Source organism: Pelophylax lessonae (genome assembly GCF_965119305.1).
Source record: "Pelophylax lessonae genome assembly, chromosome: 1".
NCBI lineage: Eukaryota > Metazoa > Chordata > Amphibia > Anura > Ranidae > Pelophylax > Pelophylax lessonae.
In genome coordinates this window covers 789,378,887-789,450,975 of record NC_138768.1, presented here as the reverse complement: position 1 = coordinate 789,450,975, position 72,089 = coordinate 789,378,887, and positions in this window count along the sequence as shown.

Below are 72,089 nucleotides of genomic sequence, written 5' to 3'. Positions count from 1 at the left end.
ATGCGTCTCCTGGAGACCATAGGCCTTGCCTTCCTTGTATCTGACTCAATTTGGCCATAGCTCATCAGATCCTCAGCTTCCAGCTTACAGGAAGTAACAGTGCCACATGTCCTACTTTTGCTTACAGGCTTAGGGCCTTTATCCTTTCTTAGGGCATCATTAGACATGTTTATGAGGGCTGCACACTGCTCATTCAAATCTTCACCTCTGCCTACAGAGGCTTGAACACACTTCAAAGCCACTGCAGGTTTAACTTTAAATGCCCTATTTCCTAAATCATTCACCTTCCTTGCAGTGTCTTCCAAACACTCGGTCACCACTGCAAGCTGTTCCTTGAGCTCAGTTTGCATATACTCCTTTACCACTTAATTTAGTTCATCACGAGCAGTTTCCCTCCACCATGTTCACAAGTTATGTTTCCTTTTCTCTGTTGTGTGATTATTGGACGTGCCTGACACTCATCCAGAGCATCATTATCATCAGAATAGGACACATACTCATCATCTGAAGACTGGAGCATGTCTTCAGGATTCCACGTGGGATCAGCAATCATCGCTCTCATTTTACACTTCTTTTCTAGTGCAACTACTCGACATGCATTACTTTGCATACATTCCTTGGTCATAACTAACATCTCTTTCACTTCCTGCAACTCTTTTTCAAGCGCTTCATTCTTCTGCACCTCAAGGCAAAGGGCCTGCATGACTAACCACCCAGTAGTGGCAGCGGCTTTCCACTCCTTAGAATATATGCGTGTAAAGACAGGCGTCCCAATACTTTTGGTAATATAGTGTATATTTATGATCCTTTATTTTCTAGCTTTGTCTCCAGTCTTCCTCTCTCCCCTATACATTATAGTTCCCTTCCAGCCACACTACTTTGCATCTAGTAATCCCTTCTTCGCTCAGTAAAATGCAGCCATACACTAACCCATGACATTAGTTGCCAGTCAAGCAGCTGTAGCAGAATTTCAGTGTTCGCTTCACTCTGTTATGTGTGCAACATGTGTAGTGTGTGCTATCTGGGCTCTCCACTTGACCTGATAGGACCAGGGCCCAGATTTGGTAGGTAAGGATTGGTTGTAGTCCCCGATTAGTGGCCTTGGAGTTGAGTCTCAGATATCTTCACTCAGAGATCCCTCTGAGCACTATAAGACATAGACTGTACTCTGGCTAATTGTGCGGCCAGGAAACTCCCAATGGTGGGTCTGAAAACGTACTGTAGCTGTGTTAAACTGACTGTGTGATGCTTCCCCCTCTCTACCTCATCTAAGACTCTATGGGGCAGGTTTGGATGTCACCCATTCTCTAGAAATTTCAGGTCCCTCTCAAAAAATTAGCATATTGTGATAAAGTTCATTATTTTCTGTAATGTACTGATAAACATTAGACTTTCATATATTTTAGATTCATTACACACAACTGAAGTAGTGCAAGCCTTTTATTGTTTTAATATTGATGATTTTGGCATACAGCTCATGAAAACCCAAAATTCCTATCTAAAAAAATTAGCATATTTCATCCGACCAATAAAAGAAAAGTGTTTTTAATACAAAAAAAGTCAACCTTCAAAAAAATTATGTTCAGTTATGCACTCAATACTTGGTCGGGAATCCTTTTGCAGAAATGACTGCTTCAATGCGGCGTTTCATGGAGGCAATCAGCCTGTGGCACTGCTGAGGTGTTATGGAGGCCCAGGATGCTTCGATAGCGGCCTTGAGCTCATCCAGAGTGTTGGGTATTGCGTCTCTCAACTTTCTCTTCACAACATCCCACAGATTCTCTATGGGGTTCAGGTCAGGAGAGTTGGCAGGCCAATTGAGCACAGTAATACCATGGTCAGTAAACCATTTACCAGTGGTTTTGGCACTGTGAGCAGGTGCCAGGTCCTGCTGAAAAATGAAATCTTCATCTCCATAAAGCTTTTCAGCAGATGGAAGCATGAAGTGCTCCAAAATCTCCTGATAGCTAGCTGCATTGACCCTGCCCTTGATAAAACACAGTGGACCAACACCAGCAGCTGACATGGCACCCCAGACCATCATTGACTGTGAGTACTTGACACTGGACTTCAGACATTTTGGCATTTCCCTCTCGCCAGTCTTCCTCAGGATCCGGTCACCTCTTCTCATTGTGCAGCGTTTTAGGCCACACTTTTTCCTTCCCACAGACTTCCCACTGAGGTGCCTTGATACAGCACTCTGGGAACAGCCTATTCGTTCAGAAATTTCTTTCTGTGTCTTACCCTCTTGCTTGAGGGTGTCAATGATGGCCTTCTGGACAGCAGTCAGGTCGGCAGTCTTACCCATGATTGCGGTTTTGAGTAATGAACCAGGCTGGGAGTTTTTAAAAGCCTCAGGAATCTTTTGCAGGTGTTTAGAGCTAATTAGTTGATTCAGATGATTAGGTTAATAGCTCGTTTAGAGAACCTTTTCATGATATGCTAATTTTTTGAGATAGGAATTTTGGGTTTTCATGAGCTGTATGCCAAAATCATCAATATTAAAACAATAAAAGGCTTGCACTACTTCAGTTGTGTGTAATGAATCTAAAATATATGAAAGTCTAATGTTTATCAGTACATTACAGAAAATAATGAACTTTATAACAATATGCAATTTTTTTGAGAGGGACCTGTAGTCCTTATAAATTGCATTGTAGATACAGTCAAAAAATAAACCAGCATCTCCTGCCTCCAGGGTAAATAAAAGTGATATATATATATATATATATATATATATATATATATATATATATATATATATATATATATATATTTTTTTTTTTTTTTTTTTCTTTTTTTTTTGAATACTTTAATTTTTAAAGCATCACACGGTAAGTACAGAAACCGTATAACAGACACGTCAAAATAATAACATGTTCATAAAGAGACTCATTGAGAGGATCACATGCCAACATAGACACAGAGCAAACCCACGTCTCACATTGAAATCAATTGCAGGCATGGAGAATGGGAGAAGGTGTCCCAGAAAACCAGGTACTAGGAAGACTCTGTACCCCGTGTGGCATTTTACACAGTAAAAACTGTTGATAGGAGAAAACAAAAAGGTAGCACAAAGGAAAGGAAATGAATAGGAGGAAAAAAGAGGAAGGAGAGAGAGAGAGAAGAGGGGGACACAAATAGATAGATAGATAGATAGATAGATAGATAGATAGATAGATAGATAGATAGATAGATAGATAGATAGATAGATAGATAGATAGATAGATAGATAGATAGATAGATAGATAGATAGATAGATAGACAGACATTTATTTTAATATACTTTTCGTTTTAAATTAAAACAAAAAAAATTTACATTATAATATATAACCCAAAGTACAGGTTGAGTGGAAAGAGTCATAACAATGAATGACAGCTTAATTAGCAGCTATGGGAACTGTTCACAACACAGCAAGGTCATTATATACAGAGTTAGTGGTTAGGTAAAAACCACTTATGATTAGCCCTATCTGTATTATGGGGAAGTTTCTAAGCAAACCGATTCTGAACTGATTTACTACATACTAGCTTCCTATTTAAAAAATTAAAAACATATTCTCAACATTCTTCTGAACATCTGTCATTAATGATTCTGTATTATGTTTGAAATAACCCATCTTAACCAAAAAAAGGGATTACATTTTGAATATTTGCTAGCATATTAAAATAAAATTGAGTATTAATATATCTGTTTGATACTTACAAAAAATATGTGTTGACCTTGCCAGTAATCTTGTTGTCAGCCATACCTTGTGCTCTCTGCTAGTGCTGCATTCTTATCAGTTATATTATTCTATTTATCTCTGAGGACTACAGAACTCTGCCCCTCTATATTATAGGGAAGAGGAGATTTGGAGATTTAGGGTCCTGAGAAACGGACTGGTGGACCCGATCGGATGCTCCATAGCTCTCTATGGAGCAGTAGATGTCCGCTGACACCCGCCGTCATCCGATCCGATCCTGTTCGCTAAAAACAGACAGACGGGGATCTGTTCCCCATTCATCCGTTGGATTGGATAACCGTTGGATGGTAACGGGCAAGCAGTCTGTTTTCATTTGACCGCTCCATAGAAGAGAATGGGCTGTGTCCATCTCCACTCTGCATAGCGGAGCGGACACAGACCTGTCATCCTCCTGCTTAGTGGGGATCAGCAGTGTGTTGCTGGCAGATTCACTAGGTGAAAATAAAGGAAAAAAGCCTATAAAAAAAGGAATACTAATTACATAGTTACATAGTAGGTGAGGTTGAATAAAGACCTTTTTGTGGAAAAAAGGTCCAGATCTACCGAGTAGGTAAGTCTGAAAAGAGGGGATTTAAATGTGCCTCTAAGAAAAAGTAGCAATACAAACATGTATAAAAAGATATATCACAATTTATTAAATATGGATCATAAAAGTCACGTCAAAGGACAACTGTACATCAAATCTGATGCAAGCATATATATGAATAAAGAATAGTCATTGCATTGTGGTGGTCCCAAAAGGGCATTAAACCGAGATATACATTGCTGGAACTACACGTTTCGCTATGAATGCTTCATCAGGGTCCAGCAATTTATAGATATTCACAGTAGATTTATGCACAGAATCCTTAGTTCATAGCCATAAAAGACCAAAGGTTATATATGATGAGTGACATGTATTTCTATGAAATTAAAAACAAGCAACAAAGCCATAGATCCCCATCTTGATGGGTCAAAGAAAGTTTGATGTAGTGACTGTAAAGTGAGGGTCAGTCAACACCCTCTCACACATACATCTCAGTAAGATGATGAGAAAAGCCAGTTGGAAAAAGCATCAATGGTGGGGTTGTCCAATATACAAAAAGAAATTGGAATCAAGGCAAGGGCAAAAAACACCCAAACGACCAAACAAAGCAATAGGAGAGGATGGCCAATCTCATATGTTAATGGAGGTTAAAGATCCTTCCTAAGAAGCCGCAACATCCCTCACCTGACAAGGCTGTGGACTGAATAAAGACAATAGTCCATCCAGTTCAACCTGTGTAGGTGTGTGTGGCCGTAATCATCTCACATAGCCCTGAATGTTTTTCTCCTTGAGATGTACATCTAAAAGTCTTTTGAAAGACTAATGCAGACACCATTTTAAATGCTGACATCTTTTAACTTTCTGTGGTCCTATTGTTGAGAGATTCTCAGCAAATTTCTGATTCCCATTTGTCTAGCATTTAACCACTTCCCGCCCGCCCTATTACAAAATGACGGCGGGAATGTGGTTGAGTTATCCTGACCGGACGTCATATGACGGCGGCAGGATAACACCGCTCTGGGCGCCCCCCGGGGGCGCGCAGAGCGGCGATCGGTGATGCGAGGTGTCAGTCTGACACCCTGCACCTCCGATCTCGGTAAAGAGCCTCTGACGGAGGCTCTTTACCATGTGATCAGCCGTGTCCAATCACGGCTGGTCACATAGTAAAACAGGAACAGCCGTTGATCGGCTTTCCTTAGTTCGTGCCTGACAGGCACGAGTAAAGGAGCGCCGATCGGCGGCTCCCCTGACAGGGGGGGGGTCGGCACTGGTAATCAGATCATTGATTACCAGTGCAGACCCTCGGGGGGGGGAAGCCACTAGAACCACCAGGGATGCCCACTATGACCCCAGGGATGCCCACTATGACCCCAGGGATGCCCACTATGGCCACCAGGGATGGCAATCAGGGCTCAGGGAGCCCCCCATTGCCCTCCCCATCAGTGATGCCCACCAGTGTCCTCCCTATCAGTGCTGCCCACAAGTGCCCATCATTGCCATCCTTTATTGTCGCCCACCAGTGCCCATTATTGCCCACCAGTGCCGCCTATCAGTGCCCATTAGTGCCCATCAGTGCCGCCCGTCAGTGGCGATCAGTGCCACCCATCAGTGCCCACCAGTGCCCACCAGTGCTGCCTATCAGTGCCCATTAGTGCCCGTCAGTGCCACCTATCAGTGCCCGTCAGTGCCGCCTATCAGTGCCCATCAATGCCGCCTATCAGTGCCCAGCAGTGCCGCCTATCAGTGCCCACCAATGCTGCATATCAGTGCTACCTATCAGTGCCACATATCAGTGCCTATCAGTGCCGCCTATCAGTGCCGCCTATCAGTGCCGCCTATCAGTGCCACCCCATCAGTGCCACCCCATCAGTGCCACCCCATCATTGCCTCCTCATCAGTGCCTGTCAGTGCAGTCTCATCAGTGCTCATCAGTGCAGGAAAAAACTTATTTATTTACAAAATTGTATAACATAAACAAAAAAACTTTTTTTTTTTTTTTCAAACTTTTCTGTCTTTTTTTATTTGTTTAGCAAAAAGTAAAAATCGCACAGGTGATCAAATACCACCAAAAAAAGCTCTATTTGTGGGGGGAAAATGATATAAATTTGGTGTAAGTACAGTGTTGCATGACCGCGCAATTGTCATTCAAAATGCAACAGCGCTAAAAGGGGAAAATTGGCCTGGGCGGGAAGGGAGGGAAGTGCCCTGTATTAAAGTGGTTAAAGGACACATGTCATAAAATTAAAATAAAGGTTTCGACCGCTGACCTCAACTTGTAATAATGCTAATTCAGGTCTGTTTAGTTTCATTACTGTCTGACTAGCTGATCAAATACAAGTATGAACATAGAAACATAGAAACATAGAATGTGTCGGCAGATAAGAACCATTTGGCCCATCTAGTCTGCCCAATATATCTGAATCCTATGAATAGTCCCTGGCCCTATCTTGTATGAAGGATAGCCTTATGCCTATCCCATGCATGCTTAAACTCCTTCACTGTATTTGCAGCTACCACTTCTGCAGGAAGGTTATTCCATGCATCCACTACTCTCTCAGTAAAGTAATACTTCCTCATATTACTTTTAAACCTTTGCCCCTCTAATTTAAAACTGTGTCCTCTTGTGGTAGTTTTTCTTCTTTTAAATATGCTCTCCTCCTTTACCGAGTTGATTCCCTTTATGTATTTAAATGTTTCTATCATATCCCCATGACATAAGGAACACTGACACTTTTCTAACACTTAAAGCACATGTTGTGGGTATATGGCTAAAAAATTTACAGACAGACATCCTTTAAGATAGAAACTAATGTATATACAGTAGATATAGTGCATTGTATGTTGGATCTTTATAAATGAATTAGCCTTTTCGCTGCCAGAGTCATTTCTGTGTTTTTTGCACACATGTTTAAAAAAATAATTTTAGCCCTGAAGATGATGTAAAACCCACAAACATTAAATTTTTTTCTGAAAGCAGACACCCTAGAGAATAAAACAGATGATAGCTCCAATTTTTTATGTCATACAATATTACTGAAAAGTGAATTTTAGGGCAAACAAACGCAATAAATTGCCCACATTTTTGGTAAAATATAAAAGATGAGGTTGCTCCAAGTAAATAGATACCCAACAAGTCAAACCTTATATTTGTGTGCGCCTGTGAAATGGCAACAAACTTCAGTATATTTTCTATAGGCAACGTTTCAAAGCCCCCTATAGGTATTAGTTTAGTGTTATGGAGGAGGTCTTGGGCTAGAATTATTGCTCTGTTTTGTAGATGACATGAGACATGCAGGGTCTAAAAGACCCCCACTGACCCTTCTGGGCTCCACTAAATGTTTTGCAATGAAGAGCGCATTGCAAAACAATCCTTCCTGCTAAGCTAGCCAGGGACACTGAGAAACTGATCTGCAAGTGACATCATAGATGTCGCTTTGGGGTTCACAGCAAGAAGGGGACACACTCTTCTCCTTCCCCCCAAGTGGCCGGCACCCGTCATGTTGGTCCCGGGTCTGCAGAAGGGCAAGCGGAGCCCAGAAAACATGAAAGAGGGCACATGCGTGGGGGAGGGGATGGTGGGCGCCGGTGCTGGGTGTGTGCGTAAGCAATCAGGCAGCAGCGCAGCTGAATGCCGAATGCTTTTTTACCTGACAGGCAGGAGTCTGTCTTTCCAGCCCTTGACTTGCCATGTGGTTACAGGAGCCTGAAGAGACTGAATTCCTGGGAGAGGAAGCAAGTGACCTCGAAGAGTGAGCTGAAGACTGAACGGCAAATGTTGCTTTGCCATGCAGCTGGAACGTGTCTTTTGGAGGGGTGGAAGCTTCAGCACCCCCACTAAGGGACTCCCATGGCGTTTGACAGGAAAACAACAAAAAAAACAGAAAAACACTCCCTGATATAAAATGCAAACCATACTGAACTCCATTCACAGAACCAGATAACATGCAGTATATAGGCCTCCAGACACATTTTTCCTAAATACCGAATCCGATCCTGAAACTGTCAATTCACTTGACTAGGGTATAAGAGATGCTTTGCTCTCCCAACTGCTTGACCACCACTCCTCCACTAACCCTTTTTCAAGAATAACCACACGAGACTCGGGATGGAGTACAATGGCCATAGCAGCCTTTTATTAACCAATTATAAATAACTTACAAGCATATCAACATATAAACATAAGCAACATATGAACACCCAGTACATTCTGCCAAAAATAGGAGTCACAAGGTCTTTGTGGGCATTAATAACTCGTACCTGCATGACCACTGAAAATTTTTAGACCTCCAGCAAACACCGACTTGGAGACAAACAACTACATGCAGTTACCACCAACCATAATGATGGGAGCTATACCCAGGACGGGTCCCTACCAATATACATGTAGCACTACTCCCATGGGAGCTGCTGGTTACGAGTTCCCATGGGTTACCATTAGCAACAGCATGACAATTAGGCATTTTCCAAGTGATTATGGCTCAGTCAGGAAACAGTCCAATGGCTTTGGTTTTTATGTTTTATTTGGAACTTGGATGGAAGAAGGGAATGAGTGGGATACTCCAACTTTATACACTATGCACAATATGCTGAGATGACTGGAAAATGCTAAATAGCGCTGGATAACGCTGAGTAATGCTAGTCACGGCTAGGCCACTGTTTCAGTTTGTCACTGGCCTTTGACGCAGAACTGAATGAATCCTCTGAAGTAATCTGTGCTCTGAGGTAAACCAAACTGTACTGCTGAACAACTTCAAGGCCCTTCCTGGCACCCCCTTTGTTCCTAATCTTCAGGATCAACTACACGGAACCTTCTTTGCTGATACACTCCTAGTGTGAGCTAGCTCCTTGATCCCCTGACCTTTCTGGAATAGTCCCCTCTCTTAGGCAGATTCCTAGGCAGATCTCCTGGTACTCACGATACTGTTTTTCCCAAGATGATTCTGCCAGCAGCTCCACTTGTCAGCACTCTGGATCCTCTGCAGCTCAGCTCCACACTCCCGGTTTGCTAGGCCGACCACCTGAACCACCTTCCTCACACCTGCAGGACTAGAGACAGCTGTCCACCTCCTCCAGGGACTTTGCTCCTGCCAAAAGACGCCCTGTCACATGCCCCTGCCGGGTTTATAGCCAATCCCAGGATGCATTGCAGCAATGCCCACTCACTGAGACAGCCATAAACCCTGGTGTCCTACTGGTTAGGTTTCCTACACTGTCCAACGAGCTCCCTCATTGGATCCAGTGGGGATACTCCCTCAGACCCAGCAAGTCACATCTGAAAACATGTGACAGGCTAAACCAACAGATCAGGCTCTCCTGATGAGCAGAAAAGAGCCACCAAATGTGTTTTCCTAGCACCTGCCTAGGAGGGTGCTACATCCACCCCTCACCAAATATGAGCCATGTCCCGTTGGCTCTGGGGCAGCCGCCCCCTACAAAAAATCCTATCAAAAACTTAGGAGTATCCCACAAACTTGGAAAAGGGGGAAAAGAACAAATGTACAAATAATTTAAGTTCAAAAATATATATATGCATTTGCTGTACAAATATAGTTGAGTGCATTTACGAAAATGCAACCCCCACCAAACAAAACTCTGCTTGGTGGGAAAGAAAACAGAAACACATCCTAGCTGACTACCTCTAAAGTTGGCGTCACCTGTAGAGGAGGAAGCAAGGGGTTAAATATATTACACACATATACAAAGATCATGGTTATCAATATCTGTGGATGATGAGAAGATCCTCCCTGCAGGGGCGACCTTCTCATCCTCATCCCTGACTCTGCACATTCAGTCTTGACATGACATTCAACCTCAATTTCTGTAGGTGAATCTGTGCCCTACCACTGGCTACCTAATGCAGAGTCTAGGAAGAAAAGTGTATGCAGCATCTCCTTGCTGCAATCCATCAGCACTCTTTCCTTTCTGGAGCAGGAGGGGTCGATGGAGCCTGAGCAACCCATAGTCCTACAAAAAGTCAGGGATAACTTCTTCTTGGGGGTCTCTGGCACCAGAGCATCCCCCACCAAAAATTCTCAGGATGCACCGCCCACTTTCTCTGATGATCACCCGCACAGTTCCGCGGTGGCCCATTGGCCTAGAGATAGTCTCGCTGAAAACTGTGGCAGTTTTGTAATCCAAGATCCTGGCCCGATGGCCCAAAGGATCTGCAAGAAAACCGGGAAATCCCGATTACAGCTGATGACTCATCAGTTGTTAAGGATGCGATGACTGCTCACTCCTTAACAACAATGACAGTTACTGGTTGTTAAGGATGCCAGCGGCTGCCCATCCCTGACAACAAGGTATTTACTACTGGTATTAAATAGGCTGGCTCCCGCCAGGCATTAAATTACCACATTTTCACTACTAAAATATGACTTCATAAAATTACTCATGCAGTAGTAGCATTTTTTAGTGAATGCCAAAACAACTTTTTGAAAAAGGATGCTGTAAGATACCGCTATAAATTGAGTCTGCTGTTAGATCTGTATTTACCTTCACACAGTCAGTGTCAATAAATAGTTAATAACAAGTTGATGGGAGGTCCTGGAAAATCACTAGTAGTGTAACAGTCAATGGTTCAGCTTTGAAATGCTTTCTTTATATCATCATCCTAAGAACCACATATAAGCTCTACAGGGAGGTGCTAAGCTATTTTTGACACATTTCAACATTGGTATGCAGCCAGTGGCATAACAATAGACATAGCAGGCTTTGCAGTTGCTATGGGGCCTGGGATAGGATGGGCGCCCTATTGGAGGGGTTGCTAAGGACGCCCTAAACTGTGAAGTTCTCAGTGTAGAAAGGCTGAAGTCCGAACTCAGGATTATCTCTAGATCCCAGCAGTGTGGATTTGTTGCCCACTGAACTTCTTCTACAGACTGAAATTAAAGGCTAAGTTCCCCTTTTGTAAAAAATAATAAATGCTCATCTTTTTGCTGGTAGAAAATTGAATGTGTTATTTTTTTTACTCGGCAGCCTGTAAAGCATTGTACCCTCTATTAACAGATTGTGGGTGCAATGCCAGGATCCTATAGACTCTCAATCAGCGGTCTGTGCATACCTGCTATACAGGCAGACAGTTGCTGAAGCCCAGGAAGAATAAATTAACTACAAGAGTGCTCTCACCAGCACCCCCGCAGTGCATTGAGAACTACAAGCTTTTGGCCGCAATGGAAGACGGTACTTGTCGTTAATTTATTCAAAGGAAACTGTGAATGAATGATGCGGCTGTGTGGGCGTAGCCTCGCATGGGCATGCTGTTTTTTTTAATTGTGACAGCGGGTGCAGGGAGGAGGTCCTCCACTCGCTGTCTCAATGATTAATGGGGGGCAGGTTCAGGTAGTGAGCAGGTGCTGTTTGGTAACCTATGGGTGTAACATGTTACCATAGGTGAACTCATCCTTTAACCTTTTATGCGCAATGCAGTCACTTTATTCTTAGATAACACATTACAGGCCAGCTGAGGTTTATAGTTAAAAAAAAAGAGTTAAATGAAGCTAGAGTTTATAGAAGTTTATAATAGGGTTATAGAGATTTATGTGCAAGCGCATTAATCATTTTTTGGTTGCATAAAATAGCATTATGATTATTATTATTGCTATGGACCCTAGTAATGTACTGACTATGCTGACAGCTCTCCTGCTGCCTGTCCTTGAGTTATGCCTTTTCACTCCTGTGCAATTTGAAGCTTCACCAGAAGATCTTCAACACTGGACACTACCTTATCAGTGATATTATTATACAGTATATATGTTTGAAGCACATCACTCAAAATAGTACACAAACATCTTCTGGGGCATAGTTGCTTGTTTTGACCCCAATAGACTTCAACACATGTAATATACTTGTTTTAGGTGTTTTCTTGCCTATCTTTCCATTGGGTAAAAACAATTACAAAATGACTATGAGGACTCGTTCACATAGGCAGACTCTGCCAGCGTATCTGCCTGCTCAGTGGGCGATCTGTCCACTGATGCAGAGCAGACATGGGCACTGCCTGTTTTCATCTATGGGTGGTCCGATATAAACAGACCGCCTGTCTGTTTACATCCGACCCAATCCGCCAGAGGCATGGGGAACAGAATCCCATCCTTCTGTTTTTAGCAGATAGAATCGGATCAGATGTTGGCGGGTGTAAAAGGACAAATGTCCGTTTACTTCTGCCGCTCCATAGAAGGCAATGGATGGTTCAATCAGGTCCGCCTAAAAAACTGACCGATCGGTTTGCCTATGTGAAAGGGACCTAAAGCTGGCCATACACTAGCCGAAAAATCGTTCAAACTCATTTTCAAAAAATGAAAAATTGGCGGTTAGAGCAGAAGATCGTGCCATCATGTAATGACCGAATTTCGAACGATAAATCGTTCAATGTACGTTTTTCATTCAGTTTGTCACATATGCCTAACGCAAACAGTTTGGTCAAGAAACACATTAACCTTTCAATTTATTGTTGGTTCGGCATAATTTTACAAACTATTCCTTCGATTTTTCGGCTCTGAAAAGTTAAAAACTATTTTCTATTTGTGCCCATGAAAAATGAATGATCAGACCAAAAGACAGATTTTCGAACGTTTTTTTCGGCTAATGTATGGCCAGCATAAGAAAAAACACAAAAAAAATATAAAATACACTCAGCTCAAGTATGAATTACATTATTGTTACATGTACTGTCCCAGTTGACACTGCCACGTACTACACAGAAAGTTAGCTGGGAGGGGCCCTACCAAAATTTTGATATAGGACTTATAGTCATGCCTCTGTGTAGAGCCCTTGCTGATGTCTTTGTGTGGCAGACATGTGGTTATATATACCTTTATTCTTCTACTACACACTATGGATAGAGATAAAAGGTCCCTATTATAAAGCATGGCAAGATAATCATTTTTTGATTTGCAGCACTTTAGCCAATTCTGCTGTAAAATCTTTCTAGATCAAAGTTTGACATGAGAAGTTGTTACACCAATTTAGTTGAGTGGAAAAAAAAATTGCGTAAACAGGGTTGGTTGAAAATGTCAAAATATGTCAAAATCATGCTACCCGGAGCCTCTCTTATTTGCTGATCTGCTCTGATCTGTTCTATTCCTCTGTTTTTATATCAGTCATTGTGAAGGGATAACTGCATGTTAGTCTGCAAAATGAAATGCAGACATCAGCAGATGATCGACAAAACCTTTTGTGATTTGGATACATTAGTAGGATGCTGGCATTCATTTTCAGGCTAGAGGAAGGAAGGTAGTGCCTTCTAATTTCCTTTTAAAGGGTCTTCATTTTCTACAGGATAGTCATGTGACATAGAGGTCATTTCTGGATGCTGTCCCCTGCATGTTTCAATGACCTTTGTCATTGGAAATCTTCATTACACAGAATTACTTGTATAGTTTTGCTGACTGTAACAATACTAAATGAATAATTTTATTTAGCAAACTTCTACTCATTGGGCAAACTTCCATATGATTAGCTCATTATAGTCATCTATTAAAGGAAATGTGTTATCTTTTTAAAATATGTTTTAAGTGTAATGAAAGTAGGACACACTGTGATTAATATTGTTCTCTCCCTCTGATAGCTAATCTACAAATTATTAAACCTAAAGTGTATCTATGATCAAAATTAAAATCATATAGTCATTTCCACATTTCCATGTATTTCATGTAATTCTAGCCTACTCCTAAATATCTGAACAATCTCAAAGTTTGTAAAGTTACTTTGGAAAGATCTGCACACGTTTACTTTCTTAAATTCTATGACACATATATTTATTATGTCCTGTGAGTAGGCCCTGCTGTGTCACACATTTCACAGAGCCTGCCTTTTGTACTACAGAGGTGCTGAAAGGATGAGTTTCAGGAGGCGGAGTCAGTGCAGAAAGCACTGCTGCAGGCAGCACGGTACCATGGGATATATAGTCCTTAGAAATTGAACATAAACAGCAGAGGAAAAGCCGTAAAGCATGCAGGGAATCCAGGAGTAGGGATGATCGAACGGTTCGGGTCGACCATCGGTTCAACCCGAACATTGACTGTTCGAAATTCGGCCGAATTTCAAACTTTTTGCTGAAAAAGTTTGGAATTCGGCAACCAGAACCGACCAAAATGCAATGGGACAGGAACTGGGCTTTAAAAGCCTGTGATTAGACCAGAACCATCAGTAAAAGCCAATTGAGGGGGCAGGAGGATGCTAGGAATGTGATTGGAGTGACTAGGGGGTCCAGAGGCCAATCAGTAGTGAATACGCCCCCAAGTATATAACATAGCCCCGCCAAATCTCTAACACTTTAATATAGGGCTGTGGAAGAGAGTGGAAGCAGTTCTGTTACTCCTGCTTCAAAGTGTCATTTAGCAATTATTAGTGTGAGGAAAGGGATATCTAGTGTAGTTAGGGTACTATTTTCCACTATAGTTAGATTTAATAATCTAGTTTCTGTAGGGAAAGTGTTAAGTGTCAGGGGACCGTAGTGTAGTGTAGGGTTAACTGACTCTGACTGCTATGGCAGGGTGACCAAACCCTTCCATGTCAGGGTGACCGCCATAGAAAAAAGATTGTTTCTATTAGAATTGCAGTAGAGCAGGATAGTGGCTTCGCTACTTTCACACCTGGCCGTTTTTGTTGCAGGGGTTTTATTGGGATTTTTTGTGGACGTCTTTGGAGGCAGGCATGACATCTGAACTTCTGTGTAGGGGTATATATACACACATGTATGTATATATACACATACACACATATAGGTGTGAAAGTAGCAGAACCCTATGCCTGCGCTAATGAAATTATTAGCAGGCATAGGGCTATGATCCTATCACACCTATATGTGTGTATGTGTATAAATACATATAAGTGTGTGTGTATATATACCCCTATACAGAAGTTCAGATGTTATGCTTGCCTCCAAAGACGCCGAAAAAATGCCAAAAAAACGCCTTCAACAACATACCTAGGCGTTTTTGTAGCAGGCATTTTTTTGGGCATTTTTTGGGTGTCTTTGGAGGCAGGCATAACATCAGAACTTCTGTGTAGGGGTATATATACACTCACACATATATGTATTTATACACATACACATATATAGGTGTGAAAGTAGCAGAACCCTATGCCTGCGCTAATGAAATTATTTGCAGGCATAGGGCTACGCTCCTATCACACCTATATATGTGTATGTGTATACATACATATATGTGTGTGTTTGTATATATACCCCTACACAGAAGTTCTGATGTTATGCCTGCCTCCAAAGACGCCCAAAAAATGCCCAACAAAATGCCTGCTACAAAAACGCCCAGGTGTGTTGTTGCAGGCGTTTTTTTTTGGGCATTTTTTGGGCGTCTTTGGAGGCAGGCATAACATCTGAACTTCTGTATAGGGGTATATATACACACACACACATATGTGTATTTATACACATATACACATATAGGTGTGATAGGAGCGTAGCCCTATGCCTGCAAATTATTTCATTAGCGCAGGCATAGGGTTCTGCTACTTTCACACCTATATATGTGTATGTGTATAAATACATACATGTGTGTGTGTATATATACCCCTACACAGAAGTTCAGATGTCATGACTGCCTCCAAACACGTCCACAAAATAGCCCTATAAACGCCTGCAACAAAAAGCCGGGTGTGAAAATAGTGGAGCCACTATCCTGCTCTACTGCAATTCTAATACAAACAAACTTTTTTTTTCTGGTTCTGGACATGCTACAGAGCTGAAACTTCACAGGTACACTTTTTAGACCCCCCCCCCCCCCCCCCCAGACACTAAATCCAAAGAAATCTCTTTTTTTTCCAATAATTTTTTCAATAATTGGCTCTCTATCAAAAATTACAATTTTTAATAACTTTTTTTTGTGTGATTAATAGTCCCCGGGGCATGATCCAAAACCCTAGGCACTTTTTAGGGGCATTTATTGGGTTTTAGGGCTTCAAAATGGTGTTTTTTGATTACCGAAGTTCGGGTCCCATTGATTTCAATGGGGTTCTGAAATCCGGGCCGAACTCTCGGGAAGTTTGGGTGTTCTGGTCGAACCAAATTTTTCAAAAGTTCGATCATCCCTATCCAGGAGGTGTTGGAAAAAGTTGGTAAGCAGACAGGCAGAACTCACAACATGAAAGGAGATTTTTCAAGTAAGCTTATATTGGATTGTAAAATAGAACTATTGTTTGTATTGTTATTACAATGCTGATGGTATAAAATAAAAGTGAATGCTGTGCCACAGACTTTTTTTATAACAATATTTTGATAAAGTAAGAATATAAAAGTGTGAAAAATCATGTAGAAATTACTGCATTAATAACTCAAAATGAAAACTGAAAAAAATAAGCGCAGTTGAAACAGTTTCCCATTATTTCCCCAGCAGAGGCAATTTAGAAATTGCTATAGAAGAGCCAATAAAAAATAAATTTGAGCAATTATGCACACAGATAGGAAGAATAACTTGCCACACATTTGTGGCAGTGTTGAATTGTAAGTCTGTTAACTTGCTGCACATTTTCACTGGCAAGTTGTACACTTGCAGAGCACTTGAAGCACAAATTCTAGTTGACACGTTTCCAATTTGTAGCAAATTTGCGTGGCAGGTTTCTAGCAAGAGCAAAGTTGCAGTGGTGAGTCTACAGCAAGAGCTCTGCAAGCCTACAGCATGAAAATTCAGCCACAGTGACCCCTGTGGTGGGATGACTATTGCACATCATAACTGAACCAGAACTTGCAGCAGACTTGCAGAATGTTTGCAAAGAAAGTTGATCTGAAGTCATGCAATGCGGACTTGCTGCAATTGTGCAACAACCTGTGAAGTTTGGCAAGTCTAGCAATAGCTTAGCAAATCATTTTCAAACTTACAGCACAAATTCTTGCTACATGGGCAGTTATCTTATCTACTTGCATTCACAGAGACTTTTGGTGTTTTCCTCTAAGCTGTTTTGCTGTGTATTATGTATTGCTTGCACAGAAGATCGAAAAAAATTTAGATACAAATAATTAAAAGGGCAGAAAAGGTGAGTTTTTGCTCATAAAAATGTGTCTGGTGTCTTTTTGCCCTGAGGAAGCAGATGACAGACCCTTAAAACACGTCACTCTCGTTGTATCAACATTAAACATGTTTTCTTTTTATTATCTCAGGAAATTAATGTTCTTTTTTAAAATAATTTGAACAAAGAACCTTGAACCCTTTTATAATCTAGACCAGGGGTATCAAACTAATTTTTATCAAGGGCCGCATGAGCCTTATGGTTTTCATCAAAGGGTTGGTTGTATCTGTAAGACTAGATGTTCAGAGCACCCGACCATCCCCTTACATCAGATACCAAGAGTCCCCTCCACCATCAGAAGTTGAGCCCCCCATTCTCTCATATTACAGTTCATCCCCCTTACATTGTGCTACTGCTGGTAAGAGGCTGGTGACGGAGCTGGGAAGTAGAAGGTGCATGGTCTGGAGGAGGACCAGAGGAGGGCTGGAGTCATCTGATAGAGTCTCCTGAATGCTGAGACCAGGGGAGACAGAGTCAAGGTGGTGCTGTGGCTGCAAAGAGAGCCCCAGAATCTGTAGGATCTCATGTGACTGCTGAGACGGTGGGGTGGGGACAGAGATGAGCCTCTTCAAGGCTTCACTGAGACACACGGGATCTGGTGGAGGAGTTCTGTCCTCCTCTCTGCTGCTGATTGCAGAGACTAGGTGGGGGCAGAGATGAGAGGGGTGCTGCAGCTGCAGGATAGGTGCAAGGTCCACATGAAATGGCCTGGCAGGCCCTCGGGACTTGTGTTTGACACATGTGATCTAGATAGTTTTTGCTACACAAATCAAACATACAACTGATTGCTGTGATAGACTAACTGCCTTCTCTCCAGTTCAGAATAATACATCAGGCTTTTTTTTTTCTTTTCTTATAAAGTTATCATTAGTGTTGGGTGAAGGGTTTGGCCCTAGCATGAGTTTGAGCTAAACAATGGCTGTTCGCCCCATTCAGCGAACTTTCCGAAATTGCAGGGCGTTCAACAGGTGCTGCACAATGCATTCTAAGCCCTGATTGGACAATGCTTTGCCCAATCAGAGTGCAGTAAAAGCTGGTTGTTAAGGCTGCGGCGTCCTTAACAACCGATGAGTCATCAGCTGTTGTCAGTGAAAGCAGGGGGTGCTTACAAAAGTAGTTGACCCTGTCACATGCTGCTACCACTTTGTTGTCCAATAAGCAAGCTGGGATTGGGGTGGGAAATCAACAAAGCTAATTTTTGGTGCTCCTTTATCAACAGTTACCAATTAGATGAGTGAAAACTGTTACTGTGACTTCAGGGTGGGTGGTGAGATAAGTTGTGCACATGGAGGACACTCAGAGCTATAATGATCCAGCTTTTATAAATTCTGATAAACTCCTGAAATATCTGTGTTATGTTTCTATATTTTATTCACATTTAAATTATCATCAGTAACCTGAAATGTAATTTAGATTTTGTGCTCATCTAATGCAGGTTTATATTTTGCTAATTAATCAGGGGAAATTAGTGTTTAAAGGTAAAATCCAAGTGGAAATCATAATCTCAGGATTATGAGAACTAAAAAGGCCTGGGAAAATTTATAGACCTCTCCACTGATGGGCTCTCAAAGGACATTTTAGCATATTGTCAGATTCTGATTCAGAATTGTTTTTTTCTTTGTTTTTTTTTATCTTTCTTGAATATATTTGGCCCTAAAGCAGAGTTTATTCCTGGAAATAAAAGATTGCTAAGAGGTAAAGATTTTCAGCTGATGAAAAATGGAAAGTCTCTTCTGCAGAAACATTTATTCTTCTTTCCCCTAACTTTTTTTTTTTTAATTTTGTGTACACTATATTTTCATAAATCATGAAGTTTACGCTCCTGGCATTCCTGGTTGGTAAGGTAAGTTTGCCATAATGTGCAAGTATTCCGTGCATACTTGAGCAATTCACTCCTAAGATTTACACAACCCCCTCACATAGCTTAGTTAGGCTGATAAATGAAAGTTGCAGTAAAAGTCCAATCTAAGATGGAAAAAAAGTTGCTCTACCCTCCATAACTGCATTGGTTAAATTCTTGGTAATTCCGAGGGAGAGAAAAGGTTGCGTAACCTATTGTATTCCTCCCTCTATAAAGCCTAGATGTGCTCTTCTTCTCCCTGGTGATCCGAACTATTGGCAGGCCCTCCACATCATCTCATAAAATGCAGAACTTTTAGTCCTAAATTGTATGTGAGGTGGTAAACATAGAGGACCACAGGCCAGAGTGCCTAGGAGAGGAGGCTGCAGGGGACCAGTCACAGTGTGGAGGGTGCCTGCAAGAAATGAAGTATTACACCTTATTCCTCATCCCACCTTTTGTGTGCCCAAAGTTCGGATTTAGGCAACACAGCTAGGTAATTTCCCTTCTCAAAGCCTACGATTAGACAAAAAAGGAGCAGCAACAGGCTGATTAGGTCATCTTTTTGTTGTTTCCTCCTGTCAGCACATGTGAAAGCTGGGCATCTGTTTGGCTAATAGTGCTGTCCCCACCTCTCAAGAGACTGTAGGAGACTAAATAAAATTGACTCCAGGTATTTTCACTAGTTTAATTGAAAACACATTGATATGTGATTTATATGTTTTATTTATTTATTTTTTTATAAAAGCCTTATAGCATGGGTGTCCAACCTTTTGGCTTCTCTGGGCCACATTGAGTGTAGAGAATTTTTCTCAGGCCGCATATAAATATATACTATAGTTAAGGTATATAAGTAAGAAAACGCCGTCGCGCCCTTCCCGCGCTGCCGCCCCCCCCCCCCCCCAGCACTAATTTAACACAACTAGAGGATGATCCCTTCCGAGGCAGCTTCTGACTACAGTTAGTTGGAAGCCGCTGTGGCCGTGCCCCTGACCCAACTTCCTTCCTCCTCAGCAAAAAAAAAAAAAATTGTCAGGGGGCAGTGGGCCGCATTGCCTGCGGTTCTGGACATGCCTGCCTTATAGCTTTCATTGTTTTTTTGTTTTTTTTTAAGCTCTTGCCTGGAGTTCAGCTTTAATGAGCTCAGTTTGATGATGAGCCTCCGACAGGCAGTCTCCCAGGCTATGCTTTGCATTTGGCTGTTTTACATACGTATAACCTAAATAAATGTGCTAGTAAAAAAAATTCTGATTATGTTAATGTATATTCACAGTTTCATTAAATATTATGTGTCATAGTTCTTGATTTTTTTTTTATAATTAGGAAGATTGTGATCAAACTGTAAGCTAAAAGTGACCAAGCTAGCAAAAATCTACAATTTAGGTCTTCTGTTTAAATTTGTATTCTTAGTAATAAATGAATCGATCCAGATAGACTAACCACATTTACACATATATTCATATTTAAGTTAAACCTGAAAAATTTTCATTGAATGGATTTTACATCCAATCCCAAAGCTTAGTATAATCTGCACTAACTTTGGGTTGTTATACAATCTATTTTTTCAAAATATGGCAATTTATGTAAGAAGGAAACAAACATCCATGCTTCTAAATGTAGTAGTAATTCACAGCCCTGGGACTTATGTGGTAGAGGTGACTCATCTGTATTTGCATTTAGTTACACCCCTTGCCTGCAGGAAGAGACTTGGCTAATTGGTGTAACAGTGTACTCTCAGTGTTCCAGAGAAAAGAAGGAAGATAACAACCAAATTTCTGAGCCCCATATGGTGAAACATATTGGTATGAGTTTTTTTTGCGGAAGAGAAAGCTGAGTATGAGTCAATTCTATTTTACATATTTGTTTTGGTCATTAAACTGCTCCTAATGGCCAAAAAAAGGAATTTCCATACTTTGTGTGAGTAAAAATAAGCATGAGGCCACATTTAGGGTGTATGAGTGTTCTTCATGAAACTCCTAAGTACCCACTTTTATCCGAAAGCAGACTCCTCTAGGTACATGCATACAGATATACTGTGGTTGACTTATTAAAGGTATGCAGACTATGCACTTTGTAATGGCATTTTCCCTTTGCAAAGCAGTGTGAAAAAAAAAAATATTGAGTATCCAATCACATGCAAGAAATAAAACTGTATTTTTATCTCATTCACTAAACTAAGGGAAAATGTTATTTCTTAAGATGGTGTAGGGACCAAACAAAAGATTATCTGTCCCTGCACTGTGGTTTGGGGGAGGTTTTATGCCAGGAGGATGATATTTTCTCTGGAGGCTTGTGTGTGGTCGCTTAGGGTGGTGGTTCAGGTATGATGCCCCAGGAGTGGAGGAGAGCCAAGCCTTTATTCACAGAGGTGACATTATGCGACACTCCATTTTTTTCAATAATGAAAATGGGAGATGGGTCAGAATGTACCTGTCTAACATGTATGGGGCCATGGCATGACATTATAGATATGATATCTAACATGATTGGTCATTTAACTGCTAATAGCTATTGGTCAGTTGGTACTTCATATGATTGGTCAAATAAAGGAAAATTTCAAACCTTGGAGTGTGGAAATTGCCTATAAAAAGAGGTAAATAACCGTTATTAAAACAGTCAGCGGGAGCAGAGGAAGGACCCATTTGTAGGGAATGGTGTGGTTGCAGTATGCTTTTGTCACTGTGGCAAGTTGTCTTCTCATATCTAGGGTATATTTGGCGAGATATTTAGATATTTACATAAGGAGCTGGAAATTGACCAAAAGATCTGGATTTTGCAAACAACTGCTATTTTATGTGGAAGAAATGGATGCACATGATAACATCCCGTGGGATTTTCTGGCAAGTGCGGAGGCTTGGGTGGGCGATGAATGCAGTCAATGGTCAGGTCTAAAGGAGTTGTTTCAGGTAGTAGAGTGCTGAATATTTCTTTGGCGTAGCGCATGAGGTTACCTGGTAGTACAAATTCTGTGACTCCCGCAGCCTTAAATTATTACGCCATGACCTATCTTTGAGGTCTGCAATTTTTGCTGTCATCCACTACCTTTCCTCCAGGTTCTTATCATGGGCATCCACCAAATAATTTATTGTGGTAGTTTTTCTCCCATTGAAATCTCTATGTGATTTACTCTTTCACCAAATGAGTTTAATTCAGAAGAGAACTTGTGGGTCAGTGTGGCAAAATCAGCATGGAGGGAGTGCTGCAGTAGTAGGAGCATTTATTTCAAGAGTGCATCCATCACAGGCTGATTCATGGTAGGGAATGAGGCTATGGAGGAGCGGTAGGGAAAGTGTATTGTGTACTTAGCTGCAGCATGGCTCACCTCTTTTTCCTGCAGGCTGTCATCCAATCTCATTCTAGCCTTAGCTGAGCTGGTTAACAAGGCAGCAAGAAGGGGGGGGGGGGGGGGTTGGTGAATAGCTTTTATCACTGGATCCTTCAGGTCCAGGCTGCTCGTCAGGCAGCTCTGTGTAGTGGCCGTGTGTAGTGAGGAGGCGGGGGCGGAGTGACAGCGCCATCTTGTAGGCCTCCTCATGCAGGCTGAAGGAAAAAAGGCTTTTAATTTCTGAGAGCGCCTGTCATCCTTTCGCTTTTTGGACTTGGCTTCATTTTGCCAGAGGATGTTGGGCAGGTGTGGGGGTGGTGCAGGTACAGGTCGGGTCCCCTGAATGTCACTGTCAGTCCTTTAAGCCATGTAGTTCTAGTCCTATGCTGCCATCCGGTGCTTGCGCTGGCCATGCCCCCTGGAAAATGTAATTTCAAAGTGAACAGCTCTTTTGCCTTTAGTACATCAATACCAATGTATCCTTAAATGTCCCAGAACCTGCAAAAACTGCAATTTATTTTACACAATATTCACAAACATTTCCTTAAATGGCCACATATTCCGGAGAATAAATTCTATGATGGATAGTGATTTATGTAGCTTATACACTTAATAAAGTACAGATTGCACAAAGTCCAGTTTCTGTAGAAAAGGAAGGTCTCTATTCTTCACATGTTTTCCACGGGATTCCCAAAACACAATGCATTTGGCCTCCTGAAGCAAATGATGATGGACTGGGTATGTTTAGGAATGTATACATTTAAAAGGCCAATACATCAGGCATTATCACTGACCTGTTTTTATCTGTTTTTAATAAGCTGAATTTCTACAACTATTCCATTTTGTGTTACACTAAGTGAATAGTTGAACAGTAATTTGTCATTGCCAGGTTCTCAGAATGGGATTTGTTTTATCAAGCAGCCTAAAACAAGAGCTGTCTGAATTGCTAATGCTATTTCAAATTGTATCAGATTTCATTCTCCAATACTGCGGTGGGAGAATAAAAGTGAAAACGTAATTGGTTGCCATCATTGACCTATAGAGAGTTTACTGCAGACAGTTCAATTAAGTAGACCCATTGATTGCTGTATTTGTAAGAGAGAAATGTGATGTCTTTCATTGGCTCTTGGAGTTTCATGGCTTCTGTTTTGTTTTACAGTATGATTGTGCATAATATACTACAATGTGCTGCTGCCTACAGCAACCAATGATCTATTACTATACTTGACCACACTAAATAAAAAAAAAAGAATTGGTTACCATTGTTTAAGGTGCTAATATATACTAGTAATAATAAATAATTTTTTAAAGTTCAACCTTTTGATGACCTGTAAATTAGCAGACTGTAATTGCACACAAAGTTTTTACAACAAGCAGAATATCTCCTTGTCTTAAAAACATTGGGGGAAGTTCCCAAGGAGGAGTGCAGGCTGTATGCCTGCACCATTCTTGTAAAATGGAGCAGATGCTGCTCCTAATTAACTTACACAAGTTACACCAGAACTTGCACCAATTTCTATTTCACTCTGAAATAGAAAAGGGCAAAAGTGGTACAGATAGACCTGAAACAGGGCCCTCTGTTTGGTAATTCAAACTGATTGTAGAGCTTTCATTTCTTTTTTTTCATTAAAATAATAAACTTGGTTTACTTACCTGCTCTGTGCAGTGGTTTTGCACAGAGTGGCCCAGATCCTTCTCTTCTCAATTCCTTCGCTGCCACTCCTCTCTTCTCTTGGGTGCCCCCACAGCAAGCAGCTTGCTATGGGAGCACCTGAGCTGAGCCACTGTTCTGTATGTCCCCTCCACCCCCTCCGTCTTCTGATTGGCTCACTGGCTGTAATTGACTTGGCTCCCACTTCTGCCAATAGCCAACCAGGAGTGCGAGTCCTCAGAGAGGCAAGGCTCTCCTGGACATCGCTGGATCGAGAGTATTTGGGGGTATCTGCCCAGAGAGGGTTTTTTACCTTTGCATCGAATGCATGAAGATAACAAACCTTGTAAAAAAAAAAAAAACCTTGTGCCTGTACAACCACTTTAAGGCGTGCAAGTTTGTACAAGTTTCCTACACCAATTATAATGGCTAGACATGTGCAATTTGTTTTGTTACAAATCAACATTTAGACAAAATCTGTGTTATTCTGAGTTTTGGATGTATTTCAACAAATTCAAAATAAATTGTATTGAACACAACAAATTAATTTGTTTCATTTGGATGACATGATGCAATATTTTGTGCATTAGTTTTGGCCTTTTGTTAATGTTTGAAGCATCTGAAATAAGGTAATGACATAACGAATGATCCAAATTTATATGGATTCATTCATTTTTATACTAGTGAGAGTAGCATGAATATTCTAATTGATTGAACTTGAGAGACCAATTGTTTAATTTGTATGTGTGTGGCTCAACAAACAAAGTCAGGTGGGAATGAGACATGAATTCAAATTAATAACATAAATAAATGAATACGTATTAATTTGGATTAATTTGTTTTATTCAGATGAGGGCAGCACAGTAGTCTTTTACTATTGGATAATCATCTGATTTTTTTTTTTGCATTAACATTTTCAGTTCATACAGTAATATATAAAGTGAAATAAGGTGATTCCTACTTGTTGTATTTCGGTTAGATGGAGGTGGATCAATCAGAATCTCTGAATCATAACATAACAAATTAATCCAAAATTAATTTAATTCTATTAGTTACCTTCAGATGCATGTGATTTCATCATCAAATCAGATCATTCCATTTCTCTTTGTGGGTGAGATTAGCAGAAAAGTGAATTAGTAATTTTCCGAAATAACTAATTAACACATTAAAAAAAAATAAATGCAACCTTTTGAAATAACAAAAGAATAACAGAACTTCCAAAAATACGAATCGAATCAGAACAATGAATATATAATGTCCCAAAATAACAAAAATGTTCCGAAAAATCATTCTAACATAATGAAAATGTCGAAACAAAATTATTTGCTTAACGAATGGGAACAACACAAAACTATTTTTTCTGTTTTCTGATTCTCTGATTTGGGTTGGTTTGCTAAAGGAGTTGAGACTGTTCACCTAGCAAAGTGAATGTTCACATTTTAAAGTGAATGTCAGTGAATTTGTGTTTAATTTAAATATCCAATTACATGCAAAGAAAAATGATAAAGCAGAGTTGTCTCTAGCTCATGATTGTGTATTCAAAGTGAACACAGATTTATTATTCACTGACATGCAGTCTGCAAGGTGAATATTCACTTTGCTAGGTGAACAACCACTACTCCTTTAGAGGTTTAAACACCCAGGTGAGGTGAGAATCACTCTCAGTGACATATCTGCCTGTCTTTTGCTATTAAAAAAACATAATCTTATTTCTGACTCTGTTATAGTTATCAGAAACTACAGCTTTAGGCATGAAGAAACAGTGCTCAACCCCCCAGCAAGCCCACGTTTAGCAATTATTTTCACTCTGATTTATAATCCTTGACTATCTACTTTTAGCACTTGGTCTACTGGACAAAGGTAAAAATTACATAACATTAATAAGTTTGTATTTCTGAAGGCTTTTTGACACCCAAAACTGTTGTAGCATTCATATTTCCTGTTTTCAATTTAGTCTGTAATCCTTTTTATTGTCAGCAATGCATGTAGGCAGGCCTAGTCAAACCAGTGTACTCAAAAATTGAGTTGACACACTTATACTATAATGTTTTTTATATTCTAGAAAATGAATGATCACAGAAATAAAGCAGCTTACAGCAATGGCACCACATAGGTTGCAGATCATCAGTGGCGGCTAGTGCTCCATGGACCGAGGGGGGGGGGGGGGCAGACGGACCACACCATACACCCCCCCAGGACCACAGCAGGACCCCGGCCCCTGGCTCACTCACCACAGCTGGACCCCAGCCCTCCCCCCTGGCTCACTCACCCTGGCTGGACATCTGGATATGTGCAGCAGCAAGCGGCGCCGGCTTCTTCCCCTTCAGTTTTCGGCGTCTCCTCCTTCCTTCTCCATGCCCAATGGCGTGGCTTCTCATTTCGGCCAATCAGGAAACTGGTCTTAGGACCTGCTTCCTCATTGGCCAGGAGGAGGATCCGTGTGACAATAGCGAATATTCATTCGCTATTGTCACACAACTGGGTGGGCGCGGGGCGCGGTGTACTGTGCCCCGGGCCCACCCTTTTTTTTAGCCTATTAGAGCCTCTGGCTCTAATCACATGGTTAAAAAAAAGCCCCATTTAACTCCCTGCATGTAGATTAGGGGCCAGACACATGGATAGGGGGGGCGACGCCCCTGCACCCCCAATGCACCAGCTGCCACTGCAGATCATACTCTACTTCAGGCAGAAACGGTAATGCTTATCAGCAAAGCACTTTTTCAGTAGTCATATAACATGAGCTTACAGACTTCAGAATACATTGGAGGAAGTAAAAGATTACTGGGTCACCCTGCATTCCTGCAGTTCTTGCGGTTATTTTGCTGCGGGTGGGTAACAGATCTCGGAATAAACACCAAGTAAAGAAAAAGCTACTCCCTATAACTGCTCCTTCTCTCCCCCTAACAAGTCAAGTTCTGTTCTGAGCTATTTCCACATTGTGGGTTCACGGAATGACACATGAGATCTGTTATTTGGGCACTTGTGTCAAGATAGCTTCCCAAATCTCAGCAATTTCAGTATCCAATAAGAGATGCTGGCCTCCCCAAGACGGCTGGCTGGAGATCATATTTAATTTAATCCTCAATAGTCTCCTGCCAGCCTGAAAAAACAGCACCGTTCCACCATCAGGTTGTCAGATATACTGCAGCTCAACACCTGCCTACACTCATGTAATGTCATCTGAGTTGCCCTTAAAGGAAAATAGAGTATGCACTAAATGACGTCAGACCTCCTAATATGAGAATTTATTCTAGGTCCATGACCCAACCATCAGACACCATAAATAGCATTTTTGCTATTGTTGCCTTTTTATGGTTTCCTTCATACATGTTGTGATCCTGAAGCAAAATAGGACATAAAATGAAAAGATATTGTTTTGTTTTCTTTAAAAAGCTTCAGTTTTCCTAACTGTTTGGTGATTATGATGGCAAACACATTTGTTACCATTTGCTAACATTGATGCAAGATCTTGTAGGAATTGCAGAGATTTTTTAAAGCAATATTTTGGTAGAATTCTATAAAACATCTTAGATCTTCTGTAAAACAACCTTTACTGGAACAGACAAAATGTTCACCTCTTTTTGATGAAAAAATGTATGTTGAGGATTTAAAAAGAGGACACAATACCAATGATTAACTATGCTAAGTTTTAAGGATTCACACAAAGCATTTTATTTTCACTAACAAAATATTAAAACAAAACCCTACTGGGACAGATAAAATGTCCTTCCTCTTTGTCTTTGATGATGTACTGAATTTAATATTTAGGATTCACAAAGAGGTCCAATGACTAACTATGCTTGGTTTTAAGGATTCACACATATTTTATTTTCACTAACAAAATATTGCAAATTTCTACCTATTCTATATATAATTAAAATGTATGTAGCCCTACTCCAAAGGGAGCGGCTGAGTGTGGGTCTCCCTGGGTTACCGCTAGCAACAACAGTACCTTCAGACATGTTTTCAAGTGTGAGCAACTTAGACAAGAACCAGTCCAGTTTCTTTGTTTTTTTTTGGTTTGAGATCTTGGATAGTAGAAGGGAGAAGTGGGATACTCCAACAACAGAACTATTCACAATTAGGCAGGGACACTGAGAAAAGCTATTTGGCGTTTTGTTAGTGCTCCTCTGACGCTGATTAACGCTGACTGATGCTGGTTAACGTTGACTGATGCTGGCCTCTGCAAGGCCAGATACTGGAACTTCACCTCTGACTGTAGGAAAAGTCCCTTTAAGCTCCCCAAAAAAACTCCTTCCTGAGGTAGCTGACTTTAGAGTAACTGTATTGCTGAAAATTCAGGGCCCTTCCTGGCGCCCCCTTTTACTCCCCAACTTCAGGGTTTAACTACTTGGCACCCCTTTCACTGTGCACTCCTGGCTCCTGGATCCCCTTTGACCCCTCTGGAGTGGTCCCCTCTCTTAGGCAGACCCCTGGGCAGTTCATGAGTACTCACAATACTGTTTTTCCTGAAGAATTCTGCCCAGCAGCTCCACTTGGTCAGCAACTCTGGATCCCTTCTGGCTCAGCTCAACTTCCGGTCCCTAGGCCGACTGTCCGGACCACCTTCACACTTTACAGAAGGAGAGACAGCCATCACCTCCTCCTGGGACTGATGCTCCCACCAAAAGACGCTCTGTCACGTGCTCCCATGCTCCCCACAGATTTATTCCCTATCCCAGAGTGCATTGTGGCAGACCCCTCCCACTGGGACAGTGATAAACCCTGGTGTGCTATTGGCTAGGTTTCCTCCACTGTCCAATAAGACCCCTCATTGGATACAGTGGGGAGACTCCCCAGACTCAACAGATCACACCTGGAGGCATGTGACAGATGCTAACAGATCAGGCCCCCCTGATAAGCAGACAGGTCCACAACTATACTTTTCCTTGCACCTATCTAGAAGGGTGCTTTTTGGGGGTAGAATTAGGAAATGTTAGACCCTATGTCTGGTTTCTCTAGCTCTCTGTGAGTCCACAGGTAGATTCAAGTTCGGTATTTGTCCTGGTCACTGGATAGAAATTGATTGGAAACCCAAAACTCTTCAGTTGTCACCACAACAGTAGGGGAAAATAAATCTTCCAACTGGGATCCCGTAACAAAGGTTGAGAACTAAACTCACTTTGCAGAGATTTCATCTTACTTCCATCCTCATGTGTCTCTGGTAAATGAAGGATGGGGAGATCTCCCCAGTGGGTCAGAGCAAAAAAAATAAATAAAAAATACACATTATATATATATATATAGACATGGGTTTTGGCCATTCTCTACTATCCTAGAGATAGTAGAATTCTACTTTAATAAGAAAAGTGCTGTTAGATTTGTTAAAACTAATTATGCCTCCCATGACTTCTTAAAGGGAGAGGCATGACTAAAAGTTAAAAAGATTCATCGGGCCATATATCTTTCAGAAAACCTGTTGAAGTGCACCTAGAGAAAACCTACGCACCTTTCATAACATTTTCAATTGGTCTAACCCCAGCGCAATGTAAAAATATACAGATTTTAATATTATTCTATTTTATTATTCCCTTACAGATAGTTGTTGATTATTTTTTTTACTTTTTTTTTTTATATGTTTAGAGGTTATTATACCAGACACCTGTTTCCTCTAGCTTTTAAAACTGAGGCCAAAGGTTTTGTATGTATCTGCATTTTTACTGATTCCATAGTGAAATAATGAACATCATTTTTGCACAAGGGAGTGAGATTTGTACTGGGAACGTATGAGCATTGGAATTACACTTAGAAAGCTCATACAAGATCACTTGGCAGCATAAAAGAATTACGTCATGAAAGGTTTTGCATGAATAAGAAGGAAAATCATTATGTAAATACCTAGCACATCTTTCCAGGAAAATAACAGGAAGTACTGACTTAACACATCAGAATACTATTATTTGATGCTGTTCTTCTGCTTTACTAAGTAATCCTATTTTTTGGAGAGCACGTATATTTTGCAAGATAGTGAAGTGGATGAAACAAGGTATATCAACACTAATATATGTAATATGGGCAAATGGGTTGCTATGAGACTGGATCTGCATTCTACCCAATATTTTCTTATTTTCTTGAAGGTACGCTCAAGTTAAAATGTACAGTAGATAAAGTCATTGTATTTTTAGATTTGGTAGTGTTTTTGTTTTTTAATGTCAGATTGTTTTATGATAATCTCATCAATGTCCTTAAAGAAGATAAAGCATTATTCAGAGCAGGAGTTAAATTTGACGCAGGACTTGAATACCATTTGGTTTTTTGATTTCTATAGTAAATTGTTGAGTGAAAGCCCAGATGTTGGGGTTAGCTCGTAGAATAGGAAAGGCTCAAGATTTGGGTCTATATACAGTGGGTACGGAAAGTATTCAGACCCCCTTAAATTTTTCACTCTTTGTTATATTGCAGCCATTTGCTAAAATCATTTAAGTTCATTCTTCTTCCTCATGAATGTACACATAGCACCCCATACTGACAGAAAAACACAGAATTGTTGACATTGTTGCAGATTTATTAAAAAAGAAAAACTGAAATATCACATGGTCCTAAGTATTTAAACCCTTTGCTCAGTATTTAGTAGAAGTGTGCTTGACATTCTGTCAGGGGCGTTTGGGATCCAATTGTCGGAAGATCCCAAGATGTGCCTGTTAGGTATAATGGGTGCGGTCCAGGCCCCGGAGATCACTAAATGTGCCCTACTGAGGGCTTTGTTTCAGGCCAGGAAATTGATTTTGCAGCATTGGATCTCTCCAGATGCCCCCTCTGTTAAGGAATGGATTACCGTAATGGGGGACATGCTTAGATTGGAAAGTTATATATATATATATATATGCACAGGGGCAGCCCGGGCAAGTTTGAGAAGCTGTGAGCTCCCTGGTTGGCCATACTGGGTCTGGCCCAGGTGGACCTGGTACTAGACAGATTTGTGGCTGGTGGGATGTGAGGGCTAGTGATGGACGAACATCGGCCGGGGCGGTTCGTGAACGTCAGCCGCAAATTTTCTCAAAAGTCAGGGAACTGCGAGTTCGCGGCGTCCTCATTGACTTTAATGGAAGGCGAACTTTAAAAACCTTTGGGTCATATTTGCAGCCACAAAAGACGTACTAGCTGTGCAAAAATGGTCCCAGCACATGGACAATGTCATAACCGAAGTATTGCAATTGGGAAAGTTGCCCTAAACATTTTTTTTTTTACAGCAAAATTTTTTTATTTTTTTTTTTTATAAATCAGCCAGAACTGGCAGCAGCCGGTAAATACATGTCAAATACACTTAGGGTCCATTCACACATCTGTAAAATGGGTCCGCATCCATTCCACAATTTGGCAGAACCTTTACAGACCCATTGATTTTCAATTCCAGTCTGAAAAATTAGGCATTCACAGGATAAAGAAGTAAGTGTCGGCCATTCCAGGCCCCAAAAATTAGCCCACATGCATTTACCTGACAGCTAAGAATGTTATATTCTGTGGCTGAAGGTACATTAGGCATTCACAGGATACAGAAGTAAGTGTCGGCCAGTATTGGCCCCAAAAATTAGCCCACATTGGTTTACCTGACAGCTAAGAACGTTGTATTCTGTGGCTAAAGGTACATTAGGCATTCACAGGATACAGAAGTAAGTATCGGCCATTCCAGGCCCCAAAAATTAGCCCACATGGGTTTATCTGACAGCTAATAATGTTGTATTCTGTGGCTGAAGGTACATTAGGCATTCACAGGATACAGAAGTAAGTGTCGGCAAGTATTGGCCCCAAAAATTAGCCCACATGGGTTTACTTGACAACTAAGAATGTAGTATTTGGTGGCTGGAGGTACATTAGGCATTCACAGGATACAGAAGTAAGTGTCGGCCAGTATAGGCCCCAAAAATTAGACCACATAGGTTTACCTGGCAGCAAAGAACGTAGTATTTGGTGGCTGGAGGTGCACTAGGCATTCACAGGATACAGAATTAAGTGTCGGTCTGTATAGGCCCCAAAAAATAGCCCACATGGGTTTACCTGACAGCAAAGAAAGTTGTATTCTGTGGCTGGAGGTACATTAGGCATTCACATAGAAAATAATTGTCGGCCCTGAAATGCCTTTTATGCCGCTGTATTTAGCGAAGACAAGGATAAGGAATTGTTGTGGGTGGATGGCGGTCTGGTGGATATTTGTGGCCTGGCATAAGAAATTTCAATGAAACATGGTCTACTGGTCACATGTGTTGAATTCCTCAGAGATCCATGCCTCATTCATTTTTATAAATGTGAGGTAGTCTACACTGTCATGAGCTAGGCGAGTGCGCTTATCGGTCACAATCCCCCCTGCTGCGCTGAACGTCCTTTCGGACAGGACACTGGACTTGGGGCAAGCCAACATTTCCATTGCAAATTGTGCAAGCTCTGGCCAGAGGTCAAGCCTGCCCACCCTGTAGTCCAGGGGTTCATCACTCCTCAGAGCGTCCACATCGGCCGTTAACCCGATGTAGTCGGACACCTGTTGGCCTAGGCGTTCCCTGATGCTGGATCCAGAGTACAGATGGGTCGGCTAAAAGAAGGCTCTCATATCTGAAGTCACCAAGACATCTTCAAGCCGCCCTCTTCTTGCAGGCGCTGTTGGATTGCTACCCGCAACTGTCTCTCTGTGACTGGAAATTCCTCTGCCAGCGCACGCAAAAGCAGAATGCAGCATTTCCTGCAGCAAGGCCTAGAAGTGCTGCATTCTGACCGCCCTCTGTGATTGTGGTAACATTTCCGCCATATTTTGTTTGTACCGGGGGTCTAAGTACGTTCCCACCCAGTACTGGTCCTTGGCCTTTATGTTTTTTATACGGGAGTCCCCTTTAAAACACTGGAGCATGAAGGCCCCCATTCGCACTAAACTGGAAGCGGTGCAGTGGCCTGCTTCCAGCTCATCATTCAGGATAATGTCGTCCTTGTTCTCTTCCCCCCTTCCACCAGGGATCCCAGAAAGGTTTAAAGCATGCTCTTCTTGCTCCTCCTCATCCGCCCCCCGGCACCATCCTCCTCTGACTCCTCTTCAGACTCCTACTGTTGACTTGTCTCAGATGGAGTAGCACCCACTGGGAATTCATCCAACATTGCGACTTTCTCATCTTCCTGCTCCTCGATGGCTTGATCGATGACACGATGCAATGCACGCTCCAGAAAGAAGGCGAAAGGTACGATGTCACTGATGGCGCCCTGGCCGTGACTGACCAGTTTGGTAATCTCATCGAATGGCCGCAGAAGTCTGCATGCGTCTCGCATGAGCAGCCACTGGCGAGGAGAAAAAAACCCAAGCTCCCCAGAACCTGTCCTGCCGCAGAGTTCGTACAGGTAGTCGTTAACTGCATGTTTCTGCTGGAGCAGCCTATCAAGCATATGCAACGTTGAGTTCCATTGCGCCATGCAGTCACAAATAAGATGCCTGATGGGCAGGTTGTGTCGCCGCTGAATGTCAGCAAGGCGAGCTATGGCTGTGTAAGATCTTCTGAAATGGCCCGAGATATTCCTGGCCTGCCACAAGACATGCTGGACCCCAGGGTATTTGGCAACGAATCGCTGCACGACCAAGTTCAGGACGTGTGTCATGCATGGCACGTGTGTTATTTTGCCCTGTTTCAGCGCGCTCAGCAGATTGGCACCATTGTTGCACACCACTTTACCAACTGTCAAATTCAGCAGTGTCAGCCACTGATCTGCCTGTGAACGCAAAGCTGAAAGGAGTGCAGGACCAGTGTGGCTCTTGGCTTCCTGGCACAACAGACGCAACACAGCATGGTAACGTCTCACCTGGCATGTGGAATAGGTTCTGGGGATCTTGGGCGGTGCAGCAGAAGAGATGGTAGCAGCAGAAAAGGAGGAGTCAGCTGAGAAGTAGAGGGAGGATGGAGGAGGAGGAGGAGAAGAAGAGGCAGGCCTGCATGCAATCCGTGGCGGTACAACCAAATCTACTCAGGTGCCACGGGTTACATGCTTGACGGCCATCAGAAGGTTCAACCAGTGGGAAGTAAAAGTGATATACCTTCCCTGGCCCTGTTTGCTAGACCATGTGTCTGTGGTCAGATGTATCTTGGCACCGACACTGTGTGCCAGAGATATATTCACTTGCCGCTGAACATGGCCATACAGCTCTGGAATGCCCTTCTGCGAGAAATATTTCCTGCCTGGGACCTTCCATTGTGGTGTTCCAATGGCCACAAATTTACGAAAGGCCTCCGAGTCCACCAGTTGATAGGGCAGTATTTGGCGGGCTATCAGTTCCGACAAGCCAGCAGTCAAACGTTGGGCAAGAGGGTTATCCGGCGTCATCATTTTTTTCCGCTCCAACATTTGGGCCACAGAAGCCTGCCTTTTTCCAGAACAATGTGACGACGGCATAATGGAAGGTGGAGTGGAGGACAAATGTGAGGAGAGAGGAGAAGGAGAAGAGGCTGGACGGTGAGAGCCTGGAGTGTGGCTTTGTGGGTTCTGACGGTGTTGCTCCCACTGGGCTCGGGGATGGGAGTTCAGGTGCCTTCTTAAGGCGGTCGTCCCTAGGTGAGTGTTGGGCTTACCGCGACTTATGCGTTGACTGCAAAGGCTGCAGATGGCAACACTGTTGTCAGCAACGGACACATTAAAAAAAGCCCACACTGCAGAGCCATGTGCCGGTGTCCTGGGAATGCCAGATGTGACTGTACATGGTTGATGGCTCGCTCCTGAGACATTTGCAGTCTGCTTTGTACCTCTTGTGCAATGCAAGTTCTGCCTGCCTCTCCTCCTTATCTGCTGGTCCGTCTCTCCCTCTGAACTCCCCTCCTCTTCCTCTCTTGTGGGCACCCACGTGACGTCCATAGACACATCATCATCCACGTCACCTTCCCCACCACTAACATTCGAGATCTCTGAGTAGGCAGCAACAGCGGGGATCAACCTCCTTGGGCTAATCTGGTTACTGTCGTCAGACTGCTGAGTGGCGGCTGTTGCTACCTCCTCTTCCTGATCCGATGCCAAAAATGGCTGCGCATCGCAAATGTCGTGTGATGGATTGGAAAATATTTCCAGTGACTCAAGCGGAGGGTATGTGGTGGTGGTGGTGTTTGTGGTGGTGTCTTTTAGGGTGCACACAGCAGAGAGTGAAGAGGGTGCAGATAGAGAGGATGAGGAGGGTGCAGAAGAGGAAGGCTGAGTGAGCCACTCAACCAAGTCTGGTGCATCCTTTGACGTAATCGAACATGCCTTCTAAAATTTCACACTTTGGCTCCAGCCTACTGCTCCTGCCCTACCCCTACCACCCCTGCGTAAGTGTCTGCCTCTTCCTCTGCCTGTTATGTTTTTAAATTACCCTGTGACAAAAGTCTCTAGAGAATCGCAGTATATCTGGAAAAAGGTATATAACACCCCGCTTCAATCTGTGGTATTGGGGGGCCACAGGTTTATCACACCAGTTCTACAAATAATTGGCCAGTAACTGTTGTCACTGTGTGTAGCACAGTTAACACAGCAAAAGAGGCCTTATTTTTGCAGGACTAAAATACACTCTTAGAAAAGTATAATGTTAAATAACACCCCACTTCAATATGTGGTATTGGGGGGGGGCACTGGTTTATCACAAAAGTTCAAAAAATTGACCAGGGAGTTTGGCACTGAGTGTATCAGAGTCAACACAGTAAAAGAGGCAATATTGTTGCAGGACACAAATACACTTATGAAAGTATACTCAGATGACACCCCACTTCAATATGTGGTATTGGGGGGCCACTGGTCTATCACACCAGTTGTTCAAAAAATTGACCAGTGAGTTTGGCACTATGTGTAGCAGAGTTAACACAGCAAAAGAGGCAATATTGTTGCAGGACACAAATACACTTGTAAAAGTATACTCAAATAACACCCCACTTCAATATGTGGTATGGGGGGGGGGGGCACTGGTCTATCACACTAGTTATAATACATTAAAAGTGCTTTTGTCACTGTTTGTAGTATTGCTGCAGCAACGCTCAGTCACCACACCAGTCACAATGCTGCACAGTGCACAATACAAATCCACTATAATATGCTTTCTATATTACAAAGTATATTATAACGTGGATTACACCCCTATATAGTCCACTGCACACCAATACCAAAAAAATTCCAGCCCTTTAAATGACTTTTGTGGACATTAACAGAGCGATTTGTGTCACTGCAGATCTGTCCCTAGAGCACACTGGATACCTGTCCCTATACTGAACAGAAACTGCACACCAATACCAAAAAAAATGCAGCCCTTTAAATTACTTTTGTGGACATTAACAGAGTGATTTGTGTCACTGCAGATCTGTTCCTAGAGCACACTGGATACCTGTCCCTAAACTGAACAGAAAATGCACACCAATACCAAAAAAATTGCATCCCTTTAAATGACTTTTGTGGACATTAACAGAGCGTTTTGTGTTACTGCCGATCTCTAACTGTCCCTGGAGCACAGACTGGATACCTGTCCCTAAACTGAAAAGAGACTGTGGTAGACCTATACCGAAATACCAGCCCTGAAAAGGACTTTTGTGGATCTTAACAGAGCTATTTGTGTCTGGCAATCTCTCCCTGATGCATACAGCAGTCCTCTCCCTACGCTGTCAAAAAGCAGAATGTGAAATGGCCGCCTACTCTGGTCTATTTATAAGGTAGGGGGCATGTCCATGTGCTGAAATGTTTCAATTGGCTGTCCCGTTCCACCTGACGGCTGTGTCATGGGTCAAAGTTCTCACCAATGTAAACTAATATGGCCGCCACAAACAGCGCCATGTGTTCGCAGAATTGGCGGGTAGCGAACAAGCAAAATTCGCTGCGAACAGACCGCTGGGCGAACCGCAAGGCCATCTCTAGTGGGGGCAATGCTTGGTGGTTTGAGGGGGGATGGTACGTGATACTCTTTAATGCTTATGTTGATGCCTCCTTGGGGGATAAGGGCGGCTGGGCAGCCAGCCTGCCTGCCGAGGGTATTCAATGTTGATGCTTCATGTATGAGGGAAGTTGTTGCTTTTTCATTTTCATATGCCTGTTCTTTGAACTATGTGGACTTGACTGTTCTGGACTCTGTTTTGCTTGTTGCACAAAAGTTTAATAAAGTTCTTCTTGATATAAAAAAAAAGAAAGTGAAAGTAAAAGTAAAAGAAAATCCCAAATTTTGGGTTGTCCCCAGAAAAGTAATAGAGAAGAAATTTTCCAATAGGGACGCTAGTTCTGGTAACCTGGGGGTCCCAAGAATATCTCTTAATTTGCAGGGATTTCCTCTCACTTCCTGTTTGGCTATGGGACAGGAAGTGAAGGCAAATCTCCCCAATAGAGCGCAAATGGTGAAAAGAAATCTGGCGGGTTATAACCAACCATTGCTCTATCCAAAATGAAAAAAAAAAAAGTTTTTCTTATAGTTCTACTTCAATGCGTGTTTTATTTGCTACATGCATACAATCATTATACAATTCAAATTAGGCTGACCCAGATTTCCACCCCCGATAAAAGTGTCCCTGGGTATGTACTCAACACTAATATGGTCATTCTGCAAGGTGCAGACTTATACTAGTATACTGTAGATAGTTAAATGCATTTAATAACCACATGCAGCCTTATGTATTTTCACAGTGCTTTGGAGAGGGGATGTATGTTTTTTTAGAATATTCTGTACTGTGCAACGTTCCTCCTGATGCTTTAGTAAATTTTTTGGTGAGGCTGTATTGAACAGTAACTCCACTTTTGAGGGACAAAAATAGCAAATAAAAAAATAATATAGAATATACAATTGCTATACAAGTCATATTGTAATTGAATGTTATTAAAAATGACTTATCATTTTCGATCTACAGCACTGTAATTTAAAATGTAATCCACTATGGCAACCAGGATGGAGTACAGAAGGCCCCCAAGATTTGTTATTTTCTGCTTCTGTGATTGGCTTACTGATTTTCCCAGAACTCTGCACTAAGATACAAGTCAGAGTTTAGGCAACCTCTACAACAAAAATATTAGTCTTGGTGAGGGTTAATCACATCTAAAGGGATGCAGACCTTGCATTCTCCTCATCCCCTGCAACAAAAATGTAATTTTTGGTGAGACACTCCCAAAGGGAAATCAAGTCTAAAGGGACGCAGACCCTGACACTTTCCTCATTAGAACCCTGCAAGTGCAGCAGCTGATTGATAATATTAAAATCGCTCCCATTCACATTCATTTTGTACATGGGCATGGAGAAACAAACAGCATTTTCTTTAGAACAACACAAGGTAGCAATCTGTAACAAAAGTCCCTGGAGTGTACACAGGTCACCCAGAGGGAATTTTGTTTTCACTCTAAAGTGGAGTTCCCCTTAAGCTCATAGTCTTTCACTTTAACTCCTAAGTGTGATCAAATTATTACAATTTCAATTAGATGCTGTCATTAAGGCCCTGTTCACACCTGAGCGTTTCTCAGCTCGTAAAATGCTCATCTCTGAATTCTCGAAACGCCCCACAAGCAAATTTGCATTCATTTCAATGGTCCCTGTTCACATATGAACGTTTTGTCGCCTGAAGCAAAATACCTGATGCTCAAAAAAGTACATGATCTTCTTTTTTGGCAGATTACAGGCGTTTTTGTTAGATGTCAATGCCTGCCTCCAAACACCTGCAAAAAACACCTGAAAAAACACCTGAAAAACACCTGAAAAAACTTCTGAAAAAATGCCAAAAGAAAACGTTTGAAAACGTTACGTTCAGGTGTGAATGAAGCATTAAGGATAGCTTTAATTCATTTTTCATGGTTATAAATTGTTGATTAAACTGTTGTTTTGTTTTTAAATATACGTTTTCTTTACAAAATAAACTTTTATTGCATGACAAAGGATTATGAACTCACCATAGGTTAGCTAAAGTGAAAGCACAGAAATTAAACTTGTTCTTTTAACCGCTTGCCGCCCGCCCGCCGTCATATGACGGCGGAGCGGAGCGACCATTATCCTGGGCCGCCGTCATATGACGGCGGCACTTTAAGCAGGGCAGGCGCGCGATCGCGTGCGCGCCGCCCTGCACTGCCGGTGTCGGGGTGTCCCCGGGACACCCCCCGTCACCGGCAGGGGGGAAACAGCCAATGGGCGTGGCTGTTTCCCACGTGATCGGCTGTGTTCCAATGACACAGCCGATCACAATGAAGGCGCCCACCAGATGACCGCGCATGCGCGATCGGGAGCGCGCAGCGCGGTCATGTCGGTGGCACTGTGTTCCGTAGGAACACAGCTGTCACCGGCGGTAGTAAACAGTCACTTGACAGTGACTGTTTACTATGTGATCGGCTGTGAATCCATTCACAGCCGATCACAAAATGTAAACAAAGAGCAGTAACTCACTGTTACTAGCTCTTCTCCCCTCATACAGTTTCCAGTATGAGGGGAGAAGAGCTAGAAATAGTGAGTTACTGCTCTGTACACATGTAAAATGTAAAAGCACACAAATAAAGGTCCCCACACAGTCCTCAGCCCCCCCCAATGTCACCTGTCACCCAACAGTCACCTCATCAGTGCCCAGAAATTGACACCCATAACGTTCACATGTGAGCGCAGCGATCGCGGGCAGAATCACTGCGATTCTGCCCGCGATCCGGAAATCATTGCAAATCGCGGGACGCCTGTGCGTTGCCCCTGATTTGCAATAGCACCCCAAACGCTGTGCGATGTTGCCGCCATTTCTGCCTGCCGAATCACGGTAACATCGCGCAAACATCGCGTCATGCGGAAATCGCAGCAACATCGCACAGCATTTGGGGTGCTATTGCAAATCACGGGCAACACACAGGCGCCCCGCAATTTGCAATGATTTCTGGATCACGGGCAGAATCGCAGTGATTCTGCCCGCGATCGCTACGCTCACATGTGAACATAGCCTAAAGTTCACCGGTCACCAGAGACTGCCATCAGTACCGCCGTGCACCATCGCCCGTCACCTGTCACCCATCAGTGACCATCGCCCATCCATGACCATCGCCCGCCCAGTGACCATCGCCCGTCACCTGTCACCCCATCAGTGACCATCGCCCGCCCAGTGACCATCGCCCGTCACCTGTCACCCCATCAATCACCGTCACCTGTCACCCCATCAGTCATCGTCACCTGTCACCCCATCAGTCATCGTCACTTGACACCCCATCAGTGATCGTCACTTGTCACCCCATCAATCATCGTCATATGTCACCCCGTCAGTGACTGTCATCTGTCACCCCATCAATCATCGTCACCTGTCACCCCATCAATCATCGTCACCTGTCACCTCATCAATCATCATCACCTGTCACCTCATCAATCATCGTCACCTGTCACCCCATCAGTCATCGTCACCTGTCACCCCATCAGTCATCGTCACCTGTCACCCCATCAGTCATCGTCACCTGTCACCCCATCAGTCATCGTCACCTGTCACCCCGTTTGCCATATACATGCAATCACTTACTGACCGCCTAACGACTATATGCGTCGGCCATTAAAAGCTAAATACTGGGGTTATGGCAGCAGATAGCCCCCATAACCCCGGTATTTTTTGAAACGGCGGGCGGTCGGCTTTCAGATAAGGGTGGTCCCAGTGGCGGATTCGCCGCGGAATTACCCTTACGGTGCAGGGGAAGAGGTGCCCCCCCCCCCCCTCCTGCCGCGTCCCAGACGTTTTCCCAGCTTACCGGACCCGCCGGCAGCGGGGAAAACTATCCGGTCCCGGATCCTCAGAGACAGGAAGTCGAGTGAGGGCAAGATGGCCCTCACTCAACTCTATGGTCTTGGAGGACCGGAGCTACGTCAAAAGACGTTGCCTAGCAACCGGATTAAAGGGCCGCTTTTTTTTTTTGCTTTTTTTTTTTTCCTCTTTCAACAATTTTTTTTTTTTTTTCCTTTTTTAGTGTAGTTGTGAGGTGTGAGGTCTTTTTGACCCCAGATCTCACAATAAAGAGGACCTGTCATGCCTATTTCTATTACAAGGGATGTTTACATTCCTTGTAATAGGAATAAAAATGATCAAAACATTTTTTTTTTTTAAACTGTGTAAAAATAAAAAAATAATAAATAAAATAAATAGGAAAAAAAAAAAAAAAATTAAAGCGCCCTGTCCCCGTTAGCTCGCGCGCAGAAGCAAATGCATACGCAAGTCCCTCCCACATATGTAAACGGTGTTCAAATCATACATGTGAGGTATCGCCGCGATCGTTAGAGCGATTGCAATAATTTGAGCCCTAGACCTCCTCTGTAACTCTAAGCTAGTAACCTGCAGAAATTTTTAAAATGTTGCCTATGGGGATTTTTAAGTACCAATGTTTGGCGCCATTCTGTGAGCATGCGCAATTTTGAAGCATGACATGTTGGGTATCTAATTACTCAGCGTAACATTATCTTTCACATTATGGAAAAAAATTGGGCTAAATTTACTGTTTTCTTATTTTTTAGTTAAAAAAAGTGAATTTTTTTCAAAAAAATCGCATTTGGAAGACTGCTGCGCAAATATGGTGTGATAAAAAATATTGCAACGATCTCCATTTTATTCTCTAGGGTCTCTGCTAAAAAAATATATATAATGTTTGGGGGTTCAAAGTAGTTTTCTAGCAAAAAAAATGATTTTAGCTTGTAAACACCAAGTGTCAAAAATAGGCCCAGTCTTAAAGTGGATAAATGGACAACTTTGTGTAAAGCGCTACTTGGATGTTAGGCCTATGTATGTGGCCAGGCTGTGAAAAAGTGTTACACATGTGGTATCGCCATACTCAGGAGGAATAGCAGAATGTATTTTGGGGTGCAAGTTTTGCTATGTACATGCGATGTGTTAGAAATATTGCATAAATGGACAGCTTTGTGTAAAAAAAATGTGTTTTCATTTTCTTTCCACATTTTCCAAAAACTTGTGGAAAAAAATGACATATTCAAAAGACTCATTATGCCTCAAAAATTATACGTTGGGCTGTTTGCTTTCCAAAATGGGGTCATTTTATGGGGGTTTCCATTGTCCTGGTGCTCCAGGGCCTTCAAAAGTGCGATAGGTTGTTAGGAAATGATATGTGTAATTTGTGCTCCTAGAATGCCGGACGCTGCTACTCGGATGTTAGGCCTCTGTATGTGGCCAGGCTGTGAAAAAGTCTCACACATGTGGTATCGCCATACTCAGGAGGAGTAGTAGAATGTGTTTTGGGGTGTAGTTGCAAGTATACATGTGCTGTGTGAGAGAAATAACCTGTTAATACGGCAATTTGTAAAAAATAAAAAATAAAAAAAAATAAATCTTCATTTTGCAAAGCATTGTGGGAAAAAATTACAACTTCAAAAAACTCATCATGCCCCTTATTAAATACCTTGGAATGTCTACTTTCCAAAAAGGGATCATTTGGGGGGTATTTGTACTTTCTTGACCTTTTATTGTCTCAAGAAATGAGATAGGCCTTCAGTACATCAGGTGTGATCAAGTGTGATCAATTTTCAATGAATAGCACCATAACTTGTGGACTCTATAACTTTCACAAAGACCAAATAATATACACTTATTTGGTTTTTTTTACCAAAGATAAGTAGCAGTATAAATTTTGGCCAAAATTTGTGAAGAAAAATGACTAATTTGCAAAATTTTATGACAGAAACAAAGAAAAATGCGTTTTTTTCACGATATTTTCAGTCTTTTTTTATTTATAGCACAAAAAATAAAAAACCCAGTATTGATCAAATACCATCAAAAGAAAGCTCTATTTGTGTGAAAAAAAGGACACAATTTTTGTATGGGTACAGTGTTGCATGACTGAGTAATTCTCAGTCAAAGTGTGAGAGCGCTGAAAGCTGAAAATCGGTCTGGGCAGGAAGGGGGTGAAAGTGCACTGTAGGCAAGTGGTTAAAGAAGGAAGACCTAATATCAGTCTCACAAAACAAGAATCTAAACTGATCATGTTTATTCCAGACATGTACTATATACAGGGTCATTTGATGACAAACAGCAACAGGACAATTTGAATGTGAACTGTTTATACAATATAAAGTTTACCTAACTACTTTTACTTGCATTGGCATTACTACTAGTCTCAAGGCCTTCCTTACAATGCACAAGGTCAATATATACCTGTATATATAATAAAGCATTAGTTAGCCTGCAGATAAAGGAAACTTAAACAGAGTATGCTGCTTAAACTTTGAAAAAAATATGTCTTTTTAACATTGTTTTACTTTAGAGCAGTTCTTTTTTTTCCCTGGCCTGGGATTACAGGTCACCCGGCAGGTAGGATGTGTCCACTGAGTAAAGCCCTGTACACACGATAAGAAATTCGGAAGGGACATTTCGTCCGACGACCGATCTGACGATTGTCGGATTGTTAGTATGGTGCTTTCGACAGCCGACTCCAACTTTTCGGCTGACAAAATCCTGATGTGCAGGCTATAAAATGTTTGTCCTCCGTCAACACACGTCCGATTTTCGTCTCATTAGTACAGATTTAGACGGAAAAAAATCTTAAGAGCATGACTAGGCATGCTCAGAGACGAAAGAACACATACAAAGCAATCCAACACATGACGTCACTTCTTAAGTAGAATTCTGTCAAACGGGAAAATTCGTATGAAAATAACCTCTTCACTTTCCACTTTAGACTAGCATGCCACAAAAAATGGACGACAGATCGTTCGATAATCTGATCGTGTGTACGGGGCTTAATTTATAGCCTGCACATCAGGATTTTGTCAGCCAAAAAGTCAGAGTCGGCTGTCGAAAGCACCATACTAACAATCCGAAAATCGTCAGATCGGTCGTCAGGCGAAATTTCCCTTCCGAATTTCTTACCGTGTGTACGGGGCTTAAAGCTGGATACACACTATCCAACTTTTGTGGTTAGATTTCCTACAGATTTACCTTTTCTATGTAGTGCAAGGGCCTACCAGATTGCATACAAATTGGAAGTGTTTAGGTTTGACCTCATATTATATGGTTTTGGGAAGTCTAAAGGAAAAAGTCTTCACAAAATCTTATAGTGTGTATGGCCCATTAGTCAAAATTGTATATCTGACTGTCATTTTTAAAATGTATTGGGTATGTTCTAATTTTAGATTATAGACAATATTAGAAGTTATTCTAGGTATTCAGCATCTTGTTTTGAAGTTGCAGAACATTTTTTTTTTTTTTTTTTTTAACAAGAGAAAAAATGATAACAGAAGCAAGGCTCTAATGTGTAAATAACACATAGAGAAATTTCAAAACCTAATACCACAACAATGTGACATTTCACCTGAAGCTAGAAGATTTTATATCCGTATGGATGTCCCTGGCTGTTTTTCCTAGTATGCAAATTGCTTGTCCTGTTTGATTAATTAGTATGCTACTTTATAAGAACACAACATGATAAATTACACCTAGGTTTGCCAACAATGTGTAAGAAACAACACTAAAAACTGTGACTTGAATCTTAAATATAAGTCTTGCAGCGTTCATTGTGTTTAGCAAGGTTAGGATAGTACAAAACAGTTCCTCAAGGTAATTTAAGTTTGGGTTATAGGATTTCAAATAGAAGGGGATGTGATATTATTTATATGAGCCAGTGGTTCTAATTAAAATTCGATTACAAATTTCATGCATTCATTTGTCCAGTCATACCTTGTCTTTGTGTTCAAGTGATTTATAAAATGGCCCAAGAGCCAGGAATGTTGTGAAATATTAAAGACTTATTCAAGGTGTCCAGAAAGTAATGAGAATGATATTTTAAAAATTATTTTATTGAAAAATGTTACAATTGAACATTATCTCCTTCAAAGTATGCACCTTGTGAGGGTACACAACGCTCCCTGCAATTTTTCATATCATCCCTGAAATTCTTCAAGTGGAATGGCGTTCAGACCCTGCCTATTGGCTCTTTGGACGTTATCCACACTACCTAAATGGTGTCCTTTCTCTAGTTCAAATCCTGGCTCACAATTTCATGAACAATTGACTTAGTTATTCCTGTTTCCTCTGCAACCAAGTTGATAGTTAGCCGTCGGTCATGGTTGAGAACAGACCTCACTGCATCCACAATCTGTTATATTTTTGACTGACAGCTCACTATTAGAGATGTCCTGAACTGTTCGCCGGCGAATAGTTCCCGGCGAACTTCGCATGTTCGCGTTCGCATCGGTGGGCGAACATATGCGAAGTTCGGTCCGCCTCCTATACATCATCATTGAGGCAAACTTTGACCCTGAACCTCACAGTCAGCAGACACATTCCAGGCCAATCAGCATACCTCCCTCCCACACCCTCCCACCTCCTATAAATAAGCAAGGGCAGCATCCATCTTAGATCATTCTGAAGCAGTGTGTTAGTGAGAGCAGGGAAAGTGCTGCTGCTGCTAATAGCTAGGGACACTTGTTAGTCAGTGTTCCCGGTCTTGTTAGTCAGTGTTCTTGGTACACTCCTCTTGTAAGGACAGCACCCCAAAAAGCCCTTCTTAGGGCTGGTATTTGAGTTTTTTTTTTTTTTTTGGATATATATATATATATATATATAGTCCCCAAAAAGCCCTTTTTAGGGCTGGCATTTGTGTAATTTGTATATATATATATATATATATATATATAAATATATTTATATCTATTGTCCCCAAAAGCCCTTTTTAGGGCTGATATTTGAGTATATTTTTTCTATATATTTATCAGGCATTTTTGGAGGCAGGCATGACTTTTTTGGGATTAGTGTCGGGGGGGGGGGGGTTCTAAAAAGTGTACCTGTGAAGTTTCAGCTCTGTAGCATGCCCAGAACCAGAAAAAAAAGATCATATAGGTGTAAAAGGAGGGTTCCCACCATCCCTGCTCTACTGAAAAATGATCTTTTTTTCTGGTTCTGGACATGCTACAGAGCTGAAACTTCACAGGTACACTTTTTAGACCCCCCAGACACTAAATCACACACAAAAAAAGTTCTTAAAAATTGTCATTTTTGATAGAGAGCAAATTATTGAAAAAATTAAAAAAAATAAAATAAAAAAAATGCCTTTGGATTTATTGTCTGGGGGGTCTAAAAATTGTACCTGTGAAGTTTCAGCTCTGTAGCATGTCCAGAACCAGAAAAAAAAATAGAATTAGGGTTAGGTCTAGGGTTAGGGTTAGGGTTAGGGTCAGGGCTAAGGTTAGGGTTATTTTTAGTGCTTAGGGTTAGAGGGGTAGGGGTAGGGTTACTAACTCCAACCCTAAGTATCTCACCGTAACCCTAACCCTATCCCCTAACACTAAACCTAACCCTAACCCTCACCCTCTAACCTTAACCCTCTAAGCCTCAGGGCCGGATTAACATAGGGGCTATTGGAGCTGCAGCTCCAGGCCCCTCCCTGAATATAGGCCTATGCCAGTGGCTTATCGATAGCTATGTGTGCTGTCTTGAAGAAGAAGTCCCTGAAAACGTGAAGGAGAGAAGTCTCAGCTGCTGCAGCTGAGTCCTGTTCCTGCCGATGCTTGGGTCCTATGACAGGATCTGTTACACTCACACAGATCCTCAGTGTAAAGGAGATGCAGGCAGCCGTCTGGGGGAGGGGTGCTGATGTCATCCTAATCAGCAGAAGCCCGGGAGAAAGGAAATATTTCATGCTGCTGAAATGAGGTTAGTAAATAGGGAGAGAGGATTGTGCAAAAACTCTCCTGGGGGCTGTGATGATTGTTGGAGAGACTGCTGCTTTCCCCCATGTAATGTGTTCCCTATTGCCCACAATGTAATGTGTTATGCCACACAGTGCCCACCATGTCAAATGCTGTGCCATGCAGTGCTTGCAGTGTAATATGCAGTGCCCACCATGTAATGTACTGTGCCATGCAGTGTCCTCTATGTTATGAGCAGTGCCCACTATGCCATATGATGTACCATGCAGTGTCCACCATGTAATTTGCTGTGCCATGCAGGGCCTACCATGTAATGTGCAGTGCCCATCATGCCATGTGCTGTGCCATGCAGTGGCCACCATGTCATGTGCAGTTCCCACCATGACATGTGCTGTGCCGTGCAGTGCCCACCATGTCATGTGCTGTGCCCAGCATGCAATGTGTTTTGCCCACTGTGTAATGTGCTATGCAGCAGTGCCCACCATGTCGTGTGCTGTGCAGTGCCCACCATGTCACATGCAGTGCCCACCATGTAATGTGCTGTGCCCAACATGTAATGCGTTGTACCCACCCTGTAATGTGCTATGCAGCAGTGCCTACCATGTCATATACAGTTCCCACCATGTAATGTGCTGTGCACTGCCCACCATGTCATGTGTATTGCCCACCTTGTAATGTGCTATGCCATGAAGGCCTCCCATGTCAATTGCTGTTCAGTGCCCACGATGTCATGTGCTGTGTTATGCCTATCTTGTCATGTGCTGCACCATGCAATGCCTACCATGTAATGTGCTGCACCCACTATGTAATGTGCTGTGTATTGCCCACCATGTCGTGTGCCGTGCAGTACCCACTATAAAATATGCTGTGGCGTGCAGTGCTCACCATGTCATGTGCTTTGCCCACCATGTAATGTGCTGTGTTGTGCAGTGCCCACCATGTCATGTGCTGTGTTGTGCAGTGCCCACCATGTCATGTGCAGTGCTCACCATGAAATGTGCTGCACCCACAATGTAATGTGGTGCAGTGGAGTGCCCCAGGTAATCTGCTGTCCAGTGCCCACCATGCCATGTGCAGTACCCACCATATATTGTACTGTGCCCACCATATGATGTGCAGTGCCCAACATGTAATGTGCTCAGCTGTGCCAGTATGTCATGTGCTGTGCCCACCATATAAGGTGATGTGCCCACCATGTGCTGTGTTGTGCCCACCATGTAATGTGCTGTGCAGTGCCCACTATGTCATGTGTTGTGCCCACCATGTAATGTGCTGTATCCATGTATCCACCATTTAGTGTGCTGTGCCCACCATGTAATGTACTTTGCTATTACCCCCATGTATTGTACTATACTGTGCCCCCCCACAGATTCACCTCCCCTCTACCCTTTCTCTCTCGCCCCCTTAACCCCCTCTCTCCTCCCACCCTCTCTCTTACCACTCTCTCTCTCACCCCCTCTTTCCTACCACCCACTCTCTCTCTCACCCTCTCTCTATCCCCATTTTTCTCACCACCTCTTTCTCTCTTTCTTTCTCTCGCTCTCACTTTCACCCCTCTCTCTCTCTCTCTCATCCCCTCGCTTTCAGCCCCCTCTCTCTCTCTCTCAACCCATCTCTCCAGTGCCATCTTAAGAGCATTGTAGGCCCCCGGGCAATGCAGTACACTGGGGCCCTGCCTACACAATTGCCCACGAGAATAAAAATGCAAATTATCGATAAGGCAATATTTATTGGTACAGCAGTGCCAGGCTAATAACAGCTAGGATGAGAATCGGACTCGACTGTGTGCGCCTGTTCCCGTGGAGGTGGACAGACATTCCTGCAGTTGTGGGCTCCCCCTCCATGGCCCAAGTGGCCTGACAGCAGCGCAGGGCCGAAAGGCGCTTGCCACCTGCTAAGTTTGGCGGCGAGATGCACGTGGGAATCAGGACTAATGCTTGGCTGGGGCTGGGTCGCTGGGCAGGTGGGGCCCCCCGGGCAAGTGGGGCCCCCGGGCAACTGCCCAGCGTGCCCATTCGGTAAGATGGCCCTGCATCTCTCACTCTCTTTAATTTATTTTGACAAAAAAATGTTTGCGTTTTCATTTTATTTTTTTTCATAAAAAGGCCCACCAAAATCCTCAGCACCAGGCCCATGATGCTCTTAATCCGGCCCTGCTAAGCCTAGCCATAAAAATAACCCTAACCCTAAACCTAACCCTAGCCCTAATCCTAACTCTAACCCTCTAACCTTAAACTTAACCCCCTAACCCTAGCCCTAATTCGTAATTTGTTTCTGGTTCTGGGCATGCTACAGAGCTGAAACTTCACAGGTACACTTTTTAGACCCCCCAGACACTAAATCCAAAGACATTTTTTTTTTTTTAATTTTTTTTAAATTTTTCCAATAATTGTCTCTCTATCAAAAATGACAATTTTTAAGAACTTTTTTTGTGTGATTTGGTGTCTGGTGGGTCTAAAAAGTGTACCTGTGAAGTTTCAGCTCTGTAGCATGTCCAGAACCAGAAAAAAAATTAGAATTAGGGTTAGGGCTAGGGTTAGGGTCAGGGCTAAGGTTATGGTTATTTTTAGTGCTTAGGGTTAGAGGGTTAGGGTTAGAGGGGTAGGGGCAGGGTTACTAACTCTAACCCTAAGTATCTCACCGTAACCCTAACCCTATTCCCTAACACTAACCTTCTAACCATAACCCTAACCCTCTAACCTTAACCCTAACCCTCTAAGCCTAGCCATAAAAATAACCCTAACCCTAAACCTAACCCTAGCCCTAACCCTAACCCTCTAACTTTAAACTTAACCCCCTAACCCTAGCCCTAACCCTAGCCCTAACCCTAATTCGTAATTTTTTTCTGGTTCTGGGCATGCTACAGAGCTGAAACTTCACAGGTACACTTTTTAGACCCCCCCAGACACTAAATCCAAAGAAATTTTTTTTTTTTTTTTTAAATGTTTCCAATATTTGTCTCTCTATCAAAAATGACAATTTTTAAGAACTTTTTTTGTGTGATTTGGTGTCTGGGGGGTCTAAAAAGTGTAAAAATTAGAATTAGGGTTAGGGTTAGGGCTAGGGTTAGGGTCAGGGCTAAGGTTAGGGTTATTTTAAGTGCTTAGGGTTAGAGGGTTAGGGTTAGAGGGGTAGGGGTAGGGTTACTAACTCTAACCCTAAGTATCTTACCGTAACCCTAACCCTATCCCCTAACACTAAACCTAACCCTAACCCTCTAACCTTAACCCTAACCCTCTAAGCCTAGCCATAAAAATAACCCTAACCCTAAACCTAACCCTAGCCCTAATCCTAATCCTAACCCTAACCCTCTAACATTAAACTTAACCCCCTAACCCTAAACCTAACCCTAGCCCTAGCCCTAACCCTAACCCTAATTCATAATTTTTTTCTGGTTCTGGGCATGCTACAGAGCTGAAACTTCACAGGTACACTTTTTAGACCCCCCAGACACTAAATCCAAAGAAATTTTTTATTTCTTTTTATTTTTTTTTTTTAATTTTTCCAATAATTGGCTCTCTATCAAAAATGACAATTTTTAAGAACGTTTTTGTGTGATTTGGTGTCGGGGGGGGGGGGTCTAAAAAGTGTACCTGTGAAGTTTCAGCTCTGTAGCATGTCCAGAACCAGAAAAAAATGTATTAGAATTAGGGTTAGGGCTAGGGTTAGGGTTAGGGCTAGGGTTAGGGTTATTTTTAGTGCTTAGGGTTAGAGGGTTAGGGTTAGAGGCATAGGGGTAGGGTTACTAACTCTAACCCTAAGTATCTCACCATAACCCTAACCCTATCCCCTAACACTAAACCTAACCCTAACCCTTAAAGCCCAGTTCCTGTCCCATTTTGGTCGGTTGTGGTCTGTTTGCGGATGTTTGCGGTGCGTTAAACGGGGAGTTTGGTCTGTCACTGTGAAGCGGGCGTAACCCTTACACTACCTGATCGATACAACATCATACCTGATCGTATACACACACTGGATGTTTTAAAGCACGTTATTCCAAACAATTTAGGAATGTTAGGTGATTTATGCCCTTTATGGATTAAAACCCGACTCTGCGTCAACTACGTAATTTTCCATGGGAGTTTTGCCATGGATCCCCCTCCGGCATGCCACAGTCCAGGTGTTAGTCCCCTTGAAACAACTTTTGCATCACTATTGTGGCCAGAAAGAGTCCCTGTGGTTTTTAAAATTCGCCTGCCTATTGAAGTCTATGGCGGTTCGCAATGTTCGCCGATTCGCGAACATTTGCCGATGTTCGCGTTCGCCGTTCGCGAACATTAAATTTTATGTTCGCGACATCACTACTCACTATTAGAATCACTATTAAAATTCCTGGGAGGGTTGTGTACACTCACAGAGTGCATACTTTAAAGGAGACAATGTTGAATTGTAAAATTTTACAATAAAATAATTTTTAAAATATCAATCTCGTTACTTTCTGGACACCTCGTATAATCTAGAAATCTCTGAGCAAGGGTGTTGTCAGGGCTCTAAATTACCTTGGCACCCTCAAGAAAGAGAAAAAAAATATATGGTATGTGCAGGATACCGTAATGGCTGGTACCACTGGACAAGTATGACAATGAGACATGGATGATCTTAGCCCCTGAAGTCATATTCCTTGTACCCAAGATAATATACTTAAATCGGCAAGGCAATATCATAATGTTCTAGTATGCACTGCATACTAGCACATTATGAAAGACTTCCCTTAAAATGAAGCCCTCCAGCGGCACGCTGTCACCGCTGCAGAGGTTTCCATCTTCACCTGGTCTTCCTTCTTGGTTTCCCGAGCCGGGATGAAATGCTTGGGAGTCTTGGTCACATCACACAGCTCTGAAGGAATGGCACGAGTATGCTGTTCCTTCAGAGTGCAAACATCGGTGACATCACCAGCTGCTGCTGGCTAGAATATCTCCTAAACGCTTCACGTGTAGGAGATATTAATTTTACCTACAGGTAACCTTTATTGTGAGCGTACCTGTAGGTAAAAATAAAAGCAGAGGTTTTACTACCACTTTAAAGGAAATATATGGTAATAAAGTATGGAGGCTGTCATTGCTGACCTCTGAAAATTGCCTGACTATCATGAAATTCCAGTGGCTTCAGAACCTTTTGAAGCACATACTTGAATGAGTATGCATATCAAGAGTTCTCGTTGGCTTTCACATTTGCATGCTTGTTCCAGGTCAGTGACTCAAGTATTGAGGCCAGAGACAGCTAGGGAACTAGTATTCTAGTCAAAGAATTTCACCAATGGCAAACTCCATATTTCTCTTACTACAAGTTTTCTCTAACGTAGAACTCTGCACGTGAAAACTCAGACTGAGAAAAAGAGGGCTAGCAGTGTGAGTCAGCCAAGCTCTCCTGCATTGTACACTGATGTTCATGTAACAGATGATATCTTTATTAGAGGAGAGGATTGCACAAGGATGACCCCATCGGTTCAAAGCCATGGTCCTTGTGGAAATTTCTAAAAAATGAATTGAAAGGCTGGAGTAAAATGACACGAGTAAGTAATCAGTGGGCACTATTAAAGTCTACCATCCTGAAGGCAACTAGATTATATGTCAAGCAAGTTAGTAAGAATAAACAAAAGAAAAAAAACAATATGGTTCACTAAAAAATAAAATACGATAGCAAAGGAAAAAAATGTGCATATAGAAGATTCAAGGAAACAGGAGAAGAGTATAAAAATCGACAAAAGGAAGGCAAACACATTATCAGTGCTGCCAAAGCACAGAAAGAGGAGGGAATTGCTAAATCTATTAAGAAAGGAGATAAAACCTGTTTTAGGTACATTAGTGATAGAAGGAAAAAATGAAATGGGATCACTAAAATGAAAACTGGGCACAACACATAAGTTAAAGGAGACCTGGATCAAATCATATTAGTTCTAGTAATGATGATTCATTTTTAGGATTTCTAGAGACAGAGGCAGCAGAGGAACTGGCTCAGTTAAAGCTTAATAAAGCCATTGGCCCTGATGGTATTCATCCCAGAGTTCTAAGAGAACTTTGAGGTATACCTAGTTGTTGGACCATTAACAAATCTTTTTAATCTAGCTCTTCTGACAGGAGATGTTCCCCTTGACTGGCAGAAAGCTAATATTGTACCTATCCACAAGAAGGGCAGCAAGGTATATTACAGGCAATTAAAGGCCAGTGAGTTTAACATCAGTAGTAGTCAAGGTAATGGAATCACTCCTGAAAAGAAGTATTATTGATCACTTTAAAATACACAACTCAGGCCCAAAGCAGTATGGCTTTACTGAGGGCAGATCTTGTCAGACTAATCTGATTTAATTTTTTGTCTATATTACCAATATTTTGGACCAGGGTGGTGCTGTGGATATAGCATATTTTGATTTCAGCAAGGCATTTGATACAGATCCACATAATGATCTAATACAAAAGTTGTACAAGCTAGGACTTAACCCTTGGGCGGTTAAGCGGATTTGCAGTTGGCTAAAAGATAGATACCAGAGTGTGGTTGTTAATGGGGTTCACTCAGAACAGAGACCAGTAACTAGTGGTGTATTACAAGGCTCTGTACTGGGTCCTGTTCATTTTAATTTATATAATCTATATGTAAGTGATATAACTAAAGTTTTGTTGGGCAAGGTATGTCTTTTTGCTGATGATAAAAAAGGTGAGTAATAGGGTTGATATCCCTGGAGGTGTCTGTAACATGGAACATGATTTGGCATTGCTGGAAGATTGGTCAAAGCAGTTGAAACTGCAGCTGAATGTTTCTAAATGTAAAATAATGCACCTAGTTAAAAAGAATCCCCTGGGAGAGTACAATATTGGGGGTACAGTGTGAGCCAGCACTACAGAAGAAAAAGATTTGGGGGTACTTATTTCTGATGATTGCAAAATGAGCAAACAGTCTGACCAGGCAATGGGAAATTTGAATAGAATTCTAGTATGCATCACTAGAAGGATCACCAGCCGGGGGAAGGAGTTTCTGATTCCTCGATGTAGTACCCTACAAGGTAGGTGCTAGGTAAAAGTATAGTGGGCCTTGTCTGCCTAACAGCAGGGCCATGATTTTTCAGCTGGGCTGTCATGTCTCCCAGGTGTGGTTACAGAGAAGGGAGTCTCCCCACTGGCTCTGTGAGAAGATTCTCATTGGGCAGTGGAGAAAACCCAATCAGTAACTCATTCAGGCTTGTATCTACCCCAGAAGGCAGATTCTGCGGCAGAGGATTCTGGGAGTGGGTACACGTTTGAGGGGAATGCATGACGCAGCTTCTTTGGCGGGAAGCAGAGTCCCAGGAAGGAGAGAATGGCTGTATCTCCTCCTGTCAGAAGGGTCGGGTGTCTCGGGTGGCTGCCTTAGAATCCAGAGGGTGCTGAGCTGAGCTGCAGGGGGGATCCGGTGTGCCGAGGACCAGTGGAAGGAAGAGGGGTTCAGTTCCAGGAAAGCCTGCCAAGGTCATGAGTACTGACAATTGCCCCATGGGGTCTGCCTAGTGTAGAGGGGACCACTCCTGACTCCAGTGAAGGTCCCAGGGATCCAGGAATCAGCTAGCCGTAAAGGGGGTGCCTGGTCAGAGTACACTGAAGTGTTAGAGGGGGTGCCAGCAGTTGGGCCCTGAAGAGTCAGTGTACAGTGTGAAGTGTAGAAAGTTAAGAGTTGCAGCAGCACAAGCATTTACAAGGAGCTACCTCAGTCAGTAAAGGGCTGGAGGGAGCTACTCAGTGACTTTTGAGCTAAACAGTGTCAGGAGTCAAGTATACTACAGTCCTGGATCTTCTGAGTTAACAAACAAGTTAAAGTCGAGATTCCAGCACAAGTTCAGCATAACAGTATCTTTAAGAGTCAGGAAGCGCTGGTCGGCATTCAGCTGGTGTCAAGACAGCGCCAACGACATTTTTCTGTATAGTGTCCCAGTCAAACCTAGTTGAGCCAGAGGAGTATCCCACTCATTCCCTTCTCCCATCCCCATAATACAATAAACAAAACAAACCAGAGATGCCAGAATGGTCATTGTCTCAGTTCTCACACCTGGGTCCACAACTCAAATGTGTTGGAAGTGTCACCGGTACCAATGGCAGACCCACATCAGGCCCAAGGCCTGGAAATACTGCTACATCTACTGTATATAGATCTTTAGTGAGACTTCATTTACTGAGTCCAGTTCTGGAGACCTCACTTACAAAAATATATTGATAAGATAGAACACGTAACAAAAAATGGTGGAAGGTCTGGGGGATAAAACATATCAGGAGAGACATCTGGAAATTAATATGTATAGTCTGGAGGAAAGAAGGAAAAGGGGATACATGATTACATCAAGGGGGTGAATAAGGTTCAGGAGGGCAGTTTTTTTGATATGAAAACATTATCAAGAACACAGGGACATGACCTCAAACTAACTGGTGGGAAGTTCAAAACTAATCTTAGAAAGTATTATTTTACTGAAAGGGTGATTAATGCTTGGAATAAACTACCAGCAGAGGTAGTGAGACAGTTAACAGTAAATAGCTTCAAACATGCATGGGACAAATATAGATCGATACTCAGACAAAAAAGTAAAAACCAAAAGAAAAAACAAAAAACAAAAACCAAAAAAATTAAATAAAAAGTGGGCAGACTCGATGGACTACTTGGTCTTTTTCTTCTCCTCCTTCAAGCTATAACAAGACACTGAAAGAAGTCATAAGACTGCTATATACTGCTGATGAGAAAAGGTGTTAGGCAGTTTATATTTACTAAAAAAAAATCTGTGTACTGTGGGAGGCCAGATTTAGTGAATGCAGGGTCCTGGGTTTAGTAAAACTTTAAAGCAGGAATACATTAAGGTAAAAAAAATGTTTTGCATTTTGTACCGCTTTAAGGTTATAGAAGTTATCTGTTCAGGGCTAGAAATTAGGACCTGCATCATGCCCCACTGCTGCATATAAGACTTCAAAAGTGTTTGATGGTTTTGATGGACCAGTGTCTTGTCTGACAAATATCTGGCTATTAGTGATCAGATTCAAAAAACATACAGCAAATATATTGATGTCAGTGGTCAGAGGAGAATTGGCAGGCTGGTTGGAGATAAGAGAAAGGCAACAGTAACTCAAATAACCACAAGGTATGCAGAATACTATCTTTTAATGCACAACATATCAAGACTTGAAGTAGACAGGCTACAGCGGCAAAAGACCACACCAGGTGCCACTCCTGTCAGGTAAGAACAGAAAACCGAGGCTACAATTCGCACAGGATCACCAAAATTGGTCAATAGAAGAGTGGAAAAACGTTGCCTGTTCTGATGAGTCTTGATTTCAGCTGTGACATTCAGATGGTAGGGTCAGAATTTTGCGTAAACAACATGAAAGCATGGATCCATTCTGTCATCCTGTTGTATCAATGGTTCAGGCTGGTGGTGTAATGGTTAGAGATGTCGAATGGCGAACGCGAACTTCCGCAAATGTTCGCGAACGGGCGAACCGCCATAGACTTCAAGAGGCAGATGAATTTTAAAACCCATAGGGACTCTTTCTGGCCACAATAGTGATGGAAAAGTTGTTTCAAGGGGACTAACACCTGGACTGTGGCATGCCGGAGGGGGATCCATGGCAAAACTCCCATGGAAAATTACGTAGTTGACGCAGAGTCGGGTTTTAATCCATAAAGGGCATAAATCACCTAACATGCTTTAAAACATCCAGTGTGTAAATAAATAGCATGATAACATATACCAAAATATATGAATCAGATGTGATAAATATAAGCATAAAATCATAAATACATAAAAGCATGAAATCACATCAATAGGAGTCCATAAAGTCCATAGGTATAAAGTGCATAGAGCAATGAAAGTGCAAACATGAAGGATCACAGGTGCGACTTATGGGGACCACCCTTGCTTGCCACCACCACACAGTACCAGGAGAAGTATCTGAAATTCAGACTCACCAGACGCCTATGCCTAACCACTCTCATGGACTAGGCAACAACAGCATATAGTAAAATCAGGTTTCCTCCAGATCTCTGATTTGTGCTGCAAAGACTCCTCTGGAAGATTTCCTGGTAAATTTATAGTGAGTCTGAATTTCAGATACTTCTCCTGGCACTGTGTGGTGGTGGCAAGCAAGGGTGGTCCCCATAAGTCGCACCTGTGATCCTTCATGTTTGCACTTTCATTGCTCTATGCACTTTATACCTATGGACTTTATGGACTCCTATTGATGTGATTTCATGCTTTTATGTATTTATGATTTTATGCTTATATTTATCACATCTGATTCATATATTTTGGTATATGTTATCATCCTATTTAATTGGTAAGAGGTTATCACCATCCCTGCGCTACTGAAATTCGAATGAAAAAGCCAGTTCCTATTTTTTCTCGATGAATTTTATTTTTTATTATAGGAAAAATTAAATTAATTTTTTATCTGCAAGGTGCTGTGCCACCCTATAGAGTGGTGGGCACTGGCAGTGGGCACAGTTCAGTCAGTGGGCCTGACACACACTGGCAGGCAACTGCAATTATATTAAAGGGTAAAAATGAAATGACTTTTTTATCTGCAAGGTACTGTGCCACCTGATATGAGTGGTGTGCACACAGTACAGTCTGTATATATAGAAAAAAATAAATAAAAGCAGACTGATATACCAGCCCTAAAAAGGGCTTTTAGGGGTGCTGTCAGGCACGCTGTCCTTACAGCAGGAGTGGACACAGAACACTGGCCTAGCTAAGGATTTCCCTATTAATTCAGCAGCAGCAGCACTCTCCCTGCTCTAACACTGCAGCTTCAGAATGAATCTAAGATGGATGCTGTCCTTGCTTTTTTATAGGAGGTGGGAGGGTCTGGGAGGGAGGGTATGCTGATTGGCTGGAATGTGTCTGCTGACTGTGAGGTACAGGGTCAAAGTTTGCTCAATGATGATGTATAGGAGGCGGACCGAACATCGCATATGTTTGTCCGCCGAGGCGAACGCGAACAAGCGATGTTCGCCGGGAACTGTTCGCCGGCGAATAGTTCGGGACAGCTCTAGTAATGGTGTGGGAGATATTTTCTTGGCACGGTTTGGGCCCCTTAGTACCAAATGAACACCTTTTTTACGCCTACCTGAGTATTGTTGCTGACCATGTCTATCCCTTTATGACTACAGTGTACCCATCTTCCGATGGCTCCTTTTAGCAGGATAATGTCACAAAGCTCAAATCATCTCACCACTGGTTTCTTGAACATGACAATGAGGTTACTGTACTCCAATGGCCTCTACAGTCACCAGATCTCAATCCAATGGAGCATCTTTGGGATGTGGTGGAACAGGAGATTTGCATCATGAATGTGCAGCCAACAAATCTGCAGCAACTGCGTTATGCTCTCATGTCAATATGGACCAAAATCTCTGAGGAATGTTTCCAAGACCTTGCTGAATCTATGTCATGAAGAATTAGGGCAGTTCTGAAGGAAAAGGGGGTCCAACCCAGTCTCACCAAAGTAAACCTAATAAAGTGGCCAGTGGATATATTTGTCTGCAGAGAAAACTGGTATTAAGATCTCTAGAACAAGATATCCGATTGATTATGTAATAGTCAATTTGGTAGAAGTTATAATTCCTTGGAAACATCAGTATGAATCTTGAGTAGTGACTCCTTATCATCTAAATCAGGGGTCCTCAGACTACGACCCGCGTATCCGGCCCGCCAGGGTCCTGAGCCCGGCCCGCCGAGGCCGCCTAACCTATAATCAAAATAGCCGCTGACATTATTTTTTTTTGCGTGTGCATGAAATTGGCTGTGGAGGCCGCCAATTGGCTGTGTTACTGCCGTGCTGCATTCTGGGAGTTGTAGTCCTGACCGCGCTCAAGTTCCTTGTGGTGGTGGGTGGGGAGAACTGAGCAGGGGCGCGTAGCAGGAAACTACAACTCCCGGAGACTTTGAAGGCGGGCAGAGGAGGGGTGCACGGCGCATCAGGAAACAGGTTTCGCACATCACATGACCCACTTAGGCTGAGCACTGGATGGATGCAGCCTGAAGTTTTTAGAAAGAGTGAGAGCAGCTTACTTTGGACCTGGAGTCTTCGGACTGGAGGCAGGGAGCGCCAGCCTGCCAGGGGACACATGTGACTGGCTCGGGCTTGGCACTGACTGCAGCTTAAAGTGGTCATCCCCCCCAGGAGGCCAAGCAAGGACCTGCTGAGCTGTCATCGGCATCGCTGAGGTGAGACACCCTGACACCCCCAGCTGAGCCCCACATCCCATCTCCCCTCCTCCACATACACCCCATTTACCCTGCCCCAGTGCCCTGCCCACCCAGTAACCTCAAAATAGGAAATAGCCCCCAACATTGTCTGGCTGTCAGGTCCTGTGCTGGCTATGGCCTGTTGGTCCTGCTAGCCATGGCCTGTGGGTCCTGCTGGGAGCTGGCCATGGCCTGTTGGTCCTACTGGTCATGACCTGTGGGTCCTGCTGACCATGGCCTGTGGGTCTTGCTGACAGTGTACCAGCAGACAAGTAGGTTGACGCGTTTCACGACATTCCCAGTTGTTTCCAGTTTACTTGAGGAATAAAGGAAACAGTTTTTGATTTCAACAAACGACTTTACTGGAGTGCGGTCTTACTTTTTCTACTTTCATATGCTCCTGGACTACGGATCCGACCTGCACACGGTCTCTGACATACACCTGAGCGGCTACACTCTCTGTTTCTCCTGTGGGTCTTGCTGACCATGGCCTGTTGGTCCTGTTGACCATGGCCTGTTGGTCCTGCTGACCATGGCCTGTTGGTCCTGCTTACCATGGCCTGTAGGTCCTGCTGGCCATGGCCTGTGGGTCCTGCTGGCCATGGCCTATGGATCCTGTTGGCCATGGCCTGTGGGTCTTGCTGGAAGCTGGCCATGGCCTGTGGGTCCCTGTTGGCCATGGCCTGTGGGTCCTGCTGGGGGCTGGCCATGGCCTGTTGTTCCTGCTGGGATCTAGCCATGGCCTGTGGGTCCTGCTGGGAGCTGGCCATGTCCTGTGGGTCCCTGTTGGTCATGGCCTCTGGTTCCTGTGGGGAGCTTACCATGGCCTGTGGGTCCTGCTGGGAGCTGGCCATGGCCTGTGGGTCCTTCTGGGAGCTGGCCATGGCCTGTTGGTCCTGCTGGGAGCTGGCTATGGCCTGTTGGTCCTGTTGGGAGCTGGCCATGGCTAGCTCCCAGTTGGACAGGAGAGAAAGGAGATACACCGCTGCAAAGGCTGTCTGCAATTAGAAATCCCAGGGATGGCTGTAGTAATCCTAAAACGCTGGGTGCTCGCCGAGGTCCGCAGCCTGGAAAGTCCTGGAAAGTCCATACGATAAGTGAAAGAAAGCGGCACCTCCAGCAATAGGAAAACCAAAAATGTATTGAAAATTATAGATCCAACATCCGACATACAGGACAACACAGGTCATCAGACGCGTTTCACACAAAGTGCTTAATCATTGCCATGATTTCAATAATTAAGCACTTTGTGTGAAACGCGTCTGCTGACCTGTGTTGTCCTGTATGTCGGATTTTGGATTTATAATTTTCAATACATTTTTGGGGTTTTCCTATTCCTGGAGGTGCTGCTTTCTTTCACTTATCGTATAGCTCCCAGTAGGACCCACAGGCCATGGCCAAGTGAAGGACTGCAAGTTCCAGCATGAATCCCTCAGAGCTGAGGACATGGCAGCCCCCCAACTAGTGAAGGGCTATAAGTCCCAGCATGAGCCCCTGAGATTTAAGAATGTGACCCCTTACATCTCACAGGTTCATGCTGGGACTTGGGGACTTGTAGTCATTCACTAGTTGGGGGGGTCAGGTCTTCAGCTCTGAGGGGTTCATAAATATTGTATTGTTTTTCCTGTTTTTGTGCACTACAAATAAAATATGTGCATAGGAATTAGCTCATATTTTTTTCAAACTATAGTCCGGCCCCCAACAGTGTCCATGGGACAGTGAACTGGCCCCCTGTTTAAAAAGTTTGAGGACCCCTGATGTAAATGATATGGTGGTCCCACTTGCAATGACCACCCATTTGGTCATTAGTATTCAGAAGGAAAACTTTAAGACTGCTCAGTGCTGAGAAATAAAAGTCTCAGCCAGTGCGATCTGCACTTGTATGGGCAGCTGTACTGAGTGTTTGTCATTTGATTAGTGCCAACTGTGTCCTGGAACATCGACTAAACATGTAGACAAGGTTAAGTGTCATTGATTGGCAGTGTTTACTAAGTGGAGTCAGAAAGTCTCAATAGGCTGCATGAGGAACATAAACATAGATTTAAGCTTCAAGGTTACAACTATTGCCATTAGGTGAAAACCCAATTTTCTAAGGAAAAGATGCATGCTACCAAAAGATTAAATAAAAAAAAAAAATTTTTTTTTTTGCTATAGATCACTGCATTTAAGAATTTGCACTTAATCTTAATCTCCTGTATGTTGATGCAAAATGTCAGTGCTAATAAGTAGAAATGGGTGCATCTGTCTGTCTTCAATTCTCCAAAGGTTCAGTAAATTATGTTCCAAATCCCTCAAACCAAAACCTAGAGGCAAATCCAATTGAAGTCTATGTGCAAACCTTTGTCATTAAATGATGGCCATTTGTAGGGCTAATAAGACAAACCACTATTTAAGAAACCCCGAGAAGCTTTAGTCTGCCCTGAGGGACATGTATCAAAGCCAAAAATAAAAAAAAAAAAGAGAAAAGGGAGAGGGTCTTTTTTGTGGCTTTAAGGACAACATTGAACATACAAAAATGCTGTAAATAACATGCTTGAGGGATGTACATAGGAAGCTGTACATGGGAAAAGTACAATTTTCATGGACAGTCTCAGTGATGGTACACACTGGCAGCATATATTTGGCTGTGGAATTATTTTTTCTTTTACAATTTGCTTGTCTGATTATTTGCTTGATAAAAAAGGCTTTTTCTAATGGTTTTTGCAATGACTTTTCATCAAATGGTAATAAGCCCACTTTGACTGGTAGAAATTACCCAGTAGTTCTCTGTGTCTGTCCTTGTTCTCTGTGTCTGTCCTTGTTCTCTGTGTCTGTCCTTGTTCTCTGTGTCTGTCGTTGTTCTCGGTGTCTGTCCTTGTTCTCGGTGTCTGTCCTTGTTCTTACAGATGCAAAACTGTCCTGCCTTTCAAAGGATGTAGCAGTATGCTGAAAACAAAAGGCAGCTCTGAGAACAAATGGTCGGTAACAAATAAATGTTCCATTTTGAGCAACCCAAACTTAAAAAAGGCCCTATCAGCATAAAATAACAGTCAAAAGGGCCACAAAAGGAATGAGAACCACAAAAAGCCACTCCTGAAGCAAAAGCTCACAAAGAGAAGCATAGTACCAAAAAGCAGTTTAACCTAAAATAAAGACACCATCAACACAACATAAAATAAAAAACAATGTACCCTTCAAATAAATTAACTCTCCCCACCACCACCACCAAAATACCAACCCTTGAAACAAAAACCTGTATTTATTTTTATTAAGCAAAGATTTTCAGCAAAGAAAATATTTTTTTTTGTTAAGGGGCTTTGTTGGTAACATACACTTTTTAGTTCTCTGACCCTTCTCCACAGTCCACAGTTTATAGCTACAAAAAGGGACTCTTCTGCTTAGGATGCAGAAACAAAGAAACAAAGGGCTGCTAAGAGATCCAGGAAACCCCTTCAACAGACCTCCAAAGTCTCCAATCCCTACCTGAAGGACTTTAAAAGTCTGCTAGGAGAAGACACACATGTGATTGACAAGATGGCGCTTGGTGCAGACTCCCCCTATCAGTCTCCTTTCTGAGGGACAGACTGTATCATTTCCAGCAAATCTGCTGCAGCCACCACAGCTTCTTCTGTGCCTGGAATTGGACTGCCAGCTGATTTTACAGCCTCAGGGACATGATTCCCTCCTACAGGCACCAGCAGATTGGGTACAAGCGCCTGTGCATGCCGGTAGGTTTAGACTTACCAGCGGCTGAGCTCAAAGTAGAGCTCTTGTCACAGCTCCTAGAGAACACACAGGATCCCTTACCATCACTAAGGGTCCCCCTGCTTCACTACCTGACAGCAAAATACTCCTGATTGATTCTACCACAGGGTGATGCCCACCTGCTTCCACTACAGCTCCAGCAACCTTGCTTGCAAGATCATGTGTTAGCTTGCAGTTATGTCCCTCTGCCTAACCAATCCTACACTGCTGACCTTCTTCCTGAGACATAAGTGATTTACATGGGAACCCAATCAATATCAATGACTTTACCATTGACAACCAATAGACATAGTACCCAAACCCCAGCAAGCTCCATGCTCTTCCTCTCATACCTGCACACAATCAGCTTACCACCCTCTTCCACAGCCTACACATCGGAGGATGAGGAGGAACAATACACCCCCTGGAGAGACTTTATCAAACATATACCAACCTGTAAAGATTTCAAGTTTCTTATGCATGAAATCAAAGACATTATCCGTTCTGAAATGGCCACCCTCTGCCTTAGATTTCCAACTCTGACAAATAGAGTTGATGTACTAGAAGACTGGCATTAAAATACCTAACTAAACCTACAAACGCTCCAAAAGCAAATTATATAACAATGCTCAGCCAGATCAACAATGTCATCTTGAAGACCTTGACAATATGGGTAGGCGTAATAATATATCAGGGATTGCCATGAGGCCTTTAAGGACAAGGAACATTAGATTAATACTCCAGGAAACTTTTAATAACGAACTGCAGAAGCCCTTTTCACGCTGCATTAAACTTGATGAAGCACATCGAGCCTTTAAACCTGCAGGTACTGCTGCCAGACGTGTGATGTTAGTTGCATTATTATTATTATTATTATTATTTTTATTACACTTTCAAGAAGTAAATTATGCCTAAAGCCTGAAAAAATGTGTCACTTAGATTGTGCCAAAATCTAGCCTTTCCCCGCCCTCTCATGCATCATGCTGCAGAATCGGAGGTCAGTTCAGCTTCTTATCACATTCCCCCTAGGTAACAACATTCACTATAACTGGAGATTCCCCTTCAGCCTCACAGCTAGAAGGGAGGACAAATCAGCCACACTTCGCTACCCAGAAGACTTAAAGCTCTTCTGACAGACCCTCAACATCATTTGTCCTAAATTTCAAGGCTGGGTATGTATCCCAGAATCTTCTCCTAAACCACCAACCTGGCAGCAGAAATTTCTAACACAGAGTGGCCCCTTCTGAACTGGAAACCGAAACACACGGGGGCAAACATTATATTTTTTTTTCAGGAAACCCACTTCACAACAAGGAACACCTTTAAATTTCTCTGTAGATTTTATCCACAGGCCTTTGTGGCTTCTTTGGCACATAAAAAGGTGGAAGCAGTGGTTATATTGTTAAAAGATAATTACTCTTTTAAACATTTCTCCTTAATAGTGGACATGCAAGGCCAATATCTTATCCTAAGTGGCACATGTTGGTAATATTCAGATGACTTTCTGCAACATCTATGCTCCTAATGCAAACCAGGTCAGAAAAAAAGCTTCTCTTTCTATACCACCCCACTCAAAACTCATGACTGAAGGAGTTGGGGCTGAAGTAAATCTGGAAAAACAGTGTCCGTAACTATACAGAGGGACTTGCCCAGGGGTCTGCCCGGGAAGGGGACCACTCCGGAGTGTAGAGTCAGTGGACGGGTGTCAGCACACAGAGAGAGAGTGAAAGGGGGTGCCAAGTGTAAAGCCCTGAAGAGAATTTCAAGCAGGAACACTTAAAATACCTTCACCTTAGTGGCAGGGTGAAGCAGCGGCCTTGCCACACTCTAAAGTCAGTTGTCCTCACTATTGTGAATAGTTGTCAGTTGGAGTATCCCACTCATCCCTTCTCCTATCCAAGTTCTCAATAAGGGATGTTATGTTACTCACCAAACTGAGTTTTGTGTTAATGATGTCAATGCACTCTGACTTGTATCATATTTTGTACAGCAGATATCTCTATTTTTTCATGTAAATTATTATTGTACATTTGTTCTTTCCTTTTCCCCCTTTTCCAAGTTTGTGGGTAACCCGTGTACATTTTGTAGGATTTATTTGTAGGGGGCGGCTGCCCCAGAGTCAATGGGGACATTGCTCGTTTGGTGGGGGGTGGATGTAGCACCCTCCTAGATAGGTGCTAGGTAAGTGAAGCCTAGTTGCTCCTTCTGCTTATCAAGGGAACCTGATCATTATTTAGGCCTGCTCATGTGTTCCATGTGTGATTCATGTGGGCTGAGGGAGTTTCCCCACTGTATCCAATGGAGAGGTACTTTGGACAGTGGAGGAAACCCAGCCAATGACACACAGGCTTAGATACCGTCCCATGGGTTTGGCACATGATGTTGTGCATCATGGGATAGGGTATAAAAGCCAGGAGCACATGAGGCAAGAGGTCTTTGGGCGGGAAGCCAGGTCCCAGAAGGAGGGTGTCGGCTGTCTCTCCTTCTGTAGTTATGGATGGTGATCACAGGCAGTCGGCCTGGTGAACCAGACAGTGTGGTTGAACCCAGAGGTCCTGGAGATGCTGACTGAAGGAGTTGGAGCTGAAGTAAATCTGGAAAAACAGTGTCCGTGAGTACAGAGGGACTTGCCCAGGGGTCTGCCCGGGAAGGGGACCACTCCGGAGTGTAGAGTCAGTGGACGGGTGTCAGCACACAGAGAGAGAGAGTGAAAAGGGGGTGCCAAGTTTAAAGCCCTGGAGAGAATTTCAAGCAGGAACACTTAAAATACCTTCACCTTAGTGGCAGGGGGAAGCAGCAACCTTGCTGCACTCTAAAGTCAGTTGTCCTCACTATTGTGAATAGTTGTCAGTTGGAGTATCCCACTCATCCCTTCTTCTATCCAAGTTCTCAATAAAAACACAAAAACAACATCCCCTGGACAGATCATTGACTGAGCCAAGGACTTAAAGTACTCATTTTCTGCTATCAGTTGCTAAGGGTAACCCAGGGGAATCCAGACAGTGTTATATGCAGCAGTCCCCTAGTATGTATATTCACACACAGACACAAACACATATATACAGAAACACTCACACCATTGCTTGCCAGCAAATTTCTCCTTTCTTGAAAATTACCCATGGATCTCTGCAGTCTCTGGTTATCTCCGCCCTCATCCAGCCCCCTCCAGCTCTGCAGCTGACTCATCCCTCCCTCTCTTGCTGAAATCTCTCACAAAAGTGAGAGCGAGAGCTGTACATGATGTCATTAGCCTAGACTTTTAACCAGACAAGAAAGAGAAAGTGGGCTGTATAAGGTATTTACTGGCAGAAAAAAAAAAATTTTACTATTCAAAGATAAATCATTTAATAGATGGAAAGATGAAAAAATGACTGAGGAGCTGCTTTAGGTCTGAACATAGTAAACTGCAGCTGGCATACACTCTTTCTCATTATTTCCAAGCGAACGCAGGTCTCTTGTGATACATTATTGTATTGTGTATTATACACACATCTACAACCTTACGGACCTGTGGACTCCTATTGATACCCCATTGCCAAAAATTAACACATATCTTACTGCAAGTAGAATTCCGAAACGTATGCGGCCAGACACGGCAACTCTGAACGGAGAACACCACAGGAAAGATCCAGGAATGACTCACCTAAACTCTGGTCTAGTAATCATTCAAAACACACGCTACAATCATCAAGCAATATTTATCACTTAAATTTAGCTTTTTTTTTTGGTGTTTTTTTTTCATAATTATTTTTTACATGCTGACACTGCTGCAGAGGAAGAAATAAATGCACACAGAAATATTGTGGAATTGTGAAAACATTTGAGTGTGCTTTCATTCACAGAACCATCTTCCCATGGCACAATTTATTTCCATTCCTGCTCAGAGCAGAACATTTCCACACTGATACACTGTATGATTTTAATTTGCTGGCCAGTGTAGAGTTCCCCTCATGGTTATTTTGTACATTGCTAAAATATCAACTGCCTAATGGCAGGTGATAAGTAACAAATGTGTGTGTTCTTTAGGGAATTGACTTTAATGCTTTAACCATTTTTTTTTTTTTTTTTTTTGCGGTGTTTACCTCTATTGGTAGACCAAGATGCATTTGTGTCTTTTTTTAACCAGACTAACTATGCAACTATGTAACCTCACATTTTTTAAAAATATTTTACTTTGATGAATTATTATCTCATGTGATATTTCTGAAACATGGGTCACATGATATCCCATGCAGTAACCTTTAGTGAATTGACCCCTTAGCCATGTGGCTAAAAAAGCCATTAGATCACCTAGGCTTCTGTGGTGCTTAAGTATGTACATTGGTATTTCTGGTCCTCTCTGGATCCATTTCTGGGCCATTCATGCTCTTTACAAGACACCATCTTCTACATGAATGAAACCTCCCCATGCCCCCATGCCACATTAGCCTCATTTTTGATTTAGGACGGAACAAGACAAAGATGCCCCCTGCCCCCCCCCCCCCACCCCTTCCCAACCCTATAGGCCTGTATCACAGAATTCGGAGTCCCCTCTAGCTACCCATTACCTCAACCACAAACTCTAGAAACTATCCATTGGAACTTTTACAATATTCCTTATATTGGCATTAATCTAACAGCCTCACCACACACAATACGAAGCTAACTGCCCCCTTTTTTGTGAACTTGTTTTCTTGTGAACACCTTTTGCATCAAAGGTCACTGCAACACATTCCATGGATGGGAAAGATAACCTCAGTTAAACTGACAATCATATCTAAATTGCTTTACTACTTTCATACACTGCCTATTAAACATTTCCATGTCACGTATCAGGAAATTTCAGCTAGATCTTCTTTGGTTTACATGTGGAGATAAGAAACACCCTAGAGTAGTGAAAACTGTCATATTTGTATCAAGGTCTTACCTTGCCCTCCTGTTGGCAGCCATTTTGGACCTGTGCAGACTGATGACTCTTATTGACTCTGATTGCATCATCACTTACCTGGTGCCTAGGCATCACACAGTGATGATGCTGCACACCTGACTATATCTATTACCTGATGGGTTGCAGTCCTTACCCTTGAATTTGTGCTCCAAGGTGAATCTCTGCTAGCAGTCTTCTGTTCTCTGTGTTCCTCAGTGTATGACCTGGCTTAGCTGACGACTCTCCTGGCTCTCCACCTCGCATCGGCAGATGACCCGGCATCGGTAGACTACCCGCTTCTGGACTCAACCCCGGCTTGGATGACTACCCGCTTCTGGACTTGACCCCGGCTTGTTCCTGCTCTCACTTCCTCACCCTTTCTGTGCGTTTATTGTTGTTTGCTCCTATAAACTGCTTTATTTTACTTGCAGCCCCTTGTGGTCTGGTTCCCTGGCCCCCTGAAACTTTGCCCTTAAATCTAAAGGGGGGGGGGGGCTAGTCTTTCTCAACATTGTATAATACTATTATACAACCCAACTCAGACCAATGATGTTTTGGTCTACCCTCTACGATTGGATAGAGATTGAAAAACTATGGCTAGCCCCAAAACACTGAAGTTCCTAGAGATGAGGGCCTTCTGCTACATTACAAGACTTGGAGCTTCTACATATTATGAGCGTTATAGGTACAGGGATTTGGAGCACTTGCATATCTAAATTCCATCTAGCTTCTTCTGCTTTCCTACTGATCTCCTTTCTTTATAATCTAGCTTTACCTGATAACCTCACAGTTCTACCATGGAAATGTAATTCTTTGATCCATCTTGGCAAAATCCTGGAAGCCCACACCAAAATGGTCCTACCTTTTGCTACTTTCAAAGACAGATATGACTTGCCTTCTAAAGTTCTGTTTAGCTACCTTCAAATTAAACTTTTTGTGCAATTGATTTCACCTAACCTGTCTTTTTCTTCTTTTGCCGACAACACTTGCTTAAACACCCAGGAATGTTGTTCCAAATATATATTGAGTCATGGGATATGCCCCTTTTGGTTAAAATTTACAGCCCTTTTACACGCTCTCTGCCTATATTCTTGTTTGGTCTTCTACCCCACAATATGCATAAGAACGCTAAAAGACTGACCCTACATGTATTAATGGAAACAAAATGTCCGATTGCCTTTTGATGATAACAGGCACAAAGACCTCCCACAGTAGAGTTCCACTTCTATATTAGTGAGAGTAAAATCATGGGATCTCTTATGAACATAAAAATAAATACTATGCCCCCTATTTATGAAAGGGATACGACTCTTGAAACTGTTCTACCTGAGAAATCTTGGGGCCCCTGCCCCAGCCATCCGAGTGGTCCCTTGCTGCCTATCCCTTACCTTCCCCTCTGTACTCTACCCATATTCTTTCTCATAGTCTCCCCTTCTCTCTCTTTTTTAACTTTCTTAAACTTATTTTCTTGTTGGTCTATATGATGCAAATACAGCCCTTGGATTATATTACAAGAAAATAAATTACAGGCTACTAATCTGTATCATATTAGTTTGTAAACACATATTGTTCATTTGAGCTTATTGCAGGTTGTGAGATGATTTTCACTTACATATAGGTACTATGTTCTTCTACTGTGCTTTTCTATTGATAGATCTATTGGTCCATTCATTTCTAAGGCTCATTTGACCCATTGATCCTTTGAAGGAAACCGGAGAGGGATTCATTGTGCTGGAGATCTATTGGTCCAATCATTTTTTAAGGCTCATTTGACCCATTGGCTCTGGTGAGTGGATTCCCTTAAGGGATTCAAGGCACCTTCCACTGTGTGGAGCACCATAGCACCTTTTAGCATCAGCACTTTATTGAGCATGTCTGCACCTGGCATGGGACTGTTTATATAATTTGGGCAATTCATCGAATTGTCATATTGTGGACATTTATCATTGTCACCATTTGCACTTTAGCACCTACATTGAGCACTTTGCTTTTATTGCACAATATTATTGTATTCATTTCTAAATCAGTTTTGGACCAAGCACAAATGCACCTCATGCACTATTTTTTATGATCCAGCTTGTATTCAGCACTATTGCACTTTATGGTTATTATTTTATATGAATTCATGCTATCCATACCTACATATTTTTTGTCATTTGTATTATTGCGAGCGCTGTTTTTTGGCACATCTATAGTTCTAAGTTTTTACTTAGTGAGCAGCAGCTGCAAACACACATTTTATCACATTTTTTCCAATTAATATATTTTAATTTATTCAATATATTTTATAGTTCCGAGCGCGGGTTATAATTTTTGTAATCTAAAGAATAAAGTAGATTTACTAAAGGCAAATAGAATGTTCCGTATTTAAGCAGTAGATCTTAGGTTTTGTTGTCTGCTCGACAGTTTAAAAAGTAATAATCAGATCAAAAGTTTGGGCGGCCCTCTCATATTTGTTTAGGATTCCATTTTAGCAACCAACTTTTCAGATCTGTTGTATTGTGTTATGTGCCAGTAAAAATAACTTGGAAGAAAAACAACCCTAAATCCAAGGCATTCATTGAAAACACTTTTCTCAAAGTAATTATTGTTGTTTAACTAAGCTAACATATGTTGCCCATATCCTATTAGGAACTTGAATGCATATTTAACCCTAATGATTGCAATTCTCATGGAAAATATTTTTCTTCTGTCACCTCATTGTGTGCTTGCTATTGAATCTCCATACTGTACGCCCTTCCTGCTTACATCTAAGTCTGACACCTCTAAAAAAGACAGGAACTTACAAGAGCTAGTACCCAGCGCAGGGCCTCACTGCCTGTCCAATGCCAGTAATGAACAATGAAAATGATGTACTAAAGGAAATTTTAAGGCAAAATACAAAATTCAGTAATAAACAAGCTATTTTGTATTTTTATTTTCAGTACACTGATTGCTCATACACTTGGTTTTTCATTCTGACATGTGACAGGAGGACTTCTGAGCATGTTATGTGCTCTGCTATTGTGGTCCTCAGCATACAAAGTAATCCTGCATAATGCGAGATCAGAGGCAAATTAAACAACATACCAAAAATGAGTGCTGGTGATTATTATAATAGTGGAGGTGATGGATTTTTTAATGGCAAAGAGACTTCTAGAAAGTTTGAAACAACCTGATCTTACATGGGTTTGTATATCTTCATATGGGCAAGTAAGTGGTTTATGTTATAGTCCCCAATTTTAATAAAATATTTCCACCACCACCAGTTTATCTTTGATTTTAAAACTCCTGAATGTACTTTGTGAAAAATGTACTCTGAGATAAAATTTTGCTTTCTCATTTTACAAGTTGTTAAAGCAACCCTGTCATTCAAATTATAATAAAGCTTTCTGTGCAAGGAAAACATTGAAAAATAACCTTTCCTTATGCTCACATTGCTGAAATCAACAGGAGGGTTGAGAAACCAATGTTTTCTTTGCAGAGAGACCAAACCATGATGCTGCCACCACCATGTTTGACAGTGGAGATGGTGTGTTCAGGGTGATGAGCTGTGTTGCTTTTATGCCAAACATAAAGTTTTGCATTGTTGCCAAAAAGTTTGATTTTGGTTTCATGTGACCAGAGCACCTTCTTCCACATGTTTGGTGTGTCTCCCAGGTGGCTTGTGGCAAACTTTAAACAACACTTTTTATGGATATCTTTAAGAAATGGCTTTCTTCTTGTCACTCTTCCATAAAGGCCAGATTTGTGCAGTATACGACTGATTGTTGTCCTATGGAAAGAGTCTCCCACCTCAGCTGTAGATCTCTGCAGTTCATTCAGAGTGATCATGGGCCTCTTGGCTGCTTCTCTGATCAGTCTTCTCCTTGTATGAGCTGAAAGTTTAGAGGGACAGCCAGGTCTTCATAGATTTGCAGCGGTTCGATACTCCTTCCATTTCAATATTATCGCTTGCACAGTGCTCCTTGGGATGTTTAAAGCTTGGAAAATCTTTTTGTATCCAAATCCGGCTTTAAACTTCTCCACAACAGTATCTCGGACCTGCCTCGTGTGTTCCTTGTTCTTCATGATGCTCTCTGAGCTTTAAACGGACCTCTGAGACTATCACAGTGCAGGTGCATTTATACGGAGACTTGATTACACACAGGTGGATTCTATTTATCATCATTAGTCATTTAGGTCAACATTGGATCATTCAGAGATCCTCACTGAACTTCTGGAGAGAGTTTGCTGCACTGAAAGTAAAGGGGCTGAATAATTTTGCACGCCCAATTTTTCAGTTTTTTATTTGTTAAAAAAGTTTGAAATAGCCAATAAATTTCATTCCACTTCATGATTGTGTCCCACTTGTTGTTGATTCTTCACAAAAAATTACAGTTTTATATCTTTATGTTTGGAGCCTGAAATGTGGCAAAAGGTCGAAAAGTTCAAGGGGGGCGAAAACTTTCGCAAGGCACTGTAAATGGGATCGCATAGGTGTGAACACCCATGCAATCCGATTCTGGTGAGGAACAAAAAAAGGATCCTGTGCGACTTTGGTCCAAATGCAATGTGAATTCAGCTATACAGTCACGATACCAATTCAGGTATAAAGCACGGACATCACATGTGATTTGCAGAGCAGTGCGCTGCGAATC